Here is a 72,089-nt window from a genome sequence, read left to right as displayed (position 1 = left end):
AACTGGCTAATGGTACTGAACTGTTCTTTGGCAAATTAGTTATTCAAACAAGAAATTGTTTAAAAAAATAAATACCACTCCCTATAGTGGTTTTATCTGTTTCACAATTCCTTTTCAGTTAGGCTACGTCTACACTGGCCCCTTTCCGAAAGGGGCATGCTAATTTTAAACTTCAGAATAGGGAAATCTGCGGGGGATTTAAATATCCCCCGCGGGATTTAAATAAAGATGTCCGCCGCTTTTTTCCGGCTTGGGGAAAAGCCGGAAAAAAGCGTCTAGACTGGCCCTATCCTCCGGAATAAAGCCCTATTACAGAGGATCTCTTATTCCTACTTTGAAGTAGGAATAAGAGATCCTCCGGAATAGGGCTTTATTCCGGAGGATCGGGCCAGTCTAGACACTTTTTTCCAGCTTATCTACAAGCCGGAAAAAAGCGGTGGACATCTTTATTTAAATCCCGCGGGGGATATTTAAATCCCCCGCGGATTTCCCTATTCTGAAGTTTAAAATTAGCACGCCCCTTTCAGAAAAGGGGCCAGTATAGACGTAGCCTTACTGTATAGCTGCCACCTTAGAATCATAGATTCACTGGATTGTATGGACTGGAAAGGACCTCAAAATTCATCTAGTCCAATCTTCTGTACTCATGGCAGGACTGAGTATTCTCTAGCAATCTCCCTAAGCAATTTTTTCCAATGCTTAACTATCCTGACAGGAAGTTATTCCTACTTTACAACCTAATCCTCCCTTGCTACAAGTTAAATCCATTGCCTCTTGTTCCATTCTCAGAGATTAAGGAGAATAATTTTTCTCCATCCTTGTAGCAACCTTTTATGTACTTTAAAACTGCTACGTTCCCTCTCAGACTTCCCTTTTCCTCATTAAGCAAATTCATTTATTTCAATTTTCCCTCATAGGTCATATTTTATAGACCTTTAATCATTTTTCTTGCTCTTATTTGGACCTTCTCCAATTTCTCCATGTATTTCCTGAAATGTGGTATTCAGAACTGGACACAGTTCTTGAGTTGAGGCCTAATCAACACAGAGCAGAATGGAAGAATTACTTCTTGTGTCTTGCTTAAACAATTTTGCTAATACGTCCCAAAGTGATGTTTGCTTTTTCTGCAACTTGTTTCACTGTTGACTCATAATCAGGCCCTCTCAGAAAATGACTGTGAGTTTAGAAGCCCCAGCCCAACCCCAGCCCAGGCCCTCGAGGTATCCAACTTCTCATCGACAGAGTCACACTAAAACTAAAAGAATATATGAAAATGAACACTTGAGACATGTATTTATTAACAATTAAGTCATTGTACCAATAGCATGTATATTAAAATGTAACATTAACTGTGAGTTTCCACTGCAAGCAAAATTCTTCATTTTAAGAATGTTTTCTGGCTTTGTTGTGTGCAAATTCGTTTATAATTGAAGAAAAATCTAATTTACATGCTACATCACTGTTAATGTTAAGTATTGTGAGACCATTCAAACACTCTTGTCCCATTGTAGAATGATGATAGTTAATTACTTGTTTTAGCACATTGGATGTGCATTTACCAGAAGCCACTGATGCTGGGAGACTGACAAAAATATGTAATGCAGTTGTGATATTAGGAAATATAGTCAACAGGCCAAGATCGAATATTACTTGAATCAGCTCTTTTGACTTGTAGTCCAATTTAAAGTTGGTGGAATGTATACGTTTCAGGAAGGTGATCTCATCACAAAAATCCCTTGAAATTTCACTGTACTTTTGTTGAAACTGTTTAGCTGCTGAATATAGATCTTTATCACTTAGTTCTCTGAACTCCAAAGCAATTCAAAAAGGGTACAAATTTGTCACTTTGACTCAAATTGATGTGTAAGGCCAGATTAACGGAGTCAATAATAACAAAAAAACCATTGACTCGATAGTGCCTTTCTGCATCAGATTGAGATGTTAGGCTATGATTGGTGGAAAACCCAGATGAAATGTCAATACCCCATGCTACTGATTTAGACTTAGAAAGGATTGCATCCCATTGATCACGAATCTTTAGAATATCTTTAAGAAGTCATTCAATGTTATCGCTCTCAACACGTAATATGGCATTGCATGCTTCAATTACAAGATGAGTTTTGTGGATCATTTTTAGTAGCTTCATCCACATAGACAACATTAAAATGGATTCAAATGTGGATGTATACTTCTAAATGGACGTAAGCTCTGTGGGAGCCTATGCTCTGAGAGTAAGAGATTCAAGATCACTTAAAGCCTTTCTCACAGAGCCCAAATGCTGTGCAACTGGTTGAACGCTAGCAATTCATGCTGACCATCTCATTGTTGACATGCCGTGAAGGGAAAAAGGCAGATGCTGCTTCAGAATTTCCCACTTTCAAGGACTGCTACTGAAGAGATAGTATAATTGCTGAATTGTTCCAAAGTATGTGATTGCTTTCTTGCATGATTCAGCGCAATCAGCTCCCACAAGATTTAGTGTGTGGTTGCCACAACTGGAGAAAACACAGTTTGGATTTTGCTCAAGAAGAACTGCTTGTATTCCATTGTACTTACTAGCCATACTGGATCTATTGTCATAGGCTTGGCTAATGCAGATTTTAAAATGTCATTTGAAGCTGAATTTCTTCCAGAATTTCTAATACACGAGCGGCAATTTCTTTTCCAGTTTTGTGTGTGTGAGTGTGTGTGAAAGTATAGAACAATGAACCATTCTTCAATTGAAACCTTTGAACTTCCTGCAATTTTAACATATTGAACATCCAAGGTCGTCTGTTCTTTATGAGAACAATCTGGAGTTGCATAAATAATAATTGAAAAGTACTTGCATGTGGTATCTCTTCAAGAATTGTTGTTTGTATAAATCCCACACAGCTCAATAGACTTGTTTTATATTCTGGTTGACAGATAATGGACTTGCATTGATTTTCTGCTCTCTTGTGATTCATGAACATGTTTAACATGGCCCATAAAAGTGGGTCATACTTGCTAAGAAGCTCAAGTATACCAAGAAAGATTCCATTTGTAGGGTCACCAATATATTGATTGGAACCAAAGAAAGCCAATCACCACTCAGAAAGAAAAAGAATGACATTCAGTATGCGCTCAAGAAGTTTTTTCCAGTTATCAGTTTCTGTATTTATTTTACTCAGGAATAAGTTTTCAATTGAACAGTTAGCTAGTGCTGCTCTACTAGGTGATTTCCATGTAACATAGTTATCTTGATGTGATACTGAAGTTTCATGTGCAGGTCTTCAGTCTTTCAACTCCCTCCAAACTCTACCGATGCTCCAACTGAATGGATCAGATAGTATGGATGCAGTTGAAGTATTACTGTTAAAAATGAAACAGGATACACAGTACAGAGCCTGCTTTTTCATGCTCCAGCAGAGCCAATCTATTGTGTAGATCTCTCCATTTGGAAGAGTTTTTTCAGCAGATGAGTGGGAAAAGCCTGATTTTCAACATCTTTTAGTATATTACATGGAATCTGAAAACAACTAACTTTGAGAAATGACTGCATTTGAGCAACATTGTTCTTATGTAGAAATCCAATATCACGTTCTGATGCCACTGTTGTTACACTGTGTCCTGTGCTAGTCATAAGATCTTGTGCTTGCTGCGCTGCATCTCCGAGGTCCTCATTTTCTGCCTGCACAGTCTCTAAGTCAAGCATAGATTCTGCATCTATCGCTACTGTTGGAATTTTTGTGTCTTGATTAATGACCTCCTCATTTTGAGGCAATGTCATTTGTGGGTACAAAGTTTTCATCACCAGAATTGGAAGTGTCACTGTCAGTATGGTCACTGTCTAATAGCTTAGGCATCTTTTCCACAAGAAATGATGTTATTGGCTTTAAACTCTTAAATGCTGCTTCACTCTATTGATTTCACAGTCTCTTACTTGCACCGCTTTCAAATCTTCACTTTATTTTTATAAAGCAGTTCTTTTAAAACACAGTAACACACAATAAATTAATTTACTAAAGGCTATTGGTTATACAAAATTGTAATTATACATACTTGACAATGAATATTATATAATAACAGTTTGGGGTTGTTATTTACTATGACTCTTATAGCCTTATTTCAAAGTCTTGAAATTTCATCTGCTATCATGCTCCTATTATTAAGTTCCTCTAATAACTGATTCGTTGTTATGAATATGAACACTGGATGATTGCCAGATTTATTAATAAACTTTTAATTCTAGTTGTTTATCACACAAAAAAAACCATTTAAAGGTGAATCTATATCTGAATGAAGAGGAATCTTACAGCTGAGCCTGATATGGTTATTGTATACGAAGACACATAAGAAAAAACAGGAATACGAAAATCTCCTATGCAGGGATAAACATCTAATTTAAAGGTTAAACTCACCCTCAGACCAAGCAAAATCACTTTGCAGTAACAAAATTAATTATGACTTTCAAAACCTCTAAACTATGCAAAGAGTGTAAATAATATTTCATAACGTAGAATCACTAATCACAGAAGCTACTCCAATCTCCAGTCACGCAGATGAAAACTTGGATGTGACTGAAAAATTGGCAAAGGCCTGAGGTCCCACAATGATTTAAATCAATTTTTGCAGATATATATAGCTTCTTTTGTTCTCTCTGTTATAACTGCAAGGTATATAATAAATGGAAATGACTTGGTAGAAAAATGTCAACATTTGAAGCCCCTTTGTCTTTTGAGGCCCAGGCCAAATGATCCTCCTGGCACCCCCTTCTGATAGGGCCTGCTCATAATTAGCTCTTGGTTCACTATAACCACCAGGTGCCTTTCTGCTGTACTCTTTCCAAGGTAGTCATTTCCCATTTTGCATGTGTGCAACTAAATGATCCTTCCTACGTGGGGTAGTTTTCATTTGTCATTATAGAATTTCATCCTATTTACTTCAGACCATTTCGCCAGTTTGTTCAGATCAATTTGAATTATAATCCTATCCCCCAAAGCACTTGTAGTTTAGTATCAGCTGCAAACTTTATAAGTGCATTCTCTATGCCCTTATTTTAAACATTGATGAAGATATTGAACGAACCAGTCCCAGAATTGATCCCTGTGAAACCCCACTTGTTTTGACAACTTATTATGACTGTGAACCATTGATAACTACTTGCTGTGAACAGTTTTTCAACCAGTTATGCACCCGCCTTATAGTATCTCCATGTAGGATGTATTTCCTTAATATGTTTTTGAGAAGGTCATACGAGATAGAATGAAAAGACTGACTAAAGTCAAAATATATCACATCCATTGCTTCCCCTCATGTATACGTTAGTGGGGGTATGTCTACACTACAAAGTTAGTTCGAACTAACGGACGTTAGTTCGAACTAACTTTCATAGGCGCTACACTAGCGCTCCGTTAGTTCGAATTTAATTCGAACTAACGGAGCGCTTAGTTCGAACTAGGTAATCCTCATTCCACGAGGATTAAGCCTAGTTTGAATTTACTAGTTCGAATTAAGGGGTGTGTAGCCCCTTAATTTTAACTAGTGGGAGGCTAGACCTCCCCAGGTTTCCCTGGTGGCCACTCTGGCCAACACCAGGGAAACTTGTCTGCCCCCCTCCCGGCCCCGGCCCCCTTAAAGGGGCAGGGGCTGGCTACGGTGCCCGTGCCAGGTGCAAGCCTGCCAGCACTCAGCCAGCAGACCCTGCACCTGGCACGGATCGAACCACCCACCCGATGCCCCCCAGCCCTCCCCCTCTTCCCGGGACCGCAAGAGGCGGGCACCCACCTGGGCTAGTGCGGACATCGTGGACCTCGTCCACGATCTCCGCACTAGGCACAGGAAGGTGGCCAGCTAGGGCAGGAGAACTGCCAGCCTGGCCACCCAGGAGTAGGTGTGCATGAAAATCAAGGTGGTCCAGTGAGACCCCCGACCCTGAACCCTGAGCTTACAATGGCCGTCCTGGGTCAGACCAAAGGTCCATCTAGCCCAGTAGCCTGTCTGCTGACAGCGGTCAACCCTAGGGACCCTGGAGGGGATGGACCGAAGACAGTGACCAAGCCATTTGTCTCGTGCCATCCCTCTCCAGCCTTCCACAAACCTTGGGCAGGGACACCACTTCTACCCCCTGGCTAATACCACTTCATGGACCCAACCTCCATGACTTGATCTCACTTCCCTTTAAACTCTGTTCTAGTTCTAGCCTTCACAGCCTCCTGCAGCAAGGAGTTCCACAGGTTGACTCTTTGCTTTGTGAAGAACAACTTTCTGTTACTAGTTTGAAGCCTTCTACCCATTCCTTTCCTTTGGTGTCCTCTAGTCCTTCTTTATGGGAACTAATGAATAACTTTTCTGTATGCACCCTCTCCACCCAACTCCTGCTTTTAGAGATCTCTATCCTGTCCCCCCTCCGTCTCCTCTTTTCTAAGCTGAAAAATCCCAGTCTCTTTAGCCTCTCTTCATATGGGACCTGTTCCCAACCCCTGATCATGTTAGTTGCCCTCCCCTCTCCCAGCCTCTCTCTTCCCCCTCTCCCACCTCCTTTTCCCAGTCTCCCCCAGTTTTGTTCGATAAAGACAGATTCCATTTTTGAACACAATTGTCCTTTAGTTTGTACATCAAGAAGAGGGGCTAGGGAAGGGTAAGTGGAAGGAGGTGAGGGAGGAATGGGGTACGTGTCCCCAATGGGGAGGACTGGGCTGGCTCTGCAGGCTTCTGGGGGTGGAAGCTCTCCTGCAGCCCCCCAATTGCTCCCTCTCCCCAGATGGTAGCCTGCGGCAAGTGCAGCTGGTCTTATGGCCGAGTGGTGTGATGTGCCTAGTGTGGGTACTCCGGGCACTCCAAGCCAGGACTGCTTTGCAAGTGGGGCACCCCTGAGAACTGTCTGTCTGGGGTGGGGGTCGGGACCCTTTAAGCGCAGCCCTCGGCTAGCCTGAGACAGCAGCTCCACGCTCTAAGTCCTCCTCTGATGCCCTGCCGGCACTGCTTCTGGCCATCCTTAAGCCTGGTTCAGGGTCCACTTAATGTGGACATGCTAGTTCGAATTAGCAAAACACTAATTCGAACTAGTTTTTTAGTCTGGATCCGTTAGTTCGAATTAGCTTAGTTCGAATGAACTAATTCTACTCTGATCCATGATGTTCCCCAGTAAATCCACTGTACAGGTTAAATGAGGAGGCAGAAACATATTGCTGATAGCATAGCAATGTCCTTTGTGGGGACTGATTCCACTCAGATTGTTTGTATGTATTTAATGTGTAGTTTAATTTAAAAAAAAATACTTGCCATTTTTAACCAGCATTAGAGTTTAGCAGTGGATCAGGCATGGAAGTGCTAAATATTTGGAATTACTTTAGATATCATATACCTTGACAACTTTTCTACTATTTTGAAAGTGGTGTCTTTATCATATGGACTACTTGTTTATGTTTGGAAATCATCATTAAGATGTGCATATCAAGCCAAATTCCCACAACTGGAGTCATAATTGCTATAAGACCCAATTCATCTGATTAGAACCTATTTTTGCCTCTTTTTAAAATTCTTTATTCTCCCTGCTATTGCATGAAGATCTTCAAGGGGCAGGGAGGAAAGCAACTAAATATACAGTATAGGAATCTTTGCACTTCACCTCTGGAATCAGAAATTGATTATTAAACCATTTTAATCAGTACTTCCTTCCTCAGTACTTTTAGTGTTTCTCTTCTTCAATGGACTTATTATCTGCCATAAAGCAACCTTTCCTCGTTTACCTCATTCTTACCCTGTTAATGAGAAATGCTTCTTAGCAACCTTTGAAAAAGGCCAGAATATTCACAGAAGAGAAATTAGTGTTTGTCATAATTTTTGTTATTCCCATGTGACATAATTTTTGTAATTCCCATAGGGCATGTGTCTTCAAAATAATTAATTTGTACTAAACATTATTTCGGGCTTTCACACACCATTTATCTTTCATGTCAAATTATTACATTTTGAATTTGGTTTTGTCCAAATATAAATAAAAAAACAAAATTTCTTGCCAAACAAACTAGTGATTCCATCTTTGGCTTTAATGGCTCATAGTTTGTTCATCTGTATGACCACTGCAACTTCAATATACCGAGAATATATATTAAACTTCAATATACCGAGAAGAAGAAAGAAATGATTTGCATATAATGCAGGAGTGAGGAACCTAAGACCCAGGGGATGGATGCAGCCCCTGGCTTGTCTGGATCCAGCCCCAGAGGCTTAGGCCTTTCCCCGTCATTGGGGAGACCGCACTGGTGCTCCAGCTCTTCCTCCCCTGTGCCAATATATGCCAGTGGGAGGACACAAAACTGGGCTCTCCCTAGGCTTTGGTGTGCAAGGGGAATGTGGGAAATGTCTTTCTCCTTCTCAGTCAAGTGACAGTGAGGGTTTTTACTTTGCTTCTATGTGGCCCCCAACTGATTTTTCGGTGGGTCAGGGGCTGCTGACCCAAAAGAGTTTCCCCACCCCTGAAATAGCAGAAAAATCCTCAATTAACTATTTATACTCTTTGCCAGTGTTCTGTAGTCATTTTCCCCCTTATATTGTTCTTTGGCCATTACACCTCTCCTTTCCTAAAACTTTGAATGTCAAGCTACCCCTCTTCACTATCCCTAACCATTGTGCTTTTTGACCTCACTCTTCCTTTCACCGATAAATCTCCCTCACCTTCAGTTTTCTTTCACCTTTTCTCACTACCAATCTTTTTCTAACATTCTTTTTCCAGGTGTAAACCCACAATGAGTTACTTTTACTTCCTCTGTCCCCCGACCTTGTGTGTGTGTGTGTGTGTGTGTGTGTGTGTGTGTTTCTTACAAGCCATAGTCACATTGCTAGTATTTTTTTATCTTTTGCCTGCCAGAGTTTTGTTTTGTTTGGAGGGTGTTTGGTTGTTTTTTTGATTCGTTGGTTGGTTGGTTGGTTGTTTTGGGTGGGAATGTTAAATTGTAATCTTTGAGGTAGAGATCTTTTTTCTTTATTTTAACAATAACAATGGCTAGCATTTTTTGTTTCTGTTGCAATATAAATAACAAATGATTATAAGTTAAGCCACTGACACTAAATAAGTCCTTGCCTGATGGGATAGTGTCACGCATGTTTTATAACAAGCCAGGTGCATTGAAATCAGTAGAGCTGATCCCAAGTGAAGGACCGAAGAACCATGAACATAAACTTTTCTTTGCATGTTTGGCAAGAAACCTGCAGCTAATACTTCATTATTTAATTATATTTATCTTCAAGAAATCATAACTTAATATTTAACATTTAGAAGGCTTTTATATGTCTTAATTTTTTGTATGATCACAGATTATTTCTGACAAGTATTTTAAAGAATGGTATGATAGGTTCATTCACTTTTATTCTTGATATTTAGCAGCTTACTATAAACAGTTATTTATACAGAAGGTTGAGCCTTATTTTACTTTGTATTTTATAAGCAAACTATAAAAGTATCAGTCACTTACTGGGTTATAATTCCTTTCCTGAGAGATACTTAAAGAAATATATTAAAGCATTATAAAGTTCCCCATAATTCCCTCTGACAATCATTTCTTCTAACTCAGCAAAACACCATGTCCAGTCTGTAGTAGGGAAGCTACAATTCGAAGGTCTAATCTTTCAAACAGCTACACAAAAGTCTTTAACATTAATTGCAGGAGGAAAGTTAAGGACATGTATAAGTTTGCAGGAGTGGAAACCTAATGAATGTTAACTTTCATTTGAGGAGACTCCAGATACAAAGCAATGATACACATTTTTATAGCTCCTGAACAAATTGTTCATTCATCAGTGCTAGGACTTTTATATAAATAGTATAAAAGGAGCCTGTGGGGATAAGGGCTGGGACAATCTTGGGCAGAGAGGAGGAGGAGGAGCCCCCAGTCCACCCTTTTCAACTGCCTGGTGATTCTGTCTCTTTTCTGTATGGTTTTATGGGAAGCCATCCCATTCCAGGCAAATCCCATTTTTCTGGCCCAACCAAACCCTTACCTTGCTTTAAGTTTTGATAAGAGGAAGCTGCATACCAAATTTGGTGAACCTAGTTGTTACCGTTTAGGAGTTCTTGAACAAACAGACACCCAGACAGACAAACTTTCTCAATTATATTGTAGATTTGGTGAACAAGCTATTTAATTAATTGTGCAAAACCAATTAACAATTATTTTTCATCCATAAGTGTTTCAGGATCAAAGCCTTAATGTAATTTTTTCCTGGAGCAGGTTTAGTTTGAAGTCTGTAAATGGTGGTGAAACATACTGCACAATACTACATAGGTCAGAACATCTAGTGCTAACTGGATTCACCACACTCAACCACCACTATCATTTCTGTTAAGAGGGACAGAATTCACAAAGGCCAGTACAACCATTGTATTACAGTAACTTCTAGAGAGTTACTTAGAAATAATACCCCTTATTTCAAAATAACAAGTGGAGCAACCACACTATCAACCCCGTTATTTTTTATATAATCTCTCTCTCTTTTTTTAAAAATTTCTTGTTCAACTGCACTTACTCCCAGTATTTTCAGGTTCTTAATTGAAGAGGAAGATTAGAAAAGACCAAGGGAAATAAACACTCTCCAGGTGTTTTTGAACAGGTTTTCCTGTTTAAGGGACATTATTCTATGAAGTGTCTAAAAAACTCAAAAAGCATAGGCAAAGCTTTCATTTTGATCAGTGGATTGCAAAGCCTAAACATTCCGTTTGTAGTGAGTCGGGGTATGAACTTTATTTGCAATTAATATCAGTCTTAGTGCTTCATGGGACTGCAGTACACTTATCTGGTCCATGGTAGTTTTAATATTGAAATAAAATAAAATGAAGATAAAAGCCACTTGGTTAAGTTTTTCACTTCTGTTTAGGCTTTTCTGTATGTTCTCCTTTCTATCTTTACAATGACAAGCTTGTATCCAATGGCTTTACTTTGCACTATTCATCTCAGATAGGGACAAATCTTTTGAATAATATTTCTCTAGATAATTTATACAATCAGTCACTTCTATGCAGGGTTAAAAAGAAAGATGTGTCACTTCTGATTCAGTATAATGTTGACTAAGGCCAACAGCAAATGCTTATTCTTATGAAAAATGTCTTGAAATTTTTAACACAAATGCAGAGTGAAGACCACCTCAGTTTTTCAAGTTCCAGCTAAAAGGTCCTGCACAGAGCATGCTGAATGACACTCAGTTTATAAACCTCAAAAAAGAGAGAGGCTTGGATTAATCTGCTAGGATGTATGTGATCCCCATGGTTCAGAAGATATTTAATATTTTGTACCTCATGCTTGTAAAATCAAGTTATCCTGTCTTACCTACCTTCCTAGTCCTATGCTATGAATTGTTAACCTCACATGAGATTCCTAAGTCTTTATTTAAGTACCTAATAAGCAGCTTGGTTTTCAAAGGTGCTGATCACCTTGCAATTTCTACTGAAGTCACAGGAATAAGGAATGTTGAGGAGTCACTCCAATGCTTTTTGCATTGGATCACTATTGTTAAATGCAGAAAACATTTTGTTTTATTTTGAATGAAGGTAGATTTTATTGTACCACTGGGAGCTCAGAGCTCTAATTCTACAGATTTGTTGGTTTATTTTTTTTTTAAAAATGCTGTGAAGCATAGTTTAGTTCTGTAAAGCAAATAGTAGAATGTGGATGAAGAAGAGTGAGTATAGGCCAGAAAACACAGGGAGTACAGACCAAAAAACAAGAGGGTTGTTTTCGTTACGTACAGTATGAACATAAATTATTCTTATTGTTTTAACTTGAGGATTTTGTGAACTGAATAAATGATATGATGGGGATGAATAATAGTATCAGAAATTAAGGCCAGCTCTTTACTTGAGCATAAATGTAAGTTTTCAAAAAATGGACCTATCAAAATAAATTAGATTTATAAAAAATTGTCATTCATTTTTAAAGGGAATATACATACTGGTCATTCAGAGGAAATACAGTTCTGACATTTATCCATAAGTAAGACCCACAAGGGCAGCTATAAGAAAAGCTGGCAGAAAAGCTGGCTTGTGGAAAGAAAAGTATACTCTGACAAGATAAACTAATATTAGAAGAATTGTGATATCATCGTTTCTACCAACACAATTCTAGGGAGTCAAGAAATAAGATGTTCATAACCTCTCAGGCTCTTTTCAGATATTTCCACTGCATATATGAGAGGATGGATTTTCAAAATTTTGTTGCTCTGAGTTTGACTCTTCAGGCTATGTTTTCAGAGACACATCTGAATTGCTCCTACATGTCTTCAAGAAAAACTCTGTGAGCCAAACGATGTGATCTCTATCTGACAGTTTTCTCCTTATACTACTTAACGAGACATCATAAAGCTAACCAAAATTAAAGGTGCACCCAAACTTTAACCTACCTATATTTTCCTGATAGCTTTTTTATGACCCATGACATTTCCCAGGTTTGCAACAACAAAAAAATGTTTCAGTGCATGTCTTTACCAGAGAGAATCAGCAACCCACCATGTAGAACCTTTCAGAGCATGAAGGGGGTTGTTGAATGAAGCCCTTCAGAGAACCTCTCTCACTCACCCTATAGTTAGTGGAAGAGCAGCTACAGTTCTGTATTTTTATATTCCTTCTTTCAATAATGAGCTATTATATAAGTAGTTTTATAAGTCATTTTATTTTACTTGATTTTATACTTTTTTCTCTGTGTACAGCTTGTATTGTTTTCTCCAGCTGGTATTGTAAACACCACCCTTTTGCGAATATAAGAGAAGAGGAAAACCAAGGCAGCAGTCTGCTATTTCCATTTTCAAAAATTCAGAAAAGCAGGCGCATATTGGTGCTGGTTTTTCACATGCACAGCCTATATTACTGCAAGATGTCATATTTTCCCAAAGGGTTATTTAGAATGTCAAGTCAGAATCTTGGCCCAGACACAACACGATCATAAATATGCTACAGAAAACACATCAGGATATTTGTATAGGTTTATTAATAAGTATCACATGAATATTGTTTGTCTGATAGACTTTGTGCAGAACCCCATGGCTGTGTCTACACTGGCACCCTTTTCCGTAAAAGGGATGGTAATGAGACACTTCGGAATTACTTTCACGTAGGAATAAGGGATCTTCTGGAAAAGGGCTTATTTTCCGCAAGATCCCGTCTAGTCTGGCGCTTTTCTCCGGCAAAACCCCGAGCCGGAAAAAAGCGGCAGCCATGTTAATGCAAATGCCGCGGGGGATATTTAAATCCCCCATGGAATTTGCAATTCCGAAGTGTCTCATTAGCATCCCTTTTACGGAAAAGGGTGCCAGTGTAGACACAGCCCATATGATTTTTGTAGAATTCTTTTAATCACATAGATAATTGTTGCTCCATGTTTGAAAAATGTGAGCTATCTTTGTGACTTTTAATACTACTGCTCTGTGAGTGGAATTTTCAAAACATCTAAAGTGACCTAGGAACAGAAGTCCCATCAATTTTCACTCTACTCCTAAAAGGTTTAGGTACGCAATGAAAGTTGATGGGATTTCTGTTCCTAGGTCACTTAGATGTTTTGAAAATCCCACCTTGTATCTACACTTGATCTTTTTTTTTTTCAGGTATATTGTGAAGCTGCCACTTGCTGGTGCACTTAAGACTCTGAACCATTGAATGAGAAAGGTTACATGAGGCAGGTCACCCATGTCCCTGAACTCACTGAGTTTACCCTCCTGTGTAATCAGGACAAGAGAAGCAGCTGATGTTTCACTAGTTCTCTGCAGAAGAGAGGCTGTATTTTGGTAGAAATTATGATATAGAGAAAAAGCAGATTTTTTTTTAATTTCAGTCTCCTATCTGTCACTGGTATTCAGTTTCTCAAATTAGCATGGTATTATTCTCAATTCTATCAGTTGGTGGGGTATGTCTAGACTACATGGCTCCGTCGACGGAGTCATGTAAAGTAGTTTACTCGACATAGCCAATGAAGCGGGGATTTAAACAATCCCCGCTTTATTAAAATAGAAATGGCCACTGAGCTGTGCCGACAATCCGCTGATCCGGCACAGTGCGGCAGTCTAGATGCGGTGCAGTCGACAAGGGAAGCCTTTGTTGTCCGCTCCGGTAAACCTCGTTTCACGAGGCATACAGGAGCAGTCGACAAAGGCTTCCCTTGTTGACCGTACCATGTCTACACTGCCGCACTGTGCCGGATCAGCTGATTTTGGCACAGCGTGGCAGCCATTTTTATTTTAATGAAGTGGGGATTATTTAAATCCCGCATCATTGACTATGTCGAATAAACTACTTTACATGATTCCATCAATGGAGCCATGTAGTCTAGACACACCTGTGGAGACCAACCATATTACTATTAAGCCTTGTTATCTAGTACAGCATTATGGTTAAGCACCATCAAGAAAGTGTCATTAATTCAGACTCTGGCTCAGCCAGTGCCATCATGTTCTGCATCCCTTGGGCCTAAATTTTCTCCTGTCCCAAATGCTGCTGTCACTGCATTATAGCTGCACACACAAACACCTTTTCATAACAGCTACTACCATCATCGGGACTCCCCCCCTCCTTCCCCCGCAGTGTTTCTACAAAGACATTATTCCTATATTTATATTTTTCTGGACAATTGTTACTCTTTTTGTGTGTTGTTGATTGCAGGTGTCCTACTGTTCAGCAAATCCTGTAGCAAACAATCCCATACCAAAATACCTCCCTCCCCAATTATAATTAATTTCAGTTTAAAGGCTAATTTAGGTATTGTATCTCTGGGTACAACTTTGCTTGCCTTTTACTCCTCCACCCCTGCCATTTGCAATTATCTTAATTAGTTTGCCGCTTGTCCTTTTCCATGTTACTCAAATTTATTTTTAGCCATTTGTATCAAGATATTTTAAAATATTTTCTCTCTTTCCTTAGTCTCCAGTTTAAACAGTGATATTTGCCAGAATGGCAGCTGGTTCCCTTTCAGTTCCAAATTATGGGTCCAAATGGCAATTTTGCCTCAGAAGGCCATCACAGCAGATCCTCCGACTACAGTAACTTCACCTCAAAAATAGAGAGGAACAAAATTGACGTAATCACCTCTTGGATATAATTAAAATGCTTTTAAATGTAGTGTTTTTAAAATATTACATTTGTAGAGTCATCAGTGATCAGGAAACAGTTATTATTACTGCTCAGTCAGACTCCAGACAAGAACTACACTACAACTTGACAAAAGGCTCTTCCTTGAAGTGCTAACAATCTAAATAGACAAGATGAACACATGGTGTAAGAAAGAATGTGTTTTTATATACATGTATCATCATCTCAGGTATAGAATTTGGTACTTAAAAAAGCCATACATGATTATCAGGTACAAACTGTATATTGCCTCAGTTTAAGAACTACAAAACCAGACCAGCAATTTCTCTGTATGGATTTGAATCATTCTGAGGGACAATCAAAAACCACACACAATATTAATGTACCTGTCTGAATAAATAAATACCCTCTTTGCTAAATGGGAAAAGTGTTTTGGATATTTTATTTTAAAAATGTCAAAAATATGCCAGGAAAACACATAGTGGATGGACTGCTGCCACCTTTTGGTTATGTAGCTTAACAAGTATCAGAAAAATCATTAAAAATTATGAATGGTATGCAGGAAGTCAGCAAAATTTGCATTTTTCCACTTTGCTAAAAGGGCTAAAAATGAATAACCTTTCCCTATAGTTATTTTGCCAATTTCATCAGGGAAAAAAACCTTAGCAAAATCAAAAGATGTGTGGCATGGTGAACCAGAAAAGTGTCAGGTTCAGTGGAGCCAGCTGCAGCACCTTCATACATAGCTAACTTGACTTAACTACAATTTCTGGACTTTGTCTCAAAAATTCTTGTGCAAAATATTTCTTAAATTACCTCATTTCTCAGATTTCATTGTAAATGTAATTGGTAGCATTTGTGCAAAATATTTGTCAATGATTACTGCCCTAGGAAAAGCTAGATAGAAAGGAATTTACTGACCATTTTGTAAAGGTGGCTAGCTTAAACTCAACTGAGTTTCCACAAAACATACAGCCATGTGTGTATAATGGAGAATAGTGTGTTTAGTTTTTTATTTCCCATTGAGTAAATTGCATCATCACTACTCAATGCTTGGCAACTGCAATTTAGACATAAGCAACTGAAAAAGTAGTCCTGGGATTCTCATTTTTGGTGGCAGTTTACAAATATCAATATTGTCTGGCTATACCAAATGAAGGACAAGAGACATTTGAATTGGGGTTAATCAGGATGTGACTTTCTTATTAGATGTCTGGGACTCTCCACTAGATAACAGTGTAGTGTGCAGGTAACCCCATGTTTATTCCGTATTTTTTTTACCAGCTCCCCCTCTTTTTTCATCCAAGTTCCATGAGCAAATTTATTGCTGGGATCTTCCAATACCTGGGAAGGGGCTCCCACCAGCTCCCCTTCTTTTCCCATCCAGGTTCCTCCAGCAAATCCATTGCTGGGTCCTTAACATCCACCCCCTTCATAGAAGGGTTAGGGTGGCCTATAAGAATTTGTGCAGTCATAAACTGGGGAAAATGCAGTTATGTCCTCACCCATATCAAATCAACCATATTGAAATGAGGTAATTCTGGGCTCTTAGAAATGAGATCCAATCTATAACCTCCGGATAAAGGGAAGAGCCTAGATGATTTAAAGAAAAGTTGGGTTGATAGTTTCTGTCTGGCAACAACCTATTTAGCAATAGTTGGGGTTGTGATATCCTAATTTCTCTATTGTTTTGTCATTATGTTCCTTACTTTTATATAGTTTATCTGTATAGTTTCTGTCTGACTCTTTAATTGTTTTTGTCTGGTGAGATAATCATGTTACTATATGTTATGACTGGTTAGTTACATTTCAATAAATGATTGGTTAAGGTATAGCTGGTGCATATATTGCGGGGCAAACAGTAAGTAAGTTGTGAACAGAGGGGAAAAGGAAAAAAGGAAATGGGATTCATGCTTGCTGGAAGATAACTCCAATAAACGTTGAACTGTTTGCCTCTCTGGACTTCAGGAATTGCTATTCTTTATTCACGTGAGAAAGACCAGGGAACTGGGAAAGGGAAGGGATAGGGAAAGGAAGGGAAAGGGAAGGGATAAGCTCTCAGCTGTTTTTCAAAGGGATTCAAGCAAAAAACATCCATACACCCTTATCATACAGATTGCATTGTCCATTTTATCAGAGGATAAAATCTCTATATATTTTACAGCGTCTCTATCTGTGGGTCCATTTGTTGAGGAACTCCTCCTAAACAGTAAGAGCTAGAGGCACCATATTTGTTATGCAGATTCCTCTTCTCCTAACTTAAAGCAAGGTCGGGGTTGGTTGTGCCAGGAGAATCAGAAGCTCAGGAAAAGGACAGTTTTCCACAACATGCAAAGGGAAGAGCTGCTGTTCTGAGAGACATGCTATGAGAGTGGCCACTGGGGGCAGTGCACCCACAGGGGAGAGGTATCACAGGAAGGGCCACTAGCCAGAGAGCATCGCCACAACCTTCTGGGGATGAGCTGCCAACAGAGCAACACCACCCTCATCACCCAGGGGTGGGGGCATGGCAAGCTCTCCACCAATCTCCCAGCCTCCAGCCCTGGACCCCCTACAAAGTTCCCTCTAAGTTGCATGGATGAGTGTATGACCAGCTATGTTCTGAGCCCTGCACAGGGGTTCACAGCTCCCTGTGCAGGCAGGGAGTTCAGGTGATTGGCGGGACAGGGCCTCCGTAAACAGCATTCCGCATGCTTGAAAGGGAAGACCATCAGCTGAGATAAGCAGGGAATGACTGGCTTGGAGGAGGAAGGGAGTAATTAAATTGCTTAGGGGAAAGTCCCATAGGCAGGAGGGGAGAGAGAGAGAGGGAGAGTGGGGTAGAGGCAGAAACTCTTCAAGAGCAGTTTCTTCAATCCTCTTGGGCTGGAAAGGGGAAGGGGTGCGTGTGTGTGGTATAATGTGTGTTTTGTTTGTATTGGGGGTGTACATTAACACACTACCTCAATATTGGTGGTGCACACAAGAAAATTTAACCCACCCAAGGATAGAAAATGTTAAAGGGAACATTGGCCCCCCTGCCCTTAGTCCTGAACCTTCCATTCTCTTTCCACACTCTTGCACCCTCAACCCCATCCATGAGCTCCACACACACCCAGTCCCCTGATCTTGTTATCTTGTTTTCACTAAAGACAAACCCAGGATTACACATATATTGCTTTTATTAAATGCCACTGTTAAATGGAATGGAAAAGGGATTGAACCTAGTCACACACATACACTCATTTACAAACCTCGTCTTGCTTTTGCTTAAAGTTACCAGTCTATTTTGTTCACATTAACTCACTGGCCAGACAAATTAAATGTGAGGGGGAGTGTGGCAGTTTTGTCCAACCAGGGCCCCCCCTAGGTCCAGGCAGGCTCCACGTCCTCTCCCTGTCTCAGTGTCCCACCCAGGATTCCGTGAGTCAATGGTTTCACCGTATTGCTAAGGTTTCTCTGCTCTGCCAGGTAATGCGAGTTGGTTCGGGGCTTGGCCTGTTCGCTGCTTCTGGGGTGGGGGATAGGGACCCAGGCCCTCCCTCTCCACCGGGTCCTAGCCAAGGGCCCTAAAAAGCAAGGGCCAGTTTGCCCTTACTCGGCTGACAGGGAGTTTCCCCAAAAGTCGTCAGCCCATGGGCGCCAATACCGCCCTGCCCTGGGTTGCTTCCTGTCCCCCCCTTTGTCCTCGTCCCCCTGTGTTCTGCATGGGGGACCTATCGCCTCTGTCTGCCATCCAAGTTCTTCCACTGAGGGGCAGTGCTTAGGTGGCCTGTGGCAGTTCCCTCTGTCTCCGAGAGGGGGGCTGCTCCCTACTCTCCACAGAGTCTCCTCACCCTGTAGTCACTGCCCCCCTTGGCAGTGGTCAGGGCTCTTTGAATGTGGCCACCGTTGGCCGCAGCATCACAGTGCCCCACTCCACTGACATCCCGGCGTTTGCCTGCATCCCACCCTCCGGACCGTGCCCCACCCCCTCATGCCAGGGCTGCATGCAGGCGGTCTGGCTTCAGCTGCTGCCGCGCCTTCCTCCTACCCATGCTGTTTGGCACCCCCCACCGGGACCATGGCTGGAGGTGCACCAGCCTCAGTGCGGGCTTCAGTGAGCCCGTCACAGGGAGGAACGAGGGCTTCTCTCAGTCTGGACCAAAGCTCTGATCTTGACAAGTCGAGACCCAGAGATTCATTCAAGACATCCCATCTTTTATAGGGCTTTTCCCTATTCAGGTCTATACATTTTTCTGCATCAGTCCTTAATCAATCGCCATCCATTCTGTTTAACATCTGCTTATCTTGGAGTTAGTCTTTACTATGATATCAGTATGTTGGTGGTTCCTTCACAGTATTATTTCAAGGCTGCCTTGTTTGTAAAAGGGTGCTTGCTCTTAATACTCCAAGGCCATCCAAAATGTCCTGCAGTGTTCTGCTTTGTTTTCGGCCTCGGTTTATGGTACCTTGATGCCTCAAAGTCTTCCAGCCCCTTCTTCCATCCTTTGGACTCTGAAACTGCTGGTCCTATGAGTTGTTATGTCTCTAAACAATCACATTTCAAACTCATTCACTCTCCCTCTCCAGGAACTACACAATTATTTCACATGTGGATAAAGGGATACAATTGCCCATAGAAAAAGTATCAGTCTACTTCTAATGTAAAGCGTCTGCTAGTACAAACTTTTAATCATTCATCATATTTCCTTCATAACACAACCTAAATTCTAATTACTTCTATGAGCAATAGTGTGATTGTGCAGAATCACAAGAACCCTTCGGCTCTCTTTCTCATAAAAAAGGAAGGTTACAGAGCTCAAAAATTTACAAAACCGACATTCACATTATACTGAAACTTACATTTACATTATACTGCATTGGGCGGAGGCTTTATACAACAGATCTGTGCTCCAGTCTCCCATCCCCTGGTCCTATACAATCATGTAAATAAAACATGTACAATTTCCTTTTAATTTACAAAAAACAAACCCCAAACATTACTACAGTTAAGGACCTGAGCAATGCCGGGTAAATTTGCTAGTATCATATGAACTGGGAGGAGTTTCTTCTTTCTTTCTAGATATTTTGACAATCATATTTGTGCACACCTGCCTACAATTTTTCTTTTCTCCTTCCTGTCAACATTGTTTACACTGCATATATTTGATGAACATTTTTAGCCTCTGCCCCTCCAATTGTGTCTCTCAGCATTTACTTATGTCTGGGTCTCTGCCACATACGATTCTCAATTTAGCTAGTACCACTTCACTGCCATTATCAGATTCACTTGTTTTCGATCTCTTTCATCCTTTCCCCATCCCCACCCTGACTCCAATTTTCAGGTATGTAATAGTGTTACTTGAAGGTGAGGATGTGGATTTTTTTGGACTCCCTAATGTGACTCACCTTGAGATGCTTTTGATTCTCTGTTTCTTACTCCTGCTGGCTTCACTGTGTTCTTTAAATTTATTTTTTGTGTCCTTGACTCAGGGAACAATAGTATATGAGCTTGGATGTCAGCTCTGCAGAGAAGCCCAGCAGTGACTTCAAGACTTGAGACTTCCAAAAGAATAGCACCAAAGATAAGGGGAGAACACTTGAACCCACCCCCAGGGATACCACAAGCTCTTTTGCCCTTAAGGAGCTAGAAAAAGAAATGAGAAAAACAAGCTGCTGACCTCTCAGTCTGAGGGATTCAGACACACAGACCTCCTATACCTTCCAGGACACAAGAATCAAATCATCCCCTTAAAAAAAGGTGATTTTTATTACAAAACAAAAGATAAACTTGATAAAGCATATTTGGTTGCTAGATGTTGCAGAGCAACTAAGAAAAACAAATTAAAATACAGAGAAAAGTCTCTAGGCACAATGCTAGATGGTAAATGGGGAGAGGAGGCATAGGGTATGTCTACACTGCATGGGAATTTCAGAATACCGGAGGTATCCCCAAATAGCTAACCCACATCTACCCAAGCTGCCCATTATTTCAAAATATTTTTCAAAATAATGGGTGCACTATTTCAGTATCCCGGTAACCCTCGTTCCACAAGGGTTAAGGGATGTCTCGAAATAGCACATTATTTCAAAGTTTGGCACTGTGTGGATGCACCAAATTTCAAAATAGATTCGAAATAAGATTTGCAATTTGTGTATTGCAACTTGCATATCTTATTTCAAGTTTAGGGTGCTCTGTAGACACACCCATAGATTCACACAGAGCAGTTCAAACCAAATCACAAAATAATGAAAAAATACTTTCAATGCAACTAGATTCACTTTTCCTTTTACTTACTTACTTCCTTTTTTTTTTTTTTTTTTTGTTCAGTTCACTTCCATGTTCCGAATTCCTTGGCATGGTAGTCCTGCCTGGGTTTAAATCATTCTGTATCTCTCAACTCCTGGTTTAACTGTCCCCCACAAAGAAAGCAGGCAAGGAATCTTATACAATTCAATTCAACACTGTATGCCCATTGATTCTCTGACTCCCTGTCAACACCTTTGCTAGATACCTGAGAATACCATCTTAGTCACCGGGAGCTGGTCAGCATTCCCTCTGTCCATTACAACATAAATGGAAGATGTTATTAAAGGAAAAAAGGGTGATTGTGAGGTGGGCTCTGAGGAAGGCAGGGGGAAGGAAGGGTATGTCTACACTACAGCATTATTTCAAAATATCTTCTTTTGACATAGTTAATTCAAAATAAGTTATTTCGAAATAACATGTCTACACACAAAATGCATTTTGAAATAGAGTTTTGCTATTTTGAAATAGTGCGTCCACACTGAGTAGATGCTGAATCGCATTTAAGGCCGGCCAGAACAAGGTCCAACAGGGCATCAGGTCAGGAGTTACTTTGTGTGGCTGCTGCCTGAGGCTATCTGAGGTCTGTGCTTAAAGAGACCCCCCTCCCTCCAGACAGCCAGTTCTCAGCTTTCCCTGCTTGCTTGCCTACCTTGATGAAGGACAGCAAAGCATTTTGTGTCTGCGTGCTCTGGTTGCCCTCAGTCGGGACATCACAGCACTCTGCAGTATGGAGCCAGAGCTGCCCCGGGCACTCTGGTGCTTCTCGTGGATGAGTTGCTGTGAGCCTGGCTGCAATTGTTGCAGGCTGCCAACCAGGAGGTCCATTAGGAGGCTGTCAGTATCCAAGAGGCCCTGCAGGAGAGCTTCCACCCTGAGGAACACAAAGAGCCTCCTTGGTCTGACCAAATGGGGACTTGTGCCTCGTTCCTCCCTCATGTCCTTCCACTGACCCCTCCGTAAGCCCCCTTCCTCATGTCAAATAAAATACATGTATTTTCATGAACACAAACTCTCTTTATTTAACAAAACTGGGGAGGGGGAATGAAACTCTGTTGAGACTGGGGAAAGGAGGCAGAAGAGGGGAGAAAAAAGGGTGGGAGAAGAGAGGGGGAAATCTGGGAGGAGGGAGCTGGAAGGGGGAAGCAAGGAGAAGAAAGAGGAGGGGAAGCTCAGGGCTCAGGGTTGGGGGTCTCACCGGGCCAACTTGATTTTCATGAGAACCTGCTCCTGGGTTTGCAAGTGGCCTTTGGTGGCCAGGCGGGCAGCTATCCTGCCATAGGCAACCATTTTCCTCCATCTAGTGCAGAGATCATGGATGTTGGGGGTAACCCCCACACATTTGAATATGGTCCATGATATCCACCCTGGCCCAGGAAGGTGCCCACCTTCTCCGGGCCCTGGCAGGCTCCTGAGAGCTGGCAGACTGCTCCTGGGGAGCAATGGAGGGCTGGCTGCAAGCGGCTTGCTGGCTCATGTCACTGGGTCAGGGGCAGTGACTGGCAGGCTTGGAGCTGGCACAGGCACTGTGGCCAGAGTCAACCCCTTTATGGGCTCTAGGGAGGGGAGGGAGGGAGAGGAATGTTCTTGGTTGAGGCTGGAGTGGCCACCAGGGCACCCTGAGAAAACTGGAGGCCCCCTATTTTGATATAAGTGTCTACACAGCACTTATTTTGAAATAGCTATATCTAATTTGGCATTATTCCTCTTAGAATGATGTTTACCCAATTCAAAATAAGTGCTCCGCTATTTCAAATTAATTTTGAAATAGCGGTTTGGCTATGTAGATGCTAGTAAAGTTACTTTGAAAATAACGGCTGTTATTTCGAAATAACTTTGCTGAGTAGACATACCCGAATATCTTAAAAGGTTAGGATCAATCTCCATAGATTTTTGTTAAGCTCTGGGATCTTAGCAAAATAAAACCTTTGTATTAGTATTCATTACTTTACTGACTTATTATTCAATGACTACAACAAACCCATAAAAACACTGAGGATTTTTTTTTTTTTTGCATATTACAAATATTCATTGATCAAATCTATTATTTTTAGATAGGGTTGTTTTGAAAAGCTCTCGTGCTTTATGGAATGGAGTGTGGCTTCAGGCGAACATTCAGCTATGCTATTGCACTGTGACTTTGTAAATATCTTTTTGGGAAAAGTGCTGCTAAAATTAAATGGCATAACTGAAAGTTCCTTGCAGCCATCATTTCTACAATTCTTTTGAAATCCTCAGCCCTGCTCCATGTATAAATAAACAGAGAAACTGTTGCTCTTGGGCCAAAACCTGTTTATTCAAAAGGAGAAAGGATGGTTCAAAAAATGGAAGAAACAATGAAGTTCTTTTAATTTCACATGTCAGAAAACAGACCTTTCCCCCTTTTTGTTTTAAATCACAGCATTTAATTAAAGCTTTTATTGAGATATTTTGTTACATGTGCTTCCCCTTCCCCATTCCTGATGTTCAGTCAGGGATCCAAGTGAGGTAAAGAAGGTGTATGGCAGCACCAAGTGAGGGCCCAATATTAAACCCAGGCTACCTTTCCCCACTGCATCCAGCTGTGGCAGGCTTTCCAGCACCATAATCCCCTGCCCCACACATCATCCTTCAGGAACCCTTAGCAACCCATGTGACCACTGACTTCCTCAAGATTCAAGCAACCCTTCCTCTTCCTCTGCAGTTTCCCAGCTACACCACTATTTGCCATTAGGATTCCTTCTTCCCCCAGAACCCTCAGACAACTATCCCAGTGACAGCTGAGAAGTTTTGTTCAGCAATATGCCCCTGTGACGGGGCGGCCCCGCCCCGCACTCAAGCCCAGTGTGACGGGGCGGCCCCGCCCCGCACTCAAGCCCAGGGAAACCACCTGGGGCCGGGGGCGGAGAGGGCCCCACCCACACAGCCCTACTGGGCATGCTCCAAAGGGAGCCAAGGTATAAAAGGCTGCTGGCCTGCTCAGAAAAGGCAGACTACGACCCGAGCAGGAGCTAGCGGCCACTGGACAGAGAGGGAGTTGCCAGGGGAGCTGAGCGTGCTGCTGCCGGGCCTCTGCCGGGCTCGGCCCCAACGCCGGAGCCGCCGACCGACCACCCGCGACCCGAGTGCTGGACCGGACTCCGCCAACTCGGCAGCTGCCAGGGGGAGGACCACTACAGCCCGTCGACCGACGCCGACAGGTGGGACCGCGGCAGGCTGCGAGCAGGGGGTAGGAAGCGACCCAGGGCAGGGAGCTGTAGAAGCCCCTGAGGGCTCGGGGTGTTGCGGGGAGGAGCCCCCGCCGAGCCAGTGGTGGGAACCGCCCGCCACTACTAGGGCCCTGGGTCGGGGTCTGGTGGAGAGGGAGGGCCCGGACCCCCCTACCCCTGCTGCCTGAGACCCTGGCACGTGGGAGCAGGGTAACAAACTGCAAACTGTGGACTAGGCCGCTGGGCCTGCAAACGGTGGACTAGGCCTCCGGGCCTGCAAACTGAGGACTAGGCCGGTGGGCCGTATTTCCCCTACGAGAGGGGCAGTGTACTTTGAGGGCCAGGCCCAGACGGGCCGAGTTAGGCCCCAGATGGGGGTGGCAACCCCAAGACAGGGGCGAGCCCCCCGACAGCCCCACTATCCCATCTCCATATGTAGGAGGGTTCATTAAGTAATTTTCATTATGTCGTCACAAATGGAGCAGAATAAAATTTGGTAAATATAGTGCTTTGCACCCCTGAATAAAGTGGGTGTAAGAAGAAATACCTTTCTTAGTGGAGTGTTTTGAATCTTGCCAATGTTTATTAAGTACTCTGAGCTCATTGGCTGAGAAATGTTAAACAGAGCCCAAGATTATTATTTATAAGCCATGGAGGTAATGTTATGAATTTGAACAAAGGTTAAGGTATTATCAGGGCATGAGTATGAAGTGAGCCCATGGAGCAACTGTGGTTCATTGTTCTCGTGAGATTTTGATTTAAAACAGTGGAAGAATGGCAAAATTATTGGTTCATATGTGATCTCCATATGGCACTGAAGTCTGATGAGAACTATTTAATTGGACTTGAGAAACATGTCGCTTCTGAATTTAGACTCAGTTTGTAGTCATATCTAATGGGACAAAGAGTCAGATCCAGAATCACCCAAAAAGTGACAGAGATTAGAGTCAGGTTTCCTCTTTTGCCTTATCTGTAATTATTCTGCAGGAAGTGTTTTCTAACTTGTAATAGTATGTATTGACCATTAATGACTTTTTTCTCTCTTCTACTCATAAATATGAAAATATATCTGCTAGCAACTGTAATTTGTCTAGAATTTCTTAAATAATGGGAGCAAGTTAAACTATATATGAAATAATCCATTCTTTTCAAGAAGTTTCCCTATGACATAAACATACCTTAAACATATTTATTGGTATAAAGTTAGAAGAATGATTAGGTCAGGATATTTTGTTGCCTGTACCAATATTTCTTGATATTCTACTATATTCTTCTCTATTTAGTTGTTTACGCAGATCTTATCACCATAGAATCTGAGCATCTGTTACCTATCTGCTTTTCTATATGACAAGTAGCTTTTTATCTGGCCAAACTCCAAGGTGTTAAATTACATCCTGTGTGTTGTAAATTTCCCCATCATTTGATACGGTATTCTTCAATCCTTGTCTTACAGAACTGTCTAGTGTTGCTGTTTGCTGCTGAACAGCTGCTATATTCCACCTCAGAAGCTAATGTTTTAACTGGTGTTTATATCCTGGTGTTACAGCATTTGCTTTTAAATCACTTTGGGGCCCATTAGAATACATATAGTGGAAGTGAAAAAAGTTTTTTTTTCATTCTGAACTTTATATAAAAACTAAATCCTCAAAAAGTTTAATTGAAAAAGAATACCTTGTGATGGGGCTAGAAATAAAAACATGTATTTGTTTGAAATTGATACATCCGAAATTATACTTTTCTATATAGTTCTTCTGTTCATGCTCTGGAAATATATAATTGTTGGTTTGCTCAAGCTATTTATGTTATGGGTACATGCAGTAAGAATAGCTCCAGGATTGCTAGGAGAAAATAAATTTCCTTGATGAGACAGTAACATGTGCTTCCCCCACCACTGATTTGTCATTGAATGTGGAAGTGTAGGAAAATAGCCTTGGCCTGCCTATCATACCCCATTTGATGTGTATAATATTACAAATTGTACTAGCTGCTCCTTCACCTCTTTGTGCTAAGTATTCTTTACCCTTCTTTACTCTGAGAGTGCTATCTAGTGCTGTTTTTTTTACTGCATCTTACTTTTTTTCTCCTTAATGATTAATTTTGCACAAACATCAGATTCTACAGATGTCACCATTATGAAACATACAAAATTTGGGAGCTTTTCAGATGTCTTGAATTTGGTTGGATTACAATATATGAGACCTACACGTAGATTCTGGGGCAAATCATTGCAATTTATAAAGGGTCTAATCCTGCAGTCATTAAAATAATGGCAAAATTCTCATTGGCATTAACAAAATCATCTTCAATAATCATAAAAGAATATGAACCAATTTTAATAATACAAAGGGTTAAAGAGTATGTTAATTAAGGTGACAAGACCCACATGTAAATAAAGCAATATAATTTATTGTACGAGGCTGAATCTATCTTTTTTGCCTAGTCTAATCTACTAAAACAAGTAGTCCCCTACATTTTGTATTTCCCTTTACTACTAATATAAATCAGCATATGTTTAATGGGGAGGGGTCAAGAATCTTATTATGAAAATAGATCTAAATCAATAGCATATCAGCAGCAGTTAATGATGTGAGACTACTTTTCAAATACAGTTACTGACAGCATGATATCCCTCCATGCACAAATTATAGAGAACACATCTTTTAAAGCATGATATTCAAAGAACAAATACAGATGCCTATTGCTTAAGACTAAATTTAATCATCTCCTCCTTGTGACCATTTGGCAGCTTCAGGAAAGTTTTCTCCAGAACCAATTCTCTGAAGCCTAGCTAATAATGTGCTAATTAAAGGAAGTACATGGAAGACATGAACACTAGAAACCTGGAGTAATTGGCTACAAAAAAGACAGGGCTGAAATACGTCACTTTCTCTGCTGCTCCTGATTAGGCTCTAATTCAAATACCAATATCTCACTGCACGTCAAGGTGCTCTGGGAAAGGGTCTTAGATTTTCTCCACAGAGTGCAGAGCTGTGCTCTAAACACACAAAAAATAGCTGTAAAAAAATCTATATTTAATCGTGTGCCACCACTTGCGATAACAAATGTGGCAGCTTAGACAGTACACAGAAAGCTTTTCTTTTCATTTCACCTTGGGGAAGCAGAGATCAGAAAGAAATGAGGGAAAACCACCATCTTTTTTGTGTTTGTGTATGAAAAAGCTGCACTGTGAAATAGAAACCATCTCCTGAGCCTGTCACAGTTATGCAGTAATTAATTTGAAGAGTTTCTCATCTTCTCTGCAGGCCTGCTGGAGATGAACACCTACTGGAACTTCCCTGGAAAAATGGACAATATAAAAAAAAGAAAGCCACTTCTTCTACTGTATGTTGAACAGTGTGTTTATTGCTGATTTCCTCTCGAATCTGGCACACTGTAGACGGACTGTATGAACTGATGTAAAATCTAATTTTTATTGTTGCAGTTGTAAAACTCAAAGTACTTTGCTGATGGACAGATTTACTGCCTGCTGTATTTAGGTATCCCTTAATTATTTTTATTTTATACTAAGACAAGATTTTTAAGAATGGGCCTCTATTACATATATGAAATAGGAAATTGCCCAAATAACTGGGCAATACCACATCATAATTCACTATGCCTACCAATGAAAAGTACTAACACTATTAAAACCTCTGGAATGATAATAATACCGTCTTGCTTTTTACACTGAACCTTTCAAACTGCACATTTTCAAAGGATGCAGCCACCTGGTTAAGCAGATAAATTCAACATGATATGGTCCCCTATTCATCAAAACATTTAGTCACATAATTAATCCCATGCCTGTTCAACAGAACTCTTAGGAATGTGTTATGGTCCTACCAAAGAACCATAAATAAAATATTTAGTTTTGTTTAGCCATCGTGTAGAAATCTCTCCCTTAAAGCTTTTGCTTTTCATTGTATTAAATTTTAAAGAATTTTGAAACAAAGCAACATTGACAAAACCTTTAAAATCAGAAGTAAGTCTAAAAATGGAAAAACAGAAGATGTTATAGAGCAACGTGACTCACACTCAGTTGTGACAAATAGACCTGATCCATTTCACATGCACTAGCAAATACTTAGTTTAAATCAAATGGCATCATTTTTCTCTCAGAGACAGCCTTAAATTCATCTTATATATCAAGATTGAAGGAATTATGAAATCCATCTATATAATATGATAAATCCCAAGTCCCAATATTATAGAAGAGAGAAGGGTTTTCTCTATGATGCCAACAAAGCAAATTGACATGAATTATTTTAAATATTTTCTAAGGAGAAGGGATTAGGGAAGCAATAAAGTATCATGAATTTGTGTGAGAAATTTAAAGGTGTTGTGGAGAAAAACTGCAAGGGGGGGGGCGTATTTAAAGTTTGGTTTCAGCTTCAGTACAATTGGCCCTGATTTTCTCTGTTGATCTTTTTACTTTTGGTTATAAACCTTTGTCTGAATGAAGACAAGCGTGGTCTGAAGCTGTTTACAAAGCACAAATAAGGAATAAGATAAGCAGCAGTGTGATTAATAAGTGATGGAGCTTTGGTCAGTTTTGTGACTACAAACACAGAAAGCTCTACCTGACCTTTTTATATCTGATGATATTTTGTATGGTCGGGTTTGTGTTTAAATAAAGGTCAACCCCTCTAAATCAGGGGTTCTCAAACTTCATTGCACTGTGACCCTCCTTTTGACAACAACAATTATTATACAACCCCAGGAATGGAGAATGAGGCTGAGCCTTTCCAAGCGCTGTGCCCCAGGGGAGAACAGGCAAAACCCAAGCCCCATTCCCTGGAGGAGGGGGGAAAGGAAACTAAAACTCCAGGGCTTCAGCCCTAGGTGGGTGGCCTGTAAACTGAGCCCCACCATACAGGATTAAAGCCCTCAAAGTTCAGCCCTAGGCAGTGGGACTTGGGATGTATCTTTAGCTCCAGTAAATCTAATGCCAAATCCAGTGATACCATTAAACTGTGTTTGTGACCCACTTTGTGGCCCCAACCCAGGGTTTGAGATTGGCTGCTTTAGCCCATCTGCAGATAATCTCAATGACAAAGAAAAATAAATGTTCTGAAAAGAATACTTTTAATAGATTCTCATGATTTTATAGCACCCCTGTTCACTTACGAAGCATCCATTCTAGGGACATATCTTCACTAGAGAATTTGGTTTTTTTAATCAACTTGATTGACACCAATAAATCAGAAATTGTTAACACATTTTTAAAGACTAGTCAGGTCATTCCTCACATTTTTATTCCAGGTTACAAATGAGTGATAAAAGGGTTGTTGTTGTTGTTGTTTTGTTTTGTTTTTTAATAATGTTAGCTAACATTTTTAAAGCCTTGTTGCAGACAGGACAAGTTGTATTTAAATATTTTTCTTGGACAAGGTGGACTTTTCTGGGGGTTCACAGAACACTCTCTTTGCCTAGGACTGGTTTACACTAGCAAATTAGCTGAGCATTATTACATTGCCAAGGGTGGTGAAAAAACAACAACACACTTTGGTCAACCAAGTCCCGAGAAGTTACCTGTTTCACCTAGCTACTGCATTGTGGGGAGATTGAGCAACTAAGCCACAAGTGAAGCCCTCCCATCAGCATAGCTTCACTGAAGCACTTCAGCAGCATAGTTGCAGTGTGCAGCTGTGCCATTGTAGTATTTTAAGTGTAGCCATGCCTCTGGTCTACACTTACAAGAGTTGTTCTGGGTAGTTGTTGGATGACCTTCCACCACCACTACCAGCACTTCCAACCCCCATGAAGATGACAAATAAAGCATACTTCCAACCCCTATGAAGATGACAAATAAAGCATCCCTGAAATTCATAATCTATACCAACTAGTATAACAGCATCTGCTTAATGGCTTTTGCCAGCATAGCTATCTAAATTAAGAGTGGATTTTTTCATACTTCTAACTAACATAGCGATGTTGGCAAAGCATTTAAGTGTAAACCAACCCTAAGACAAACTGCAGAAGTTTATTTCCTTCTCTCTAACAAATGTTTTCAAACATGGTCCTTACACTGCTTGATATTTTCAGCATTTAAAAAAATATATGAGCCTCTCACTGCTTTTTGAGAGCAGATAATGGTCTGTTTTGTGCGTGCTGTAGAAGTAAGTCATCATCTCATGGGAGGGCAGAGTATGGATACATTATATTAAACTATTCCTATTACCAATCCAAGGAAAGAACTTACCCTTACTTCTCAATTAGTAATAACAAATGTGGGTCTTAAAACCAATAGCCTTTCAGATTCTTTTATTGTTTTGCCCTTCTGGCTCTTCATATATCTGCTCCTGAAGCACAGCAGCTAAGTTGCATTATTGCCTCCCTTGAGAGGAAGCCACCTTGTTATTCTCTCAACATACCAAATTTTGTAAAATATTTTATCCTTTATAAATAACACTAAGAAAAACAAAATAAGGCCAAGGTGAGAATCAAAAGCCATCAATCTATCTTGATAATTATGTGAAAAATATTGTGAAAATAAAGAAGAGGAAGCAAATTAGTCTTTTGTTCATAAACAAACAAGTGTATAGCAATGTAATATCCAAAGAAGGGAGACCTTGGCATTTTGTTTCTGCTGAACTTACCATGAAAGACGAGAAACAACTGGACAAGCCTTCTGGTTTCAATATTGTTTTCATTGAGGTTAATGCTGTAAGTTCAATAGACATCAATGGAAACGGGATTGAGCTCACCAACTTTGAATAGAATCTCCACAGCTATTTTTAATTTTTAGCCAATAAACTTACTAAACAGTAGCTATTATGCACTGTAAAATGTACATTATGATCTCAAAAATATAGAAACATCTCTGAGTGAACTGAAAAACCTTCTAGTCCATGCATGAACAATATTAGATTTTTCAAGCTGAGCTATACCATAAAAACATATACTTAGGATCACATTCAAGCCTTGATATGGGTAGAAGGAGCCACTGTGTTCATCCCATTTGAATGCTTACGATTGTGTAGTAAATAGTAATTAAAGGTGAGCTATTAGAGTATGCCAAGGAAGCAATTTAGACTTTTCAGCACTACATACAATTGCTGGTATGTCTAAATAAAAAATGCTTATTTAAAGCACGAACATGAATTTATTTTATATTTACCCAATACATTGGATCCATTTCTCATATCTTAATTTGGTTTACTGTGTTCTATTAAGTCAATTGTGATGTAATATTCTGAATGATTTAACTCCCTATTTTCCTTATATATTTCTTGATACACAATCACCTTCTAGAACAAGTTGCATAATGACTCCTACACAGTGAATGTCATTGCCCAACTCCAGTCATTACCACAATCCCTACTTAAAAAAAGAAAAGGGTAATGAAAACTCTCTGCCTGTACTTCATTCTTTAAACATCCCCAGAATAATTCAATGGATTTGTACAGATTCATGTGGTCCAACAGATTTAGAGCTAAATGCTATTGTACTGGAGCTTTGCATTTTATCAGATTTCTAGGTTATTTACAGACATTTAAGCAATATGTGCCGGCCAGTTTCAACAGAACATGTCTAATTTCTTTCATAAGAGGTCTGCATTAAAAGCACAAACACAAGGGATCTCTTGGGAAATACAAAACCACTTAACTTGAAACATGAGTATGAGTTGAACAATTATCTTATTTAGCAGATATCCAGATTTAATACCCCATCCCACTGCCACATTAGTTAAAACTAATGAGTGGAATTTGATAAAAGTTCTATTATCTTTAGAGACATTATTTACCATAACTGTGCATTTATCAAGGTGAAATGCAATTATGTCTACACCAGCATTCTCAGGTTAATAAAATTGTTAGTTCACACTAACCCAAAAATATTAGATTTGAGTCTTAGATTTAACTATGTAAGTCCTTCAGTTTCTCAGGCTATGTCTAGACTAAAATGTTTTATTGGAAAAAGGTACACAAATTGCACTCCGCAATTTGCGTACCTTTTCCTGATAGTTTTGTCAGAAGAGGCTTTTCCGAAATTTGGCCCATCTACACTGGGCCCAATTTCAGAAAAACCTCCTCTTTTGGAAGAGCCCTTCCTTCTTCCTCATGAAATAAGGAAGATAGGGCTTCTGAAAGAGCACATCTGCTCTTCCACAAAACATAGAGGAAGAACATGTTTGGATGCAGCAGTCTAGACGTAGCCTAAGTGTATATCCCCATCTTCATGTTACTTCCAATAATGTTGCTTAACACTGAAAATAACATCTGTATTTCTATGTCTCAATGCATTTAAATTATTCATAAATATGCCCACTAATTTAATTCTGTTAATTTGTAGCCTGATCCTGCTGCCTTTTAAATCAGTGACAAAACACAGACTGGTTTCAATGAGAACAGGATTGGAAGCCATGTATAATTTCAGCAAGGTTTTGCACTGTTTCAGAAGACAACTAATTGGAAAAATGTAGCACTTTAATTACTAGCAAAACATTACATAGCAGCACTGTTACTTTTCTTTGCCAAATATATTCTTATTTAATGCTGATAGCATGGGATAATTCAATTATCTTTAATGCAATTATATGCAACCTCTTGGGCTTTAAGGAGAAATTATTTCACCACGTGCAGATTGCCTACAGTTCTGTTAGACTGAAATATAAAATTAAAAAGTATTATGCTAATTTGCATAATCAATTCTCACTCTCCAAAGTGGAAAAAGTTCTATGTTACTTCAGGGAGGCCTGAAGGCAAGAGTTGATCCTCTGTTTGCGTAGCTAAATTTCTCAGTGTTTAAATCCTCATTTCTCTTGCTTCCCCTTCTCTTATTCCTTAGCCTTTGTTTCATCCCATTCAGCCCACACAACTATGCATTTTGTGAAACTTGCATCCCTTCCAAAATGAAGAAAGCTCCCCACCTATTTGTCAATGGTCCAGCATGGCACACAGCACTTAATTTTGGAAGATCACTTGATTCTTCCAAAATAAAGACAAACACTCTGTACAAGTAAAAGAAAGTGCTAAAAAGATGCCCCAAAGTAAAAGAGCAGCGTACAGTATTTTCAAGTATCTCTGAAAGCTGCAGTTATAGCAAATCTGAAGATTAGAGACTGATTAAATTAAGATGCTACTTTAAGCCACAGGAAATATTATTTGAAATGGAATCTTTCATAATGCCAACAGGTTTTTTTTCATGCTGTACATAATTAGATTTACATCAGCTGCCAGTTTCATCACAGTTTTTGAAAAAAAGGTAACAACCTATATTTTTACCTTTTAAAAAAAAGTTAACTAGTATAATTATAATCAACTATTGCTGCTATTATTTTCCTTCCATTCATATAGGTATAGCTATGGATAAACACACAAACTTATACACAATATCAGCTTGCAAAATTGTATCTTAAAAATTATAGTTTATAAATATATAAATGAATAGACATTCAGCATTGGCTTATTTTGTAAATGGGGTCAGTGTAACAGAAAATCTACCTGGAAACTGCAATTTATATAGCCCCTCAAGAATCCTGCAGCTGCCCAGTTCAGTCTCAAAGTGGGCCTCTGACCAAAATAGCTAGTAGCTGATTAGCTGTACTAGGTCCTGACTTTCACATCACTGACTTTCACATCACTACTCACATTCCTAAAGTTAATAAATATTTGCATAAAGGATGCACTTACACTAGTAACATGGTGCTTATCATGGGACAGAAAATCCTGTGTAGGAAGAGAAGTAAGCAACCCTGCTATATCGTTATCTATACTAGTAGTTGTATCAGTGTAAAAATCACATCATTATCTGACATCGTTTTACCAGAAAGTGCTCACTGAGCATTAAAAGGTCCGCTGGGGTCTCAATTTCAGTTTAAAGCTATTATTTATTTAAAAAGCTATGAGAGAGATCGGTGATATGAATATCTCTGTTACTGTTTCTATGCAGGGGTTGTAATCTGCATCTCTCACTACCAGAGTGGGTTAGTTCAGCCCTGCATATGCTAAGCAAAATTAATAGACTCATTAGCTCTTTAAAAGAAAATAGAAGAACATATGCTATATTAAAAGCACAATATATGCCTGCTTGCTTCTGGGTAGACATGATATCTCCTATCATTTTACTTATTGTTTTAATAGTATTGTGGTGTTTGTAGACAGAGAGTTTTGCATACAGCTTAGTGGAAGATAGGTAGTGGCTTTATAAGTTTCTGAGCCTTCTGGTATATTGTACTAATAGCTCTGCCTATGTACCCCAGACATAAACTGCAACACCCCTTTTATTAACAGTGGGCTTTTGTAACAGAAAATGGCAATGGTACATGTTATAATGGTTCAAATGAGCTATTAATTTAGCCAGGTGGTTAAAACATAGCTTTATACAATGTAATGAGCTTCAGTGTACCTAGCCAGCCATCCTTTCTGACTAGTAGAAAGGAATGGCCTTGTGTTGTTACTAAAGATGCACTAAGCAGGCTGTTGTTTGTTATTAATGCTAAGGCAGGAATAGACCAGATGGGTCCTGGTGACTCACTATTCTCACCCTTTTACCAGTAGAATTGTTTTCTTCTTTAAGAGTGCAAGAAGGGTTTTTGTATTATGGAAGAATTTATAATGCAGCTTGGCCCTCTCTTGTCCAGCACCCTCGGGACCTGACCGGTCCCAGATGAAGGAATTTTCCAGACAACAGTAGCTCTCCTGATACTAGACCCTCTGTCCCTCCCCACTGCTGGCTCCTTCAGCGCTGCTGGGATATCTGCAGACCAGCTGGCTGGGCAGCTCCAGCCCCACTGAAGAATGGTACATTGCTCAGTTGGGCTGCCGCAACCCCAGCCCCACTGCCATGCGGCCCCAGCCGTGCTGACTCTGCCAGGTTGCTGCGGCCCCAGCTAGCTTCCCCCCCTCTTCCTCATTCCCCTCAGACTGCTGTGGCCTCAGCCCTGGCCCTGCTTCCAGGTAGCAAGCAGCCACAATCATACTGCAACCCCTGCTGCTGCTGCCCGGACTGCTGCAGCCCTGCCAGGCTTCCCCACTTGGGCTGCTGTGGTCTCGGCCTCACTGCCAGGTGTCAGACAGCCTTGATCACACTCTGCTCAGGCTGCTGTGGCCCCACTGCTAGCAGACTTGCTGAGTTGCACCAGCCTCCCAGTTTCTGGCCCTCCTGCCCAGGGGCTCTCTCATCCAGGAACATCCGGGGTCATACTGGACCATGGATGTTGCCAGACAAGAGAATCCCATATTTGGAAAGTGCAATGTGTAGCAATAATTACTTTAATCTTAGAATATTTTGTATTACAACTGCTTTTATACTAGCAGCTATGTAATCCTTACTGGTGTGAAGCAACTATATAATTTTTGTTTTTGTGAGTGAAGAATCTGAGTTTTGTTTAAAAAGAGATTAGTCTGAAGGCCATAACAGAATACAGATGGATCAAGGAGTAGACAGAGACTTTGGGGTGCAAAGGAACTATCTAATGTGCCCAGAGTATTCGATGATGGATGAAGGGAAGACTGGTGACCCTGAAGTTAGAAGCAAGCACTCCCAATGTGTGACAATAACAAATCCCATCAAAATTAGGTCAGGGCAACACCCAGAAAAGTCATCAACAGACTGATATTAAACAACAATGAAAATCATCTCCTGATAAATATATATTGCAAAGTGACTGATTACAACATCATGCATGAGAAGGGTTTCCTATAAAATATGGGGTTTCTTGCATGGTTCTTTGGATTTTTGTCCTGTTAAGATTGGAGCATCAGGCTGGACTAACTGAAGTCTGGCTCCTCCCTCACATTCTATTTAACTGGCTACTAGGTTGATATGAGCAACAGACTGGTAACTATGACATCAACAGGATAGTGTGTGTGTCTCTTTGTGTGCCTGTGCGTGTGTTAATGCATATACTTTTTACTTTGTTTTCTCAACAAACAGGGTGTATTGCCTTTTCCCCTGTGTTTCTTATAAGCTTAACCCTTTTAATGCTTTAGTGAAGACAAAGCATTTCACCTCATAAGGGAATAGGTACCATGTTAATGAACCTATCTGGACTTTAAAGTATTCCTAACCTGTGGCTTCTACTCACTTATTTAATATTTTTCCATGCCATAAGGACTCTCATATTTCAGAAAGCCTTCAATAAGAACAGCAAGCAAATGTTCCTTTTTTTCTTGTCGTTTTCAATTGCTAGTGAGCTTTCTTGTAACATTCCCCTGGCAACCCTTAAATGAACCAATTAAATTTGTCACAGTGACTGTAAACATTTGTAAAATATTATTGACACATTCCCAGCAATTAAATCTCTTGGCAAGCCTTAATGAATGTGTGGAAGGAAAATAATCCACTCATATGGTAATGAGCATGCCAGAGAGCGAAAAACAGAGAAGTATCTAAAGCATATGCTGATGTGGATTAGAATGTGATAACACTGAAGAAAGAAATATCAAAACCACCCTTCAATATACTGGTGGGCAGGGTGAAGGATTCATTTGCCTCTCACCACATTGGCAGGCAAAGCAAACTAGCAATGCTTTTAAAAGGCTATCACAATACATTGCATCACTGAGTTAGGGTGAATGCTGAGGAATTCTGCAGCACTGTTAAGAACATACATTATTTGATCATCCATTTTGCTCTTCAACTGCAGTTGCAAGGGAGAAGATAGTAGCTGACAGAATCTTCTCAGGGTCAGCAGAAAATGTTGGCAGGCCTAAATTCAAGCCTAAAGAATGGAGCTCCACTCTATTTTAACAATGGATAGCAGCAACTTCCTCTGCCTGAAGCCAACACCCTGCTGCTCCCCCAAAGACAGAATTCAACTATTTCTGCCCTTCATACCCTTGCATGCCTGTGTTCCCTGAGCCAGCAACAAGCTCCACCACTGCTGAATGGAGGGCTGAGGTGCTAAAAGATAGGTGGTAAACTGTATTTTTTCTTCATGAAATACAAACAAATGTACACTACGCCTGGACAAAAAGGTAAAACTATACTCTATTTGGACAGCTAGGCCTAGTCTATACTAGTCCAAGCAGGTCAGCTTAAGGTACATAACTCCAGCTCTACAAAATTCATAGCTGGAGTCGACTTACCTTAAGCCTAGCTGTGGCAGCATCCACATAGCAGGAGTCCAACAGGGCTCCTGTCGGCTTCCCTTGTTCCTCTCTGAAGGAGGAGTACCGGATACCAGCGGGGGTTGCCTTCAGTGTTCCATTTAGGTGTTTATACTAGAGCGTCCAATTCATAGGCTAGAAGATCAGCCTCCAGAGTGTTGATCTTCTCATAAGTGTAGACATGCCACTATTAAACTACATAAAAGGAAAGGTAGATTGGTGATTTCTTACCAAAGCTGAAAGGGGCACTTAGTCCAGCATACAAAAATCTCTCTAGGACCAAAGTCTGTATGCATTGCCCAAGATTAGAAACTATGGCACTAAGGTGGAAATTACCCTCCTGATACTGCTGGGGACACTAAGGGTGTGTCTAGACTACATGCCTCCGTCGACGGAGGCATGTAGATTAGCCAGATCGGCAGAGGGAAATGAAGCCGCGATTAAACCTGGTTTCACGAGGCATACCTGTGCCAATCAAGAAAGGCTTCTTTGTCAGCGCGGCGCGTCCAGACTGCCCCGATCTGCCGACAAACAGCTGATCGGCAGAGCGGGGCAGCCATTTAAATTTAAATTTAAATGAAGCCGCGATTATTTTAATTGCGGCTTCATTTCCCTCTGCCGATCTGGCTAATCTACATGCCTCCGTCGACGGAGGCATGTAGTTTAGACGTACCCTAGAAGAAACACCATCATTAATACTTTATCCCCTCCTGTATTTATTGTAAATGTACTGACCATAATGGAATATTTTATTATTGATGGTGATATCTAGAGGATAATTGTACAGTTATTCAACTGCATCTCTTAAAGTACCAATGAAATAAAGAATCATTTAGTCCAAAATTCAAGTGGCTAGCCTCTGGAATATTTCTCCAAGTCCTGGCCCTAAATTTAGGCCTCAATTTTGATCCACTTACTTGCAGTATTATAGTATTAACTCACATGAGCAGACTCACTGATTTCAGTGGTATTGTTCAACACCTGTGAGGGAGAGATTCACCCTACTAATATCCTTTTCTGGGAATAAAGGACAGAGTTTTACACCAGCTTCTCCAGGACCCAGAGTCGATTTAATAATCTTTCTTTTTGCCATGTCTCCAAAGTGAAAACATTTGCATAATGGAAGTATTTAATCTACTATATATTTTAGATAGTTTGTGCCTTTGTCTGCCTGTGTGTCCATACATGTGTGAGTTTGTTTGTTTAAGAACTTATCCTAAACAATAAGAGCTAGGACCACCAAATTTGGCATGCAGCTTCCTCTTGTCCTAACTTAAAGCAAGGTTGGGTTTTGGTTGTGCCAGGAAAATGGGATGTTCCTGGAATGGGATTGTTTTCCATAACATGGAAAATGAGGGAAATGGTAGGAGGGACTGTTATACTGTTATACTCTGTTATTCAGAGTAACCATGGAGGGGTGGCCACACCAGTAAGACAGTGGCCGGTTGCAGGAGGGGCTCTGAATACTGCCAGCCACCATTCACTGGTAAGGTTCCCATGCTAGTTCTGGGACCCCCCCCCCCCTCCAGCTAACAACTATGCCCTACAGGAAGAGCCCAATCCATTGAACCCCCAACCTTGGTCCCAGTACAGGACAGAGGAGGAGTCCAGATGAGCATCATAATCCCAGTTTCCCCCACCTTTCAACCCTGGAACCACATGGGAGGGGACCCCAGATGGCCAGCATAGTCCCCATCTCCCTGGGCATCCCAAAGAGCAACTGCTGTCAGACCAGTTCAGCTCTGGGGACCCTGGGCAGCTGCTACTGCAGCAGCACAGCCACACATGCCCTAGGGAGCCACTGCCACGGGAGTAGCATGGCCCCAGGTGCCCTGGGGAGACGCTGCTGCCAGACAAACACTTCTCCAGGCTGCCACTGCTGCCAGATCAGTGCTGCACCAGTACAATTTAGAGCAGCTTGCAGCTGCTCTATCATGTGCCAACTATAAGAGTCACCTCATGGCTTTTGTGCCAGATATGGACCTTGAAGCGCAACACACTCTGGCATACCTCTGTATCATGGAGGATAGCAACAAATGGCATAGAGCTGGCTGTCTTATGCTGATGCAACCCAGGGATTCCTCTCTTCAAGAGAAACATTCAGCTCCCCTATAGGACAGCTTTTCATCCATTTGCACTGTGAAATGGAATATCTAACCCAATATTTCAATGAAAAGTGGTTATTTGAGACAAAAGAAAAAGCATGTTTCTTCTTTACTTCTTCAAGACCATTACTTCAGATAATTTGATGAGCTTGCTATCCTTGAAAGCCTACTGTATACTCAAGGGAGATAGAAGTTGAAGAGTTAGGTCTTCAGGATACGGTTGATTCCTCTTTGAGAAAAATGATGGACACAGGCTCAGTACAATGCATTATAATCATAGTCAATTTCATTCATAACCCTGAGCAAAGGGAGTCAATGTAACATCAACGCTATATACAGACAATTTCATATCCAGAGCTGTCACTGAAAATGGCTCTAAGTCCAGATTCCAAAATCATTCTTTTCTCCTTTGCTTTCCCCATGTACTGTGCTGTAGCCATATAGACTGATTCTCTAACTTGCATTTGTGCAAAACCAGGACTGACTCATATGTTTCATGAGTGTCAAACTGATTCAAGTGAAAGGAGAATCAGATGGCAAATGTGTTTTGTGCGTTTCCTGTTCAGGTTGACCAGGTAGTGGACATCCCCCTGGAATAAATTTCTAGTGGGACATATGAAGGGCCTGATTCTCTATTTTCTTCCTGTTTCCACTCATGAAAACTGAAGGGAAATAAATTGTGAAGAAATCAGAATGGCACTATTCTTTATTCAGTTTTTACTTTCATATATGAACTCACATGATCTCATAGCATACTTCTATAGAATCATAAAATTATAAAGTAAGAAGGGAATGCGAAGGTCATCTAGTCTAATCCCCTGCCAAGATACCAAGTTTGTGTCTTTTCTTTACTTTTAGAAAGTGTCTTCAGGTTCTCGCAAGGTACAAATCTGGACCAGCATTTTTTCCCCTGAAATATTATACCAAGATGCGCCTTCTTCAGCTAAAACTTTATTAAATAGTTATTCTTTTTGTACAGTGAAATGCAAAATTAACACAATTAGCATGATCTGATTCTTTAACCAGATAAAGCAAGAAAGTCAGCTGAAGAAACAAACTGAAAAACATAAAACAGTAGGGAGTGAAATGACAACCCTGTTGTCTACTGCACGGTGATGATTAGCAAACTATTTCAAAAGATAAAGCATGGAGAGAAAATATTTTTATTGGACCAACTACCATTTATGAGAGCCAAATTTTCTTGCTTGCGCAGAACTCTACTTCAGGTCTTGGAAAACTATTAATTTCATTCCTAAAAAAGAGCCCTATGTAACCTTGATAGCTTGTATCTCGTGAACAGAAGTTGGTCCCATAAAAGATATTACCTTACCCATCTTCTCTCTTTAATATCCTGGGACCAGCACAGTTGCATCAACACTGCATTTTTCAAAAAATTTCATGAGCTGGAAAGTATAAAAAATAATAAGATCTTGCTTTCTAGAGAAAAATGAAACCAGATCTTGCAAGAAGACCTCAATCACTGTTGGTTCAAATGATGAAGGAGAGGTTCCCCCAAGGTCAACCCTTGAATCAGTGGAAATTTCAGTGAATACACTGCAAGAAACAACCCTGAATTAGTACAACTGTTCTCTATATGCTACCTAATTGATATTTTCATTCTCTAAGATCCAGTTCTGTCCCCCTAAGTGGAGAACTACAAACTTACACATTGGAGAACTACAAATTTCCTCGCCAGAGGAGGTTGTAAAGACCAGGACTTTAACAGGGTTCAAGAAAGAACTAGATAAATTCATGGAGGTTAGGTCCATCAATGGCTATTACCCATGACGGGTAGGAAAGTTGTCCCTACCCTCTGTCAGAGGCTGGGAAGGGGTGACAGGAGAGGGGTTGCTTGAAGATTCCCTGTTCTGTTCCCTCCCTCTGAGGCATCTGGTATTGGCCACTGTTGGAAGACAGGATACGGGGCTAGATGGACTTTTGATCTGACCCACTATGGCCATTCTTATGTTCTTATGAGTGATTAGTACACAAAGTAGGTAAGGGAAGTAGTAGAATTACCTACAAAATTTGTGGAATTTCTGATTACTGCTGACAGAAAGACACTGCAGGATGACAGTGCCCTAAACAGACCAGAGAAGGGATAAAATCTATTGCACTAGAGACTAAAGTTCGTACAATCAACAAGTTGATGATGGAACTCCTTTCCTGATGGGCATAAGCATTAGAACTTAAAAATCAAAATAAAAGAAACTTACCGGATAAAAGGGAGGAAGGTGCAGTTGATAGCAGCTAAATGCAAAATGGCCATATTAGGGCAGGTACTACTTGTTGCTCTCTGATTTATAGGATCCCCTGTCAGGACACCACATAGGGAACAATCCTAAACCATAGTAAATCCATACTGGCAGAGTTTAATGCAGTTGAGTAGTCACATAAAAAGTTACTTTAGGGGGAGAAGCAGAGTAACACGAAAGACATTTTGATTTGTTTCAGGGCTGCAGCCGAGCGAGCTTCAAAATATTTAACTGTACATTCAATTTTGTATGAGAGAGTGTATCAGATCCTTGTTCTGGCTGCCTTGTATTACTAAGGGTGTGTCTAGACTACATGCCTCCTTCGACGGAGGCATGTAGATTAGCCAGATCGGAAGAGGGAAATGAAGCCGCGATTAAAATAATCGCGGCTTCATTTAAATTTAAATGGCTGCCCCGATCTGCCGATCAGCTGTTTGTCGGCAGATCGGGGGAGTCTGGATGCGATGCCCCGACAAAGAAGCCTTTCTTCATCGACACAGGTAAGCCTGGTTTCACGAGGCTTACCTGTGTCGATGAAGAAAGGCTTCTTTGTCGGGGCATCGCGTCCAGACTCCCCCGATCTGCCGACAAACAGCTGATCGGCAGATCGGGGCAGCCATTTAAATTTAAATGAAGCCGCGATTATTTTAATCGCGGCTTCATTTCCCTCTTCCGATCTGGCTAATCTACATGCCTCCGTCGAAGGAGGCATGTAGTCTAGACACACCCTAAGGCAGTTAAAAGTTCCAGGAATGCAGACATAAAAGATGCTACTGAGGACTTTCCTGGGGCTGAATCCTTGCTGGATGAAAAAACAAGATAGGTGGTGCTGTGCTACCTGCTCCTCTCCATCCTGTTCGATTGGCAGCACTAACATCTACGGTGTAGCCGGGGGAGCAATCCCTAGGGGATTACTTCAGCTAATGTAACCTCAGCCAGACTTTAGATTGCTCAAAAGGCCTTTGTACACTTGGCAACTATATGGGAAACACCTTAATTAACACAATTCAAAACACAGTGTAGATAACAACTGTAATGTTTAAAGTTATATGTGCTAGTTCTGGCTAACCTATGGATAATCATGCCGGTGCTTCTCTATGAACATGATTTTATATGTTTGCTAATGCCAGGAATTTTCCTTCTATTGACAGCCTATAAGCACCATGAAGATTGGGGTGAAGAAAGGTAGATTAGAGACATGTTCTTTTCCACTTTTTCTCTTGTTCCAAGCTTTTGTATATAATAACCATGTGACTGCCATGTAGCTGTTTCTCTTATATATGTCTGACAACCAATTCAAGAACATTAGAAAATAATTGTGAACACCTTATGTAGAAAAAACTTAACAACAGACTAGTAGCACCTTAAAGACTAACAAAACATGTAGATGGTATCGTGAGCTTTTGTGGGTGCAACCCACTCTAGAGTCAGTCCAATTAGAACCTTCAAAAAGTAATAGATAGTTCTGTCAGTTTCCTTTTTTGTTTTCTCTGTTCTTCTTTCTTATATTTTCTTTCATTTGTGTATCTTAGTTCCATTATATTTGGGATTCAGGTTGAAAAAGAAATAAAATACACATTTTTATTCTAAACCAAGACCTTCTGAATTCTTCCTGGAGCTCTGGAAATTAGCTACTTAACCCAAACTTTTAAAGTGTGGTGACTTAACCACTGCACTCCCGTTAGCAAGAATGAGAGTTACAGCCAAAACTATTGCACTATGCTTTGAAAGTATAGTGACTCAACTGTAAATTTCCTGGGTACAAAACTGAATTCTTTAGTGATTTTTTTTCAGTCATGTCTATTGTCTAAAATAATTATGGAAATAACTATAAGTAATATTGTAATGACTGTTTGATATGGATGAACCTGAATAAAATATGATCTTAACACAAATTTGGGGAAACCCAAATCAAAGATTTTTCTGAAACATTTGCTTTGATATTTTTCTCTTGGAATGTGACCTCTTCTGATCCACTTTCATGGAATTCATATTACTGCTCTGAAATTTCATGTTCTAGAGTCAAGTGGCTCATTTCCCCATTGTTCATGTACAGCCCTCACATCCACTCACACACAATACAACAGTATTACACTTTTACAATTTGACACACATTTAATGTATTTGATATTCCAGTTCTAGAACTGCTTTGATTTTAAGCAAATGAATGAACCACTAACTTTAGTAGGAATGGATTTTGTGAAATGGCCTTGGAAAACTGAATGCCATTTGCTGAAGAAAAAAAACAATTGACACCTTTAAACATCATTTTCCACATGCAATGAAGACAAACGCCATAGCAAACACAATCATTGCCATCCAGTTGATGGAAAAGAAATGCCATTGTCATGTTTGCACTCATTCACTGTATTGATTTAAATCTCAAAGCATATGTCTAGACTACGGGGGGGGAGGCGGGGTTCGAAAAAAGTGGCCTTTTTTTTAAAAAACTTCTCCTGTGTCTAGACTGCTGCCACATTCTTTTGAAAGTAAATTGAAAGAACGCAGCAGTTTTTTCGACCATGGAAAAAAGGCACTATGTAATGCAAACTGTGCTTTTTCGAAAGAGAGCATCCCGACTGCCTGTGTGCTCTCTTTTGAAAAAGCAGCTTTCTTTTGCGAAAGTACTGGTTGTAGTCTAGATGCTTTTTTTCGAAAGAGGCTTGCAGTCTAGATGTAGCCAAAGAGAAAAGATATAATAGACATGGTTAAAATACAGGGGGTAGCTGTGTTAGTCTGTAAGGGTGTGTCTAAACTACATGGCTCCGTCGATGGAGCCATGTAGATTAGACAGATAGGCAAAGGCAAATGAAGCCGCGATTTAAATGATCGCAGCTTCATTTAAATTTACATGGCTGCCGTGCTGAGCCGACAAACAGCTGATCAGCTGTTTGTCGGCTCAGCGCGCTAGTCTGGACGCTCCCCTGCCGACATCAAAGCCCTTTGTCGGCAGCCCCGTTATTCCTCGTGGGATGAGGTTTACCGGGGCTGCTGACAAAGGGCTTTGATGTTGGCAGGGGAGCGTCCAAACTAGCGCGCTGAGCCGACAAACAGCTGATCAGCTGTTTGTCGGCTGAGCACAGCAGCCATGTAAATTTAAAGGAAGCCGCAATCATTTAAATCGCGGCTTCATTTGCCTTTGCCAAAAAAACAAATCTACATGGCTCCGTTGACGGAGCCATGTAGTGTAGACGTACCCCAACTGAAAACAATTAAAAAACCAACAAATGGTCCTACAGCACCTCAACGTTTCTTCAGTTCTCACCCCCTAGCATCCTTGCTCTACTTACACTACCTTGATGACATCTTCATCATATGGACCTATGGAAGGAAACCCTGGAAGAATTCCACAGGGATTTCAACAACTTCCATGCCACTATCATCCTTAGCCTGGACCAGTCCACACAAGAAATCCACTTCCTTGACACTACAGTACAATTAAGCGATGGCCACATTTCCACCAGTTATACTGGAAGCTTACTGACGATTACACTTACCTACATTCCTCTAGCTCTATCCTAGACACATTTCCCAATCTGTTGTTTATAGCCAGGCCCTAAAATACAACCAGATGTGCTCCAATCCCACAGAAAGTGAACAACACCTACAGGATCTCTATTAGGCATTCTTAAAACTTAAATACCCACTGAGGGAAGTGAAAACACAAATCGAAAAAGCCAGATGAGTACACAGGCTTCTTCAAAACATACAGAACACCACTGGCCATCACCTACATCCCCCAACTTAAGCACCTCCAGAGCATCATTAACAATCTGCAACCTATCCTGGAAAATGATCTCTCACTCTCACAAGCTTGGGTGACAGGCCAATCCTCATCTACAGACAACCCTCTAACCTGAAACAAAGTCTTTCCATCAACCACACAGCACACCTCCATCATACTAATCCAGGATAAACTCCAGGGCTACATCTAGACTGGCCCCTATTATGAAATAGCCATGCTAATTTCCAACTTTGGAATAGGGAAATCCGCGGGGGATTTAAATATCCCCCGCGGGATTTAAATAAACATGTCCGCCGCTTTTTTTACGGCTTGGGGAAAAGCCGGAAAAAAGCATCTAGACTGGCGCGATCCTCCGGAATAAAGCCCTTTTCCGGAGGATCTCTTATTCCTACTTTCAGGAATACTTTCAGCCCACTGTATTATCCTCATTTAGCATGAACAGTCTAAAGGTGTGTCTAGACTACAATTTTTTTTTAAAAAAAGTGGCCTTTTTTTTTAAAAAAACTTCCCTTGCTTCTAGACTGCTGCCACGTTCTTTCTAAAGTAAATCAAAAGAATGCAGCAGTTTTTTCGACCATGGAAAACCTCGTTTTCTGAGAAAGAATGTCTTTTTTCGAAAGTGCTCTTTTGAAAAAAGGCATTATGTAACACAAACTGTGCTTTTTTGAAAGAGAGTATCCAGACTGCCTGAGTGCTCTCTTTCGAAAAAGCAGCTTGCTTTTTTGAAAGTACTGGTTGTAGACTAGATGCTTTTTTTTGAAAGAGGCTTTTTCAAAAGAGCGTTTGGGTATGTCTAGACTGCAATCCTCTTTCAAAAGAGGCTTTTTCAAAAGAGCGTTTGGGTATGTCTAGACTGCAATCCTCTTTCAAAAGAGGCTTTTTTGAAAGATACTTTTGAAAAAGCCTCTTTCAAAAAAGAGTCTAGAATACAACTAGTACTTTCGAAAAAGCAAGGTGCTTTTCCGAAAGAGAGCACCTAGACAGTATGGATGAGGAGTAACGTTAGTTCAAACAATGAGGAGTAACGTAAATTCGAACCAGGGGGTTTGGTTCGAACTAACGCGTCCCTGTGTGCACTTCCTGGTTCGAATCAGCTGTTGAGTGGAGTAACGCACCGGCGAGATCGTGCTAATGAAGCATGGGATACTTAAATCCCAGCTTCATTATCAATTTCGGTCACCTACATTTACATCCCTAATTCAAACTAGTGAGTAAGTGTAGACGTACCCTAAGGTGCTGAAGGATCATTCGTTGTTTGGGGGTTTTTTTTAATGTACAATTAAAATAATTCATTTAGTTTGAAAAATTCTGTTCTCAGACACAACTCCCACTGCTAATGGGCCAGATCCCAAGAAGATATAAACAGGGTTTTAGCTGCACTGAAGGTAGTGGAGCTATGCTGAGTAACAGCAGCTGATGATCTGGCCAAATGCTTCTTGCATGTGAGTATCTGAGTACAGAATTTGGCCTACATTTGTACCAGGAAATAATCTTCCAGGAAAACCCATCTTCAAAGAAAAAAAATCCCATCTCTCCATCTCCTTGGCTGCTAAAGGCAGTTTTAAAGAAAAGTAAATATCATGCATTTAATTTTTATAAAGCTTACCCATCTGCCAGTATGAATCTCTGATGAACTAGCCTGAGCAGCTTTATAATAACTAAACAATTTTCTATGACAGATGGCCCTAATGTCTGTATAATGTCTTGTGTTTGCAAAAGCTTGTTGTTCTGTAAATCTGTGGCTTTCACTGAATTTTCTGTATGCAGAAGGAATTCCACCCAAATCTCTCTGGAAGCTGGGAGACAATGAAAATTGCTGTATTTGCTATACAGAGATCCAATTTGCTGAGATTTTTTCAAACTGCTTTGTCTTCCAAATAGGCTAATAGACTAGTGAAATACATTTAAATTGCATATCTCTGAAGATTATGCAGGCTGGTCTCTGAATCTCCATATGATGGAGCAGAAAACGGAAGGTAAATAAGAAACTATAAGAGCAGTGATCAGACCCTTACATGGTTCTAAATTCTAAACTTTTCAAAAACTCTTGATATATGGTGAAAACTATAATTTGTCCATGGGGGAAACATATCAAAGCAATTAAAATGTGTTTCTAAGAAAACTTAAGTAGTATAAATTGTAAAAGATGTAAAATGCAGAACTGTGTAGCACTTTAAAGACTAACAAGATGGTTTATTAGATGATGAGCTTTCGTGGGCCAGACCCACTTCCTCAGATCCTACAGCACTATTTCAAATTAACTTAATTCAAAATAGTTAATTCGAATTAAGCTAATTCGAAATAACGCAGCTATACACAAAAACTATTTCTAAATAGCGTTTTGCTATTTCGAAATAGCACGTCTACACTGAGTGGACTCTGAACCAAAGGTAAGGCTGGCTGGATCCAGTGTCGGCAGGGCATCAGGTTAGGACTTAGTGTGTGGGGCTGCTGCCTGAGGCTAACTGAGCTCTGTGCTTAAAGGGACCCTACCCCCACCCCAGACAGACAGTTCTCAGGGTTCCCCGCTTGCTTGTCTACCTCGATGAGGAACAGCAAAGCAGTCCTGTCTTGGAGTGCCCTGAGTGCGCGAACTCGGGACACCACAGCACTTGACCACATGGATCCAGAGCTGTCCCTGGGCATGCCGGTGTGTCTCGTGGAGTCGTTGCCATCAGCCCAGCTGCATTTGCTGCAGTCTGCCATCTGGAGTGTCCATCGGGGGGCTGTCAGTATCCAAGAGGCCCTGCAGGAGAGAGTCCACCCGGAGGATCCCTCAGAGCCTCCCCTGTCTTCCCCACCGGGGGCTCATGCCCCATTCCTCCCTCACATCCTTCCACTTATCACTCCCTAGCCCCCCTTCCTGATGTCAAATAAAAGACATGTATGTTCAAAAAGAGAAACTGGGTTTATTGAACAAAACTGGGGGGTGGGGGATGAACCTCTGAGGAGACTGGGAAAAGGAGGTGGCAGAGGGGAAGAGAGAGGGTGGAAGAGGGGAGGGGGAAACCTGGGAGGAGGGAGCTGGAAGGGGGAAGCAAGGGGAAGAAGGGGGAGAGGAAGAAGGGGGAGGGGAAGCTCAGGGCTCAGGGTTGGGGGTCTCACCATACCAACTTGACTTTCATGCTAACCTGCTCCTGGGTTCACATGTGGCCTTTGGTGGCCAGGCTAGCAGCTATCCTGCCATAGACGGCCACATTCCTCCATCTAGTATGGAGATCATGGAAGTTCGGGGCATCCCCCCCAAACTTGAATAAGGTCCATGATCTCCACCTTGGACAAGGAAGGTGCTCGCCTTCTCCAGCCCCTGTCACGCTCCTGGGAGCTGGCAGACTGCTCTTGGGGAGCGGTGGAGGGCTGGCTGCCAGTGGCTTGCTGGCTCATGTTTTTGCGTCACTGGGTTAGGGGCTGTGGTGGCCACTGTTGGCTCTGGGCTGGCAGGTTTGGAGCTGGCACAGGCACTGTGGCCAGGGTCTACCCCCTTAATGGCTTCGGGGCTGGGGGAGAGGAGAGTAAGTTTTCCTGGTTGTGCCCAGAGTGGCTATCAGGGCTCCCAGGGAAGGACTGAAGGCTCCCTATTTCGAACTAAGTGTCTACACAGCACTTAATTTGAAATAGCTATTTCGAATTTGGTGTTACTCATCATAAAATGAGGTTTACTAAATTCAAAATAAGGGCTCCACTATTTTGAAGTTATTTCGAAATAGCAGTTTGCCTGTGTAGACGCTATTAGAGTTAATTCGAAATAACTGCTATTATTTCAAATTAACTTTGTAGTGTAGACATACCCCAATAGACTAGGAGAGCTGTGTGACATTTTAATACACAATCTGTGAAAATAAAGGACAAGGTTAGTCATGCCCATTTTAAGGAAATGCCTCAATTTTTTACAACAAATATTTAGATTTTTTTCTACCATACATAATTATATTTATGCACAATTCTTGTCATGACAAAACCTAATGGTTGCCCTATATTCTTGTTTTATAATATTATTTTTATAGTGTACAAGTTACCTATGAGTTTGGAGATTTTGCCTATTACATATTTTGAATTAGAGTATATTTGAAGGCTGAAGTTATAAGTCTTTCAACAAATAGTCTATTAACAGGAATCTTAATAGAACTTTCATTAAAGAGTTGTAATACAAGGCCCTAATCCTATAGTGAGAACCATATAGACTGTGTTGAATTACAATATGCACATACTTCCCATGGCAAGATTGGGGTAGTAAAGGAAAACCTTTTATTTGTAAAGAGAGCAGTTTGTAAGTCAGTCACAATGTGCATGCATTGATTGTACTGAACTGGCATTTAGAAGCCCTATCCTTGATCAGTGCCACATGGTGCTAGACACTGTACAAACCACAGTAAGATACAGTCTCTGACCTCAATATTTATAGTCTAAATAGACATGATGGACATTATCAATTTGTCTTTGTCAGTGTGCTTTAAGCACACAATATTAATATAACATGAGATATATATATATATATATATAGTTTTTAAATGTCTGAAATGGCCTACACCCGTTCATTTATGTTAAGTATAACATTGCACAGCTGATGTCAATTATGGCATCAGAAAATAAGAAACATGCCAAGAGCAAAATACATTAATTTTCCACCCCCATGCAAGTTGAAAAGGTTAATATCCAAACAAAGAAGAACAAAGTACGGAACAGTAAGGCAAGGAACTATTACAAACTAATTGGATTTTAGTGATGTAAACTGCTTTGTAGCTTTTGAAATCAGGAACAATGTTCAAATGACAAATATATTGGTAAAAATAAAGTTTGTACAACTAAAATGGTGACATTCAGCATAGCATGCAATATGCTTGTACAATATAGTTAAGAGATATTCCAGTATCCAAATTGTGTTCCATTCCTTTGGATTGCTATGCTGTCTGATCACCTGTTGTAACAGCACAGGCTAACAGTGGCAAAATGGTATTTTCACACTGAAGTATTTTTTTTTAAATCAAGAGCAGTCAGATTAATTACATTTACTTGGATTTCTGAATTTTTTAAATATCACTTATTTACATATTATCAGACAGAAAGAAAAATGCCAAAAGTTTCAGAAAGATAGATTAAAAATTTATTTGTTATTAAAGAAGGGCTGGTTTGTAATGCAGCCAATTCTCCATCTAATCTGCCGATTAGCTCTACATGTTTTATTAATAAATTCAAAATAAAAAAGAAATTACATGAAGAAAGCGTGTTTTCTCCTGAACTGTAACTCTAAGCCATGATTTTTATTTTTAAGATGGCCAAGAAATAAAAGCATCTCTGAAATTCTTCTTGCTAGAATATATACATTTTAAAGTTTCTTTATAATTCTTGCATATTGAGGTTTGGTTCATACACTAGCCCCAAGTTATGAGAGAGTTAAGCGAGGCGAGATAATATATATTTTTGGAGCAACTTCTGTTGGTGAGAGAAACAAGCTTTCAATTTCACACACAGCTCTTCTTCAGGTCCGCCAGGCTTCCAGAGCTGTTTTGTAGCCAACAGGTCACAATATCACACTGAACATCTGCAAAGGGAGGACAAGAATCAAGATAAACTGTTCAAATGGTATAGAATGACTTTGAGGGTTTATGCTGATGCAACCAAAATACAGTGCACTACAGGATTTTTTGAAGGTTCAGCCTTCACTTTCCACATACCAAGGTACAGCACTACTGAAATCATTGGGGACTGAGTGCATAGGCGTGCGCAGGACATTTTATTCAGGTGTGCACCCAAATAATTTTTAAAAAATGTACTTTTGACCCCCATTAGCCACACCCCTGACCCTGTTAACCACGCCCCCTGATCTCCATTGGCCACACCTCTGGAGGTAATACTCTCCTGGCAAGATGGACACATGACCAGAAGTAAAGGGTGTCATGTGACCTCCCCCTCTAAAGACTTTTCCCACCATCCTCCTACCAATAGGGATTAGTTCCCCCCCCAAAAAAAATCCCCTGGCACCTGCACCTTCCCTTACCCCTGCACCCTCCTGGTGCCTCCCCCTTCCCTCACTGACCTTGCCCCCTTTGCCCTCTTTTTCCCTGATGCCCACCCCCTCACCACTCTCTGCCCCCGTTCCCCTCATGCCTCTGTGCCCTCACACATGCCTTGCTCCATCCCCACCTTTCTCATGCCCACCCCTCCTTTCAAGCCTCCCAGCACCTCCTCCTCCCCCCTCTAACCACAAATGCCCTTACTCTCTCGTCTCCCAGCATTACCCTGTCCCCCTCCCACTGACACCTCCCCTCCTGCCCTCTTCCTCATTGTCTCCACTTGGCCCCCTGGCATTTGCCTCTCCTCTACCCTGTCCCTTGGTGCTTTCCCCTTTCTTCTCCTGACCTGCCCCCCTCCCCTCAGCACAAGCCCCTTCCTCTCCCACCCCTTTCTCTTATTTTTCCTCCTTCCTCTCCCTTCCCCTCCCCTCTCTTACATTCGGCTTCTGCCTTCCGATTCCTGGGGCTGGAGTCAGAACTGGCCCAAGCTACAGGCCAGCCAGGTCCTAGGCGGGCACCCTGGGGTGCCGCGCAGTGCTGCTGGGCCGGGCGGGGGCATCTCCGGGGTGCCTCAGGGGGAGGCCACGCGATGCTGCTGGGCCAGGCAGAGGCGCCCCCGGGGCACCTCAGGGGCCCTGTGCAGTGCTGCCAGGCTGGGCAGGGGTGTCTCAGGGGCACCACGCAGTGCTGCCAAGCCGGGCGGGGGTGCCCCCGGGTGCACAAAGGGTGGTGCTGCTGGGCCCAGGGCACAAAACTGGCTCGGGCCAGCTGGCGTTTGTAGTCAGGCCCCAGCTCCTTCTGGAGCTGGGCCGCACGGTTTGAAAGTCCTGGGCCGTGATGTCACGCCATGCCCGGGCGTCTCCTCTCTCATCTCTTGTGCGGCATTTAAGCACGTCGCACATGCGCCTTCTCTGCCCCGCAGTGCCCTGTTGATGGCCGTGGGGAATTTAAAGTGAGGGTCTGCAGCACCCCATCACAAATCCCTCTCCTCCTCCAGCAGCTGCTAGCCGGCTCGAGACATTAGGGTGTGCCTGGGCACACCCGGCACACCCCATGTGCACGCCTATGACTGTGTAGAGTACCGGAAGAGAGCAGAAATTAATTAAAGATATTCAGAACTCAGTATTTTCTCTTTTATAAGTATCTTTTTACTGGAATTTTTCAGAAATTATACCTAAAATCTACATAACTCACTTCCAGAAATCTCAATCTTTTCTTATAGCACTATCAAACATTCAAAAAGAGTTTAAAAGTCAATACATATAATTAACGAATTTGACAGTAAATTCTGTGTTTTGGTTGCTTTTTTACTGTTCTACTATTTCATAGTGGTATTTACCACTCACCTCAACAATGAAATGCATAATCTTCTGAACAGCTACATAAAATATCTCACCCACCAACTGAATCTTAAGTGAGCTTTTAAAAGCAAACTCACTTTGACAGCTATGAAAACTGCAGTCACGTAAGTCTACATGATTCAAGACCCACACTTTAGCATAAAATCCCAATGAAATACAATAGCAATAAGATATTTCTGAACGAAATGTTCCAGCTGAGTAGTACATAGAATACAGGGAAGTCACTTACATTTGCCACATGTAGTAGAACAAGCAATGGAGTATGGGAATTTCCACAGTACTTTCTTCTGTTAACTGGGCATTTTCAGTAGAAAATGCTAAAAAGAAAATAAATGAAACAACACAAAACATAGCTATTAAACTTTCATAATTCCTATTCTTTCTTTACTTCTCAATTTGATTTTCCATTCAGTTGTGAATCGCTGCTTCATGTCTTCAGGAGTGTGAGCTAGTAATAATCTGGCTAGGGAAAGGGAAACTTTCAAAAATCCCAGTAGCTTCATTATTACACCTACCATTAAATACTACCATTAAGTTTATGGAAGCTAGAAATGATTCCCTTTCCTTTGATGAAGTCATCTTTCTCTGGACAGAATAAAATTATCCAAGCAAAGACGACTTATCCTTGTGATCAAAATATTTCTCAGGGTGCATCTACACTGCACCATTATTCCAGAATAACAGCCTGTGGCGGGCTCACCAGCCCCGGTCCCCTTAAATGCAAGCCTAGAGGACTAATCCTTTTAGGAAGCCTAATCCGAACTAGCTACTCTGTGCTGCGTGTAGCCGCACGGCACGGGGTTCGAACTAACCAGCATTTAAAAATGGCGCCGGCCGGCTTCATGCAAATGAAGCCCGGGAAATTCAAATCCCGGGCTTCATTTGCAAGTGCGGATGACTACATTACCCCTGCTAGTTCGAACGAGCGGGGTAGTGTAGACATACCCAGAGCTTCTTTCCAAGTGACCACACCTGCTCCATGAACCATGGTGTCCCCTACTTGGAGCCATACTGAAGTGCTGGATCTCTTCAGCATTTGGGGGGAGATGAGGCTGACCAGTCCCAGCTGTGCTCCTGATGCAAGCAGATCTCCAGATGTATGGCCAAAAGGGACTATGACAGGAACACACTGCAGTGCAGGGCTAAAGGAAGGGAGCTGCAAAACTCTGGCCACAAGGTGCAGGAGACAAACCATAATTCCAGAGCTGCACCCATGACCTGCCAGTTATACAAAGAACTGAATGACATACTTCGGGTGATGCCACCTCCACTCCAAAGACCTCCATGGATACCTTGGAGACTTCAGGGCAATCCCAGAGTGAACTGAGTCAGAAGGAGGAAGTTATGGACAATGGTGCTGAGGAGGAGGGGACCTAGAGGATGACTTGGTGTCCACAGATGCATGCTGTTAGAAGCTCTTTTCTACCGCAGAGGAGGCTAGTCAGTCACAGTGGTCGGAGGCTGGGGAAGCACAAACAGCAGAGCTAAGGGTATGTCTACACTACAGCACTAATTCGAACTAACTTAATTCGAACTAGGCATTAGTCCTCGTAGAATGAGGTTTACCTAGTTTGAATTAAGCGCTCCGCTTGTATGTGTAGTGCCTACTAAAGTTAATTCGAACTAACAGCTGTTAGTTCGAATTAACTTTGTAGTGTAGACATACCCTATGTGACTTAGCACTGAAGTGAGTTGTGGGAGGTAGGAGGGGTGCAGAAAGCAGGCCTGTGTCTGTATGGTGCTACTACTGACATAGGGCTAGTCAGATGTTGAACAGGGTGGTGTGGGAATCTCTCACATCACGGTAATCAGCCTCCCAGATCTCATTGAAAAATCTACCTCCACAAGTTCCCTGACAGCTGCTTTGTTCCTTGTCCCTTTAAGGCATTCCCACACCACAGTGCCATGGGAGCAGAGGGATGACCATTGCTGCCACATTGTTGCTGTGGGCCCTTTTGAATTGCAAATCTCTGGGGTAACTACCCCTTTGCCCACCTCCCCCATTGCCAGGTCTGATCTTGTGTGTTAAGTGTGCTCAGCCTGAGACAGTTGGTGATGTAGGTATGAGAATAGTGCTTGTGTTTAAAATGGGTCATGTCAGTGCTCTATCTAGTGTTAACAATGGTGCCTCTGTAAAATGAAGCATTTCTGGCTTCACACATTTAACCTTTGGATCTCAGCGTTCTGTGTTATCACCAGCTGAATACCTATACAGGGCAAAGAAGTGGCCTTGTAAAAGAAAAGAGGAGTTGTGTACTGTTATGCTGCAGGCTGCCACTGGAGTGGGGAGGGGGGAATTGAAGGAGTTAAGGTGCAATGACAGAAGGGAATGGAAGGAGAATGCTGAGTGCCAGAATGAAGGCACAGAGCGGCTCTTAAACATTATGGAGCACCAAACAGGCACATTCCCTGTACTGCAGATAGAGTAGCTCCATGATGCCTTTCCCTCTACCCCTGTAGCTGGTGTCCCAAAAATCTTTTCCATGTGCCCTTCTCATATTTGTGCCACCATTCTGCCCCTACTGGCTCCTACTGCACCTGCCTCTTCACCATCCATTGCTGTAGGCACTCATTGGTATCCAATGCATTCAACTCTCATCTCCATGCTAAACTAAACCTCCCATTGCACAGCACATCAGACAGCTATCGTGCATAGATACCTGGACATATACAAATCTGTAAAATGTGTCAGGGCCTCAACTCCTCCCCTCTTTCCCACAAAGTGCAGATGTGTCATACTGTGTGTGTGTCCTACATTTGTTGATTTTAATACATTAAATTATTGGGTTTCACATCTTTATTCCATTACATGAAAGTAATCAAGCATAGCCCAGTAAAGCAATAGGTACTGTTCTAGTCTGTGCATTGTACAAAACCATCATGGTGATTTACTACCATCATAGCCACTTGCACTCCTATGCATGGCAACAAATATTATTGTCTTTCAGCATTGAATTGCTGCCTCAAGGCTTCCCTGATCCTTTTGGTCCCATGATGTGCTCCTCTAATAGCCCTAGTCTCAGGCTGTTCAAACTCAGCCTGCAGGTACTGAGACTCAGTGGTCGAGCTCTGAGTGAAGCTTCACAAATATTATGGAGAATATAGCATGCGGCTATAAAAATAGGAATTTTGTCAGTAGCCAGGTCCAGCTTCCATACAGACATCAGCAGCGGGCTTTTAAATGGCCAAAAGCATACTCAACACTCATTCTGCACCTGCTCAGCCTGTTGTTGAATCACTTCTTTCTGCTGTCAAAGGTCCTATTGTGTGGCTTAATAAGCCATGGCATTAAAGGGTAGGCAAGGTTTCCCAGGACCACAATGGACATTTTGACTTCCCCTACAGTGACCTTATGGAAGAATGTTACAGCTTGCAGTTTCCTGAATAGATCTGTGTTCTGAAACACATGTCTGACATGCACCTTTCTGGACCAACCTGTATTAATGTCCATGAAATTCCCACAATGGTCCACAAGCACCTGGAGGAATACCATCTCCAATTAATGTACTCGGAGGATAGGTGGTCTGGTGACAGATTTGGAGTATGCATGCAATCTATCCTCCCTCCACAGTTAGGGAAGTTTGCTTGGCATCTATTGCCCTTGCAGTTAGGGAAGCCCTTCTGTGCAACACTCACAATTTCGCACAGATTGCTCAGAGTCACAGTCTTTCAGAACAGGATGCAATTGATGGCCCTGCATACTTCCGACAGCACAAGTCCAACTGTTGATTTTCCCACTCCAAACTGATTGGTGACAGAGCAAAAGCTGTCTGGAGTAGCTAGTTTCCACAGTGCTACTCCTCAAGTAGGGCAGCTCTCATTCTCATGTTCTTGCTGTTCAGGGTGAGGGTGAACACAGTACACAGTCTCATGAAAGTGGCTTTCCTCATTCAAAAGTTCTGCAGCCACTGCCCGTCATCCCATACTCCCATGAAAATGTGATCCCACCACTCAGAGCCTGTTTCACAAGCCCCAGAGCAGCATTCCACTGTGGCCAGCACCTCCATGAATGCCACAAGACATCTCGTGTCATAGCTACCATGCATGGCAAGATCAGTGTGTGACTCCTCATTGTATGTAACTTAAGGAATAATTTGACTACCATTCATGATACATTAATGAGATCTATCACCATTTTCTCATTCCTGTAGTAGACCGAGGAGACAGAACATGCAGGACAAAAGCCATTGAATGATTATGCCAAATATAGACGGAAGCACAGGGACTGCTGGGATGCAAAGCAATGCACTACAGAGCACAGGAACAGGACCCAGGATGTCCCATGTCCTCCACTCCACCTTCCCACAATTGTCAGTGGCAGAAGAGGAAGAGCTGATGGGAGTGCAGTGCTCCAAATGCCACTTCAAATGTTGCAAGTGTGGTTATGCTACTGCATAAAAATGTATGTATCAGAGCTCTACTGCATAACCACAGTTGACAATGAGGACACACGAGAGTGGTTTTCCTGCAGTTCCCTGTGAGCAACACTGTAACTGACATCACTTTCCATCTGCCAGTATAGACAAAGCCTAAACAATATTTGTGAATCAAATAAAATGCAACGATTAACAACTCTGCATCTATTAAACAGTTCATAAAAGCAAACAAGGAGGGTTGGAACGATATCAGATCACTTGATCAACTGAGAAGATTGCAGTGATCTCTGATGACAGAATTTTTTCAGTTGTTTAATTGTGTCACTTGATTCATACAAGAACAACCAAACTATCAATAATCACTGTAAGAGAGACAAAGTCAGTGGAAAAATTTATTTTATTTGACTGACTTCTGTTTGTGAAAGACAAGCTTTCAGTCTCCACAGAACTCCTCTTCAGACTTATGGAGCTCTCTCTCCAACAAAGTATCCAATAAAAGATACTGTGCCCCTCTTGTCTCTACAACTACAATAACACATCACACAGAATTTCTAGGAAAGAAGAAATTGAGCAGAGATTGAATCTGAGGAAGATTCATGTGCAGTAGTGGAAATGATGGACCCACAGCAAAAAGCAGCAGCATCTGCAGTGAATATGAGCAGTGAAGATGTCATGTAAGTCATTTCCATTTTCAGTCCAGGGCAGTGCAAGGCATGGGTGTGCCATAAGTGCACTGTGGGTAAATGTTCACTTATTGATAATTACTGTAAATCTATACATTGAGATCCAGATTTTCAAACCCAGACTTACAAAAGGACACGTGCAATTTTGTCTCTTTTGTGCAATGCTTAATAGGAGTGATCAAGTCAAGATTTATATGAATATACTAGCTTGTGAGATCACAGCATTATTTTAGAGGCTAAGCATGGCAGTTCAATACTTCTGATCTTCACAAAGGATGCATCTACACAGAAGGGCTTAACTCAAAATAAGCTTATTTTGAAATTGGGAATGTCTACACAACACTTATTTCAAAATCCTCCAGCTTGACAGTATTTTGACATTATTTCAAAATAGCTGCCTGTTTTGTAGATACGGACTATGTTATTTCAAAATAATGCTAGTTATTTTGAAATAATATTGTTGTGTAGACATTCCTTAAGTGGCATAGCCAAAGCGATGAGCTAACTCTAAATCCTGTTCTCTCAAGTACAAAAGTGAAGCATTTTCTTTGTATTACCTTTGGCCGAAGCATTTTCTTAGTCTTCACGGTCTCAAGCAGGGTGCTCAAATATATTCAGGAAATCAGTGACTCACTTCCTCATTGGAAATCATACTCAATATATCTATCTAAAGTTTGCTGAAGTGATTTCAAACTACAGCCATTAGACTACAGAGTACTTCTTAGGGATTAATAAATAATATGTATAATAATATGATTAACAGTAGCTTAGCAATCAAAGCCTACAAAAACATTAATTTGAATATGAAATGTTGAAAGCAATAACTGTCTTTCTGCCTCAGGGAACGTCTTCTTTGAACAGACAGCTTAGTTTACTCACAGGGTCCCTAACACCTAAATTATTTCCCTTTCTGTGAGAAAAATCAGAGATGCTATATATCCTTTCCTCAAAGCTTTGAAGACAACATCAGATGCTAGATTTTATTTTCACAAATATAGAATTTGCATAATCAATGTCATTCTTTCCATTAGTTGGGAAACACGGAGCTTTTACTTTTCTATCACTCTATGGCTCTCAACAAATATGTTACAGTGATATATGGCTTGTGAAAGCCTGCAGAATGTTTCACTGTGGACAATGGCATTGAAAAATGTTTTCTCCCTTCTGCATAATATGTTCCACCCCCTGGAGCTCAGAGTGACATTTCATTTTCCACACCCATAACATTATTGGCGAAAGTGAGACTGATACGCAAATTAGTGTCAATCACAATGATGATGTCATGGACTAGAAACTAGACTAAAACTAGAAAAAAGATGAAGACCACTCATTCATTCCATGTGTGACCCAGAACAAATGCTGCATCATAACAAGCTGATCAGGAATTAGATTTGCATAATTAGAACTTGTCAGGAATTTTCTGATGAAAAGCTAAGTCATTGGAACTGTAAAGGTTTGCAATAAAGTGTCAGTTAAGAAGAATTTGAACTCAAAAGCATTTTGGAAAAAAAGATTGAAAATTGTCAAAACACTTCATTTTGTCAATTTTGAAAGGAAAAAATCCTGTTTTCTATTTTGAAATGACTTTTCAATTAAAAACAGAGGTGAAAGTAAGCAGATACACTCTGATGCCCAGCTCCAGCAAGAACTAGCTGAGCTGTGGCAAAAGCCAGCAGGGAGCTATTTAGAGAGTTGGCAGGGACATAGAGAGCAATAGGATAGTACCTGTAAGAAATTTTAAGTTACTTTCGTTCCTGATTATAAATGTAAGCGGACAATAAATAATTAAATAGTTAAAATAATTTGAAATCAAATCAAAATGTTCAAAAATACCTAATTGAAGGGATTAAATGGATCTATTTTATTTTTTTCAGGTTTTTAGTTCATGACAGTTTTTGAGATTTTTTTCATCCTGATTTAAAATTGGGAAATTTGTCAACATCTCAACAATTTTCACAAGATGGGAAAACTGTTTCCAGCCCAATTATAATGACCATGAGTAACTTCTAACAGGTCCATTTTGTCCCAGTAATATGCTTATGTAAAGCTGCATAGCCCATTGCCATTCCCCTGATCCTTCCAGCCTCTCTTCATCTGCCTTTGAAAAAAGTCTTTCTCTATTCAAAATGAATGAATGTTAACTCACTGAAATAATTTTGCCTTAGCAGCATATATTGCCATGCCAGTTGACTGGTTGCCAACACCAGCATGTACTGCAGCACTTTTTTTATCTGTAATAAACCTCATTGTAGACCAGCCTTCTTGCTCCTAAATTGCATTAAATCATTACAACTTCTCACATAGCTGTGTCATATGCGTGGAGCAACAGGCCTCTGCACTATACATTGTACACGAAGGTTCCATACTGCTATTGGCATATGCCTGGATTTCTGGCTAGCTCCTGCTACCAACTCCTGAAATCTGTGGTCCTGAAAATGAGACAAGCCACTGTCAACCCTAGAGGTTATGAAGCAAAGTAATTCTCTGGAACCTTTCAGGGGCTAAGCATGGGGGCAAGACCCAGCAGAATTCATTCTTGTGTAATTATTATTTTAAACAGCTGACCAAACTGAAAATAATAATGATTATATTACATAAAGGGGATAAGAATCCCCAGTAAACTCAGGCCACAGGTTTGACCCACTGCAGTGGTTCCACAGAAGGTGTTAGTCCTATTCCATTGCAGCTTGATCCAATGGGGAAAAAATCCATGTGCCTTTGTCTGAATTGCCCAAAATCATTTTTGTGGAATTATTGTGTCAAAAACAGGCCGAACACCACACCTAACTTAATAATTAATAATATTTCACATAAAAGAGGGTGCAAACTGCCATTAAAACCCAGCCCACAAATTGGATCAATTGGCTTTGCTGGAATAGTCCCCAAGGAAGTCTTAGCCCATTCTAGCACCTGATGTACATTCTACAGCCCACTCCCTGTTCATGTGTGCCTACCTGCAGGTAGCACTTGTCCTACCTTGTGTCCTGTACCTCCTCTCGCCATCATGGCAGGAATATACTGTCTGAGACCCATGTTTTGCATGAATGCATGAAGGTACAGATGCCTCAAAAGCAACTGCTGAGATTAGATGTATGCCCTAGAATGTATTGCATGCTTACCAGATTATATTAATATATCTAACAAGTCTGAACTTCTGTCCGGGTCCCCATCCATTGGAAGTTATCTTGGAGGCTCCCAGCTGGTATGCTGCTCATTTTCAAGCCCTGCGTTTCCAGGTAATGAGTCAGCAACATTCTTCCCCTTTTGCAGCAGTTTTTCCTCCCCCATTCCCCCCCCCCCCCCGCCATAAAGCACTGTTTCCTTCATTGGGACAGACCAGCCAATTCCCACCGCGCCCCCACCCCCCTTGCCCTGCTCCCGGCCAGTGGAAAAGAATCCACCTTGCAGAAACCACATATGCAATTGACTTAAATCACTACTCTTGCTGTCTGTCTCAGCAAAGAGGGCAAGGATTGAATGGAAATGAAGTTTCAGCTTCCCTCTTACTCTTAGAGGTGGTTATTCCTGGTCAGATTTGAGGTATATTGAAAGATTATCGTCTGTACTGTTCTGTACCTTTTCTGTAGATAAACTGAGAATTTCAATCTTCAAACCCATCAGTCCAGAAACATTTAAGTTAAGAAAGAAAGAAAGAAAGAAAGAAAGAAAGAAAAAGAAAGAAAGAAAGAAAGAAAGAAAGAAAGAAAGAAAGAAAGAAAGAAAGAAAGAAAGAAAGAAAGAAAGAAAGAAAGAAAGATGAATTTATAGAAGCAGTAACACAATTGTATAGACAAAAGTATAGTAACAGAAAAAGTAGTAAAAGTATAGTCTAACAATTGTATAGACAAAAGCAATAACACAAAAGTATAGACAATTGTGTAGCCGCAGGCAGGTCGTTCGAACAACCGGGCATTTAAAAATGGCGGCGCCCGGGAACATGCAACTGAAGCCCGGGATATTTAAATCCCGGGCTTCATTTGCAAGTTCGAATGACTACATTAGCCACCCTCATTCGAACTATAGTGGCTAGTGTAGACATACCTTAGTTTGATATTTTGATATACAGTATTAGTGTTATCAGGAGCGGCCCTAAACTAGCTGCCAGCAACTGGCGCCCTAGGTGAACCATGCAATCAGCACCCGCACCTCCAATCCCCTCAATGATATTGCACCACCATTTGGCGCCCCATTGCACCAAATTTAACTTGGCACCGTAGGCAACCACCTAATTCACCTATATGGACGGGCTGCCCCTGAGTGCTATTGGTATATACACATTTACCAAAATACAGAAGACAGATACTTGTACAAAATCCTTGTTACTAGCACCAATAACATAATCATATTTAATTATGATTACCCAATTCCAACAAAACACTCATACATGTGCTTAACTTAAAGCATAAGAGAAGTCCCACTGATATCTATGAAGCTACTCATGCTTGATTGTGTAATGGAATTGACAAGAATATATTCACTAAGGGCTTGTCTATACTACAGAGAAGATCTATGCTGCCTCAGTCAATCTTTGGAGGTTCGAATTACTGGGTTTAGTAAAGACCCACTAATTCAAACTGAGAGGGTACTCCTGTTGATACTGGTAATCCTGCTCCTCATGAGGAGTAAGGAAATCCAACAGGAGTATGTGCCTCCGTCAACCTCCCACTGTATCGATGCTGCCAAAACGTGATTTAAGATACTTGGACGCCACCTATGCTAATTACTGAATTAAATTCCTGAGAGCTGGAGCAGGCAAAATTCCTACTTAATTCAATAGACCTTTTGCCTGAATAAAGAGTTCAGGACTGGACCCATGTTCTGCTTCTTCATATTAAAATGATTATGTTAATAAAATAACAAGAATATTCATTCTTTAACCATAAAGAGTTAACACTCTTTAAGCATAATATTAAGGAATCAATCTCTGCAAGATTACAAAGTCTTCTAGGAAGGATCAAGCAGATGCAATTCCAGTCAAAGGTTGTTTGTCTATTTTCAGCAATTCTTTTTATACACTATTTTAATAATAGTGTATAGAAAGTCCATCAGTATTTTATTCTTCAGTATTTTGCTGTTCAGCTTGAGACACCTATTTGATTTGATTCCCTCATCCTCCTACTCTTTTTTAAGCAGATGATATGTTTTAAAGCAGTAAATACTGTTTCTGTATTAAACAGATTTCAATTGTCATAGTGTAAGAATACTTTACATTATGATATAGTTCAATTTTTCCACTATGAAAATCACAAATCTTTTGTCTCTTTAAATATCTGTTTCCCTCTTTCTGTTCTTTTTGTTTTATAATAAACTGATCAGACAGTCTATGAAATTAAAAAGTGGCAAATTCATTGATAAAAATACCTGTAGAATAATTAGAATGTGGAACTCATCGCCACACATTGTTGCTGAGGTCAAGAGCTTTGAAAAATTCAAAGAGGGATTGGCTGTATCATGTGACAGTTTGTGGCTTGGGTTCCCATTGCTTTTGGATACTTATCCAAACTTTTATGGAAATGAATAGTGAGGAAAAGGTGTTTTCCTCTTCATTGTAGTTTGTTTTTTAATTATTATTACCAATCTGCAAGTGGGTATGAATTACTTCAGGATAGGGAGTTCTGTTTCAGTTTAGGAATTATTCGATTATTCACAAAAGAGTTGAACCACTTTTTTTTTTTTTTATTACTAAAATCTGACCATGAGTTCTTTGTTTCTGAAGGCAGGTTTATGGGACATTTTGTCTAGAGGTCTGATTCGTTTGGTTTTCTGCATGTCGTGTCATTTTTAGCATGCCACAGATACTTGTTTGTGAATCGGCCACTTGGACAGTGACACTTTAAAAGGATTGGCTCTAAAATATATAACAGGGTTTGCTTTATTTTTTGCAGGGGTTGGACTCTTTAATACACAGGCCTCATTTCTAACTTTTAGAACTGCTGCTGACCATGCAAAATGTCTACAGTTGAAATAAAGTTGCACCAAGTTGAAAACTAAAATGACTATTAGCATAAGAGTTTCAGAACTAAGGATATGTCTACACTACAAAGTTAATTTGAACTAACAGCCGTTAGTTCGAATTAACTTTAATAGGCGCTACACATACAAACCGCTAGTTCGAACTTAATTCGAACTAGCGGAGCGCTTAATTCAAACTAGGTAAACCTCATTCTACGAGGACTAACGCCTAGTTAGAATTAAGTAGTTCGAATTAAGGGCTGTGTAGCCACTTAATTCGAACTAGTGGGAGGCTAGCCCTTCCCAGCTTGCCCTGGTGGCCACTCTGGGCACCACCAGGGAAACTTGTCTGCCCCCCTCCCAGCCCCAGAGCCCTTAAAGGGGCACGGTCTGACTACGGTGCCCGTGCCAGGTGCAAGCCTGCCAGCACCCAGCCAGCAGACCAGGCACCTGGCACAGCACAAACCAGCTACCCACTGCCACCCAGCCCTCCGCCTCTTCCCAGGACCAGGCTGGCGGCTCGCAGGAGCCTGCCCAGGGCTGGAACAGGCGGGCGCCCACTTGGTCTAGTGCAGAGATCGTGGACCTCATCCAGGTTTGGGGGGAAGCCTCCAACGTCCACGACCTCCGCACTAGGCACAGGAAAGTGGCCGTATAGGGCAGGATAGCTGCCAGCCTGGCCACCCAGGAGCAGGTTTGCATGAAAATCAAGGTGGTCCAGTGAGACCCCCCAACCCTGAACCCTGAGCTTAGAACATAAAAACATAAGAACGGCCATACTGGGTCAGACCAAAGGTCCATCTAGCCCAGTAGCGTGTCTGCTGACAGCGGCCAACACTAGATACCCAGGAGGGGATGGACCGAAGACAATGACCAAGCCATTTGTGTCGTGCCATCCATCTCCAGCCTTCCACAAACAGAGGCCAGGGACACTATTTCTACCCCCTGGCTAATAGCACTCCATGGACCCAACCTCTATGACTTTATCTAACTTCTCTTTAAACTCTGTTAGGGTATGTCTATACTACCACCCTAGTTCGAACTATGGTGGTTAATGTAGGCAACCGAAGTTGCAAATGAAGCCCGGGATTTGAATTTCCCGGGCTTCATTTGCATCTTGCCAGGTGCTGCCATTTTTAAAGCCACGCTAGTTCGGACCCCGTGCCCGCGGCTACACGCGGCACGGAGTAGGTAGTTCAGATTAGGCTTCCTATTCCGAACTACTGGTACACCTCGTTCCACGAGGAGTAATGGTAGTTCGCAATAGGAAGCCTAATCTGTACTACCTACTCCATGCTGCGTGTAGCCGTGGTCATGGAGTCCAAACTAGCGGGGCTTTAAAAATGGCGGCGCCCGGCAAGATGCAAATGAAGCCCGGGAAATTCAAATCCCGGGCTTCATTTGCAACTTCGGTTGTCTACATTAACCACCCTAGTTCGAACTAGGGTGGTAGTGTAGACATACCCTCATAGTTCTAGCCTTCACAGCCTCCTGCAGCAAGGAGTTCCACAGGTTGACTATTTGCTTTGTGAAGAAGAACTTTCTGTTATTAGTTTGAAGCCTGCTATCCATTCATTTCATTTGATGTCGTCTAGTCCTTCTATTATGGGAACTAATGAAGAACTTTTCTTTATGCACCCTCTCCACACCACTCATGCTTTTATAGACGTCTATCATATCCCCCCTCAGTCTCCTCTTTTCTAAGCTGAAAAGTGCCAGTCTCTTTAGCCTCCCTTCATATGGGACCTGTTCCAAACCCCTGATCATTTTAGTTGCCCTCCCCTCTCCCACCCTCTCTTTTCCCCTCTCCCACCTCCTTTTCCCAGTCTCCCCGAGTTTTGTTCAATAAAGAGAGTTTCTATTTTTGACCATACGTGTCCTTTATTTTGTACATCAGTAAGGGGAGCTAGGGATGGGTAAGTGGAAGGATGTGAGGGAGGAATGGGGTACGAGCCCCCGATGAGGAGGACTGGGGTGGCTCTGCGGGCTCCTCAGGGTGGTAACTCTCCTGCAGCCCCCCAATTAACCTCCCCCCCCCCGGATGGCAGCCTGCGGCAAGTGCAGCCAGGCTGATGTCCAAGTGCTGTGATGTGCCCAGTGTGGGCACTCAGGGCACTCCAAGCCAGGACTGTTTGTAAGCGGGGAACCCCTGAGAACTGTCTGTCCGGGGTGGGGGTCGGGTCCCTTTAAGCACAGCCCTGGGCTAGCCTGAGACAGCATCTCCACGCTCTAAGTCCTAATCTGATGCCCTGCCGGCACTGCTTCCGGTCATCCTTAACCTCGGTTCAGGGTCCACTCAAAGTGGACATGCTAGTTTGAATTAGCAAAATGCTAATTCGAACTAGTTTTAAGTCTAGATGCACTAGTTTGAATTAGCTTAGTTCGAATTAACTCATTCAAATTAAGTTAGTTTGAATTAGTGCTGTGGTGTAGACATACCCTAAGAGATCATTATGTAGTTATTAACTACACAAGCAGGTTTGTTTCCTCTCTATGTTTCCCCTTACTCATCCGCTTTTTTATGTAGCAGGGCTCATGACATGAAAAAGAAACAGCAGGATAATTTAAACTAAAGGATGGTGCAATACTCTGAGCAATTTGTACGTTCACTGAGAGACAGCAGATGCACTAAGAGTGATTAGAGGTACAATGAAATAGCACTGAGAAAATACATATATGTAACTTTGTCTACTTGCAGGTATCATTTATTAACATCATAGACTGCAGGCAAGTTGATTGAAACACTTTTATTAGCTCTCCAGGGAAAAGGTGGGAAAAAATGGTATGATATGACAAGAATACCACAATCCATAAAGCCCCAGAGTCAATATTTAAGGGAACCTGAAAAAGAACTCAGGAAAAAATAGAAAACTGAAAAATGCTCTCTCTCTACTCTTTCTGTCTCAGTAGAATTTAGCTTTTTTACTTGCTTCTGGGCCAAGTTCTCCGCAAATGTAAATGTCAGATATGCCACTGAAGTCAATTCAGCTTCCCAAGTTTCCATAAGCAGAAAGGTTAGCCTTTGGTTTTCAGACTCCCACCACTGCTGAGCTCTTGAAAAGAGCTTATCACCAGAGAGATTAGAGAGCCACAGGTTCCCTGCCATCTCCTCAACAGCGGAAGGAAAGGAAGCCCCTCATCTCTCTGGAGCTCCACTAGAAGAAGAATAGCTCTTCTTTGCATTTTCCTTTACAGTGAGGTAAATGGTTTGGATTGAGCTAGCAGTAACAGCCCCTTTCTTTTCTCAAAATGTGGTTTAAGTTCACTTAGTTTAATTGTGGGCTATACAGCAAACACTTGTTTTCAAGACAAACTCACATGCATAAAAGATAACAGGCCTTGTCAACAAACTGAGGATCATCATGCTAAGCACTTAGGCAACATGGAAAAAGGTACAGGAACGATCACCGAAGAAGCTGATAAAGAGGTGGATGAATCTGGGAAGTGTGGTGAACCAGAAAGACAATTGAGTGTAGGGATGGGCACTACTTGACACAACATTCCCAAATGCTTAGCCAGGCCCTTGGCACAGTGGCAATGAATCATGTAAACAAGGCTATGGCTGAACTCTTTGGTCCATACTCTCTCCAAAAGAGACTATAAAGATACCTTAGATGTCTCATTTCCAGCCCCGAAATATAATCCAAATTTAGTAAAAGATTTAAGAATTGCCATTTATGACAAATGATAAAGTGGGTTTTGCCCACGAAACTTCATGATACGATATATTTTTGTTAGTCCCTAAGGTGCCACAGGATTACTCATTTTTATCAGATATTGTGTTTATAATTTTTCTAAGGTTTCCATTTTCTTTTACCTTAACATGGTGAGTGGCTAAATGAGATATATAAATAACTGTAAATATTTTATAAAGATTGTGATAAATGTGCAGTAACTTTTGCCTTCAGAGTAATCGTCAGTCTACAATTCAATTAAAAGCTGGGCAGTTGTTGGCATTGATTCTGTACCTGCTGAAAACTTCAAGGACTTTATCTCTTGAGACATTCTGTCTAAATGATTAAAAAATGGCATTTAAAACTGCTGGTTGGCCTTTGATATTTCTTTTCATTCTTTATATTATTGGAGAGGTTCCCCTCTCCCTATTTTCTTTCTGTAAAATCATAAGATGCTCTTTACTCTCCAATAACTCAGACTATAAAACTTGAACAAGAGAGTCAACCTTAAGAGCATATGTTTTCCCTGCTTTTCATCAAATATAAACAGCCTCTAAAAGGTATTTTAAATTTATTTTTGTAAATAGACTAGAGTCTTTTGCTTATGCCTATTTGGATCTCTTAGGCTACGTCTAGACTACAGGCTTTTGTCGACAGAATCTGTCGGCAAAACTTCTGTTGACAAAGAGCGTCTACATCAAGCAGATAGACAAAGCTATTCGCTTTGTCGACAGAGCATCCAGACTGCTGGATGCTCTGTCGACAGAAGAAAGTACTTGAATTGCTTCTGCCAGGTCACAGGGGCAGCATGTGCAGGTTTTTCCTGAAGAAGGACTGTTCTGCTGGAGTTTCCTTGGAGGTCTTTTTCTGTTGACAAAAGAAACCCCCACGTCCACACTGCCCTTTTTGTCGACAGAACTCTGTTGACAAAGGCGTTATGCCTTGTAAAATGAGGTTTATCCGCGTCGACAAAACTGCTGAGTTCTGTCGACATTATGTCGACAGAACTCAGCGGCAGTGTAGACGCAGGTATACTTTTGTTGACAAAAGTCCACTTTTGTCGACAAAATCCCATAGTCTAGACACACCCTTAAGGGTTTGTCGACAAAAGTCCACTTTTGTCAACAAAACTATACCTGCGTCTACACTCGTGCTGAGTTCTGTTGACATAATGTCGACAGAACTCCGCAGTTTCGTCGACGCAGGTAAACCTCATTCTACGAGGAATAATGCCTTTTGTGGACAGAGTTCTGTCGATGGAAGGTGTTATTGCATCTACACTGTCCTTTGCGTTTACACTGACATGTTGACAAAGTGGCTTGCTTTGTCGACAGAACTGGCTGTAGTCTAGATGCTCTTTGTTGACAGAAGCTTTGTCGACAGTATGGGTACGTCTAGACTACCGCATTTTGTCGACGGAAGTTTTGTCGACAGATACTGTCGACAAAACTTCCGTCGACAAAGAGCGTTCAGACACATTGAGTTCTGTCGACAAAGCAAGCTGCTTTGTCGACAGAACTCCGTAGTCTGGACGCAACGTTACAGGCAATAACACCTTCTGTCGACAGAGTTCTGTCGACAGAAGGTGTTATGCCTCGTAAAATGAGGTATACCAGCGACGACAAAACTGCTGAGTTCTTTCGACGTTATGTCAACAGAACTCAGCGGTAGTGTAGACGCTGGTATAGTTTTGTCGACAAAAGTCCACTTTTGTCGACAAAACTATGTAGTCTAGACACACCCTATCTGTTGACAAAACTTCTGTTGACAAAGCCTGTAGTATAGACATACCCTTATAGTACAAACTTTTCCTTGATTCTGTTTTGTCAATATTGTTAACAAGTTTCCTTACCTGTCTGGAATATTAATTATTAATATATTTCTAAAAGCCTTTAAAATGAATGTGATGAAACATGACAGACACCTTGATCCTGAAAATACCTTGATTCTGAAAACATCTAAGTATTTGTTTAATTTTATGCATGTGAGTAATCCCACTTAAGTCAAGAAAACTACTCATGATCAAAGGTAAACATGTGCATAAGTGTTTCAGCCAAAAATAATGTGATGTCAGGGTGGGGTGTGCCCTGAGATTAACATTAAATTTGGTTTATTTCAGAGACTTAGACTAGTCATGCTACATTCACAAAATTGCCTCCACATATAGATTTGGATTTCACTGAAATCTGGAGTTGCTCAGATAGGCTTCTATTGGAGGTTTATTCAAAATGTAAATAAAAACAATACAGTGCATTCAGATTATTATGTTTCTGTCTTTAAACTAACAAAGATAACAAATTTCAAATTTAAGAATGATCATTTATTTTTTTCTGCAAGTGTTGCTTTTATCTCTCAGCAATCTACAGAACAGAATGAGCTGCCATCCTGAACCACAAATGAGATGGAATTTTGACTATCTTGACTTAATTTGCATTTGTGAATTTAGATCTAACTTTTTATCTTTGCAAAATGTTTTGAAAATATTTTGAATGTGCCTGATTCAGATTTTACTTACATAGGCTTCCTACTAATGTGGCTTCATAGTGTAGTTTGGAGTTAATCCTTATTTACACGATAATGATGCCAAAACTATTCCTTGGAAGTCTCAGTGCTCCAAAATGGCTCCTGAATGCCATATAAGGATATTTTTAAAGACTTCTATTATTGATCTAATAGGCTGAAATAATTGTTAATGTAAATCCATATTTAATGTTATTTAACTCAAAAGAGTTACTCTAGTACTTATAATTGATCAGCTGGGCTACTTTGCTTTGTTCCTGACTGTGGCATATTCATATAAAGAATTTGACCTCTCAGAAGGAGCCCACTTTGCTTATTAAATTAAACATTATTTATCAGCTCTACACACAAATTTTAGTCTAAATTTAAGTTCTATCTTTTTAACATTTAAAACAGCATAGAGGAGTTGGAATTATTTTTCTCCTATCATCATCCAAAGGAAGCAACACAAATAGCTAAACTAAAAAAATGGAACACAGAGAAGTTTATTTTTTTCTCTAATTTCTGTCTCATAAATGATGTTTAAAAATGTTAGTTTTCTGGAGCAAAAGGCATAAGGCAAACAATTGGTTCGTTATTAAAGATTTTATAAAAGTTCACAAACACTCTTCTTTTCCTCAGTGATTCGAGCTACAAGCTGCAGAAAATAGTGCTTGTGACTAACCTCATAAGACCACTCACTGACTTATCATATTTGTTCTCCAGGCAAAAAAGTAAAGCAGCTTGCATCATCAAAAAGAGGCTGCAAAATTGAAAAAAAAATAAACAAAGGATTAAATAAAGACACTTTAGGAAAATATTTCTCATCTCGTTGAATTTTTTAATCGGTTTCTGAAAATAATATATTTCAAAGGCCCCAATTCTCACAATATCTATTGTTTCATGCTTCAGATAATTAAAATAGTTCAATTTTCAACAAATATTAGACAAGCTAGAATGTTCTGTTCTTTCAGCTCTCACTTCAACCCTTCAACCTTTTCATTAGAAATGCCTGCCACATAATCATTTTTAATGTGATCATGTAGAGCATATAAGCATGGATATACAACATTAAAGATGCACAAAGAAATACCATAAGAGACTTCATATAAATCCATTTAACATTTTGTCAATTTTTAAAGGCATGATTCTGTTCCTATTAAACTCAGTGAAATCTTTCCATCAGACTTCAGTGAGAGCTAGAATCAGGTCTTATAGCCTGATTTTCTTTATTGACAAATCATGTTATAAAATACAATACAGCAATGAAATAGTACCTGCTGCTCACAAACTGCGGAGAACTGGTAGGGAAAGAGGAAGTATGTGTCAACCTGGGCAGCAGTGACCATGAGAATGTTGAGTTCAAGATCGTGACAAAAGGAAGAAAGGTGAGCTACAGAAAAAGACCCTGGACTTCAGAAAAGTAGATTTTGACTCTCTCAGGGAACTGGGGGGCAGGCCCCCTGTGAGACTGATATGAGAGGGAAAGAAGTTCAAGAGAGCTGGTGGTATTTTAAAATAGCCTTATTGATGGCACAGAAATGAATCATCACAATGTGCAGAAAAAATAGCAAATATGGCAGGTGACCAGATTGGATTAACAGATAAATCTTCTGTTAAGAAGATTAAACACAAAAAGGAAGTTTACAAGAAATGGAAACTTGAACAGATGACTAAGGAGAAATATAAAAATATTGATCAGGCATGTGGTCGTATAATCAGGGAGGCCAATGCTCAATTGGAGTTGCAGAAGGGTTTCTACAGGCATGATAGCTACAAGAAGATCAGGGAAAGTATGGGACACAGGCTATGTCTAGACTGCACTGCTTTTTCATGAGTGATAACCTGGGGGAGAGAAAAGGAAAAAGCCTTTTTCTGAAAGAGGAATG

Source organism: Pelodiscus sinensis, chromosome 2 (assembly GCF_049634645.1).
Source record: "Pelodiscus sinensis isolate JC-2024 chromosome 2, ASM4963464v1, whole genome shotgun sequence".
Classification (NCBI taxonomy): Eukaryota; Metazoa; Chordata; order Testudines; family Trionychidae; genus Pelodiscus; species Pelodiscus sinensis.
This window is presented reverse-complemented; position numbering follows the sequence as displayed.